This window comes from Dendrobium catenatum, unplaced genomic scaffold, assembly GCF_001605985.2.
Source record: "Dendrobium catenatum unplaced genomic scaffold, ASM160598v2 fragScaff_scaffold_390, whole genome shotgun sequence".
In the NCBI taxonomy this organism is placed as follows: Eukaryota; Viridiplantae; Streptophyta; class Magnoliopsida; order Asparagales; family Orchidaceae; genus Dendrobium; species Dendrobium catenatum.
This window is the reverse complement of record NW_021318852.1, coordinates 3899028-3967203: the sequence shown is the minus strand read 5'-3', so window position 1 is coordinate 3967203 and position 68176 is coordinate 3899028. Positions and strand designations below refer to the sequence as shown.

General features: G+C 38.1%; 2 protein-coding genes across 2 annotated transcripts; both read left to right on the top strand.

Moving 5' to 3' along the window:
• The first annotated feature begins 9201 nt into the window (after positions 1–9201).
• LOC110107766 (leucine carboxyl methyltransferase 1 homolog) lies at positions 9202–48697 on the top strand. The gene is made up of 13 exons (XM_020838139.2): positions 9202–9343; positions 15497–15585; positions 15680–15822; positions 16111–16158; positions 16288–16369; positions 16748–16850; positions 29671–29791; positions 29882–29929; positions 31846–31929; positions 32137–32201; positions 39092–39143; positions 39409–39447; positions 48310–48697. The coding sequence occupies exons 1-13, from the start codon at positions 9264–9266 to the stop codon at positions 48343–48345; spliced, it is 990 nt and encodes a 329-aa protein (XP_020693798.1). The 5' UTR covers positions 9202–9263; the 3' UTR covers positions 48346–48697.
• Positions 48698–58267: 9570 nt separating this feature from the next.
• On the top strand, positions 58268–63601 carry LOC110107777 (nitrate regulatory gene2 protein). Its single transcript, XM_020838154.2, has 4 exons — positions 58268–59562; positions 59677–59861; positions 62395–62618; positions 62703–63601. The coding sequence occupies exons 1-4, from the start codon at positions 58482–58484 to the stop codon at positions 63499–63501; spliced, it is 2289 nt and encodes a 762-aa protein (XP_020693813.1). The 5' UTR covers positions 58268–58481; the 3' UTR covers positions 63502–63601.
• The last annotated feature ends 4575 nt before the right edge of the window (positions 63602–68176 follow it).

The window sequence follows — 68176 nt, the reverse complement described above, 5'->3', positions numbered from 1 at the left end:
CAGTGTATACCGTTTGTCAGACATGTTTGAAGGTGTTATTGATGTCGTGTATTCAACGATCTTGGCACTTTCGCTTGGATTCGGCTTGTCGAAAGCCCGCTTCGATTCCCCCTATAAGTAGGTAAAGTGCTTAAGAACCGTTTGTTTAATCCAAATCTGTGGTTTGAACCTTCCAACCAATGCTTTTTGGGCCCTTGATGTTGTACTCATCTAGGGCGCCAGATTGAATTCAAATTTGGTGTCGTTGGGTTCATATTCCGACGACGTTCAATTTGACTATAAGTTTGCTGAAAGTTCGTGAGTTGGATGTCCCAATTTAATTTTTGGAAGTTTCCAAAAATCAAAAAACAACATTTCCCTAATATACAAAAACAACAAAAAAAATCAAAACCTAATTCTAAGTTGTGTATGAGTTATGAATTTCTAAAGGCTCAACCGTTCAAGTAAAAATTTAGAGACTATCTAAATTTAAGAATTTAGGTAATTAGTCCAATTCTAAGTTGTTAATTAGACAAAGCCGGCAGCTTAATTCACAAGCCCGATTAAAAACTCGCATTTTTTCGGTTTTCAGTTCTCAGTTTGCACAGGTAAGAGTAAAAGTGTAAAACAAGTTCAGCATATACAATCTCCTCACCTAACAATGTTTCAAGCACCGACGACCAGCGACGTAACCGGGTTGGCCAGTTCGCCAACGATCCAAGCAGGGACGAAGGAGCTGCAACGACGAACGGCGAAGGAGGAGCTTCAGCGACCGGCGACCGGCGACCGGCGACGAACGGATGAAGGAGAATCTGCAGCGATCAGACGAAGGAAAAATCGGAGATGGGGGCGGCTTCAGGAGTTACGGCTTACGGGAGTAGAAAGTGAATTTAGGTTTAGGTAAATGTTTTACTGTTTTAACTTTTAAGTTTTAACTTTTAACTTTTAAAGTTTAAACCGTCAGATTCAATCCAACGGTGGCAATCATAGATGGCCGGTTCGCTCCCGGTTCCGGTTCGGCGGGTTCGCGGTCCAACTGCCGGTCGGACCGGTTCAAATCCGGTCCGATGATTTTTCGGTTTCGCCAGACAACCGAACCGGCCGGCCGGCCGGGTGCCGGTTCAACCGGTTGAACCGGCCGGTCCGGTCCGGTTATTAAAACGTTGAGTTTTTTAGTACAAATTTTTTCTAAAAAAATAAAAAGAAGTTGTCAAAAGCTATCTCAAACAAAGCATAAAGCATCTGAATGAGATGGTTGATTCCCAAAGAAGATCAAAAAGACATTCCACAGCATAAATGAAACGTGAACAAGGATAAATTATTAGGTGCAGACATCGGACGGAGAGAACCGACCGATTTTCTCTTTATCTATAGTATAAACGTGGTTAAAGCGCAACTGCTATAGTAACTATGTTTTAACTGTAGACAAAAAAAATCAGATGGTTCTATCCGTCCGGTATCTGCACCTAATAATTTGGCATGAACAAGGCCTTTCTATGCCAACCAAAATCTCCTAAAGCCTTCCTACTGCTTCCACACACCACAAACAATTTCCAACGAATCCAGAAGCTGAAGTTCCAGTTTCCATTCTTACCTAATTTTAAACGCAAAGTCCACTTCCTGACTTCCATTGTCAGTTGTAGCAGTCAACGACCAACCATCCAAATCAAATCGTTTTGAAGTCTCAAGCAACGTATGATCGAAGAAGCAGCACAGATGTCTTTGAGCCACATGAATTTTTTTTTTTTATGTAGAAGTAATCTGAAAGGGAATAAACTGGAAAAAAATTATAAGGAAATGGTCCCTTCAGGAAATCTGACGTTCACCAGGAAGAAGTCTGTACCCAATAATCATATGACAGTGGGACCCAAATGGGCATTGCCACGTGAAAATGAAATCAACATATAGATTTTTTTGTCCCATACAAAACGTTTTGATTAATAATGTGAATTTGATTTGATTTATTTTTATTTAAGTTCATTCAGATTAGGGGTGAAACAAATTTGAACTCTTTTAAAAAATTTATCGCTAAATAAAATTGATAAAACTAAGGAGGAAGTTCTTGAGAGGTCTTTCTTGCAAGAGATACAGAGGGAGAGAGAGGGAAGAGAGCCAAAATAATATGTAAACTTATTTCTCTCTTGGCCTCAAAGCCTAAAACAAACTAAAGCCTATTTATAGGCTCCTACAAGCTATACAAATAGCTACACAAATGACTATACTTGCCATACAAAAAAAAAAAATAATATACAAAAAGAGAACAAAAAAATCTAGAATAATATATAACAATCATCCCCTTAGTCCAGATTTTATAAAACAAAAGATAACCACTGTTCATAAAGAACAGCCAAAGAACAACCTTGTCGATCTCCTCCGCCAAAAGCATCCACCGACAGTTAAAAGTTTCTCAAGAACTGATCAATCAACTTCTTGAGTTTCTAGCTCCACCTCCCGACAGATCGTCACCTGTCGCACTGTGTCCAACGCAGCCAATCCTGATCACCCCTTGTCTGGCTTGTACGCCCTGTGCATCCACCTGCATCCTGCACCTCGTGCCTGCGCCCTGCGCCTCCAGCCAGCGTCATACGTCTCAAGCAGGGCCCGCGCCTTGCACCCATGTGGTCTGTCTCCAACCACATCCTGCACGTATCCACCCGTGCCGTGAGCCATGTGCCTTCACCTGCGCTCCACTCTTTCAACACTGCTCCTCAATAACAGCTGACGCTACCTCATTGTCTCCCTGACTCCACCCGGAGTCCAAAACTCCACCTATTTCTTCAGCAGATCTTCAACAGTAAAAAATAAGAAGCTCAAAGAAAACAGCATGAACCGAAAAATGCCAGAAAACAGGGATAAAATCCCAAATCGAAACTTGATTCAAGATCAAGCAAAAATCTCGACCTCCGGTAACCCCACCGGGCGCAGCTCCGCATTCTTGGATCTTGTCAGAATTGCCTGTGACGTCACTAGCAAGCCATAGTGCCATCTTTTGTTCTTGCCGATCAAGCCATTCTCTGTCGGAAGCACCCAACGTCCAAGCTCGCCTTCTCACTGTTCTGCTTATTCCGACACCCTGATCTTGAATCTGAAGCCTTTGTCCGATTCTTTCTCACGTACAAAGGCGCATGCCTGCCGAAGTCGCCTCCGTCTTCCGCCTCCGGTATTGGAACTCAGCTAGACGTTCGGCCTGTTCGGCCGATCTTCCAGCCGAAGCCCCAGCTGCTTTTGCACGCGATCTGCCTTTTTTTCCTTGATCTAGCACCGTGCTTTGCACAATTCGCTTGAGCAAGCACGTCGGCGGCGCCGACATCCACCACCTCCTCTCTTTTCTTGGACAGAACACCTTCCTCCTTCCTTGATCTTCACCAGGGCTCTGATACCAAATGATAAAACTAAGGAGGAAGATCTTGAGAGATCTTTCTTGCAAGAGATAGAGAGGGAGAGGGAGGGAAGAGAGCCAAAATAATCTGTAAACTTATTTCTCTCTTGGCCTCAAAGCCTAAAACAAACTAAAGCCTATTTATAGGCTCCTACAAACTATACAAATAGCTACACAAATGGTTATACATGACATACAAAAAAAAAACTATACAAAAAGCAAACCTAAAAATCTGGAATAATATCTAAAAAAAATAAATTAGAACAAAATATGTCCAAATTTATTTATTTATGTTAGCAAATTGATTTCTTTATTGTTCAATAAATAATTTATTAAAAAATTTATGTCAAGCTTGATGATAGCTCTTATATTATTTAATTAAAATTGGGTTAAATATAACTTATTTAATTGCTTATTCAATAGTAATATATTATATATTTATTTATTAGTTTACCATATTTTTCTAATTTGCATATTAGAGATCCATACTTTTAAGTTTTATCACCTTCAATCTGTCTAATCTCCCTAATTTGACTTCCTAAATAAATAAGGGCACTCCAAGCGCACAACTCATGTGAGCATGCACCTATTTGTGACAATCACATCTTTTAGTCTCCTCCTCAACTCACTTATTAATGCCTCTTTGAGCAATCCATGGCACATCATCTTAGCCATAATGGGCAAGAGGCTTGAAGGTGGTCAACATCAATAGGGGCTTCAACTCCTACAACTTTCGCTACTTTCACTGTGAGTTTATGTCCCCCGTTGAAATTCATGCCGATTTTATATACGAAATTTTGAACCTTCAAAATAAGCAGTTAATACTCTTTCATTTTGATATGTCATAAAAAATTTTATTGGATGAAGCATGAATCTCAATGTAGCATTAGAATTAATTTTCAGATCATCTAAACTCCAATTTCAAGAAACATATGGCTAACTTGAAATTCTCGAGAGACAAAACCTAAGGACATTAAGAGTAATCAAATATGAGTAAAAATGAGCCCTAATTAAATATTTATAGTATTACTTAAATAACCAAATAATTTTTAAATTGAAGGAGAAGAATCTAGCATGTGACTCAATGACAACAATTCAACAAGCCCGATGTTATTAACTTAAGTATTGAATTAAGTATTTATAATCAAAACAATCAACATTATAATTTGATAAAGTGCGACAAAAATAACCAATTTATCACTAAAAAAACTATCAATAGACCCTTGTACTCATATCACTAAAAAAACTATCAATAGACCCTTGTACTCAATATAAAGGGGGATTTATGCAAAAATTGATTAAACTTGGAGCCAAATTTGGACTTAGAGTTGTAGAGAGCTTTGCACAATGAGCAACATCAGTGTTCGCCATCACCTAACCACCTTATCCAAACACAACTTCCTGCCTCCAATCTCCAAGTCACTGTTACTTGATTTCATGTGCAGTCTATTGAACATTGTGGCTTAACTACAATCTCTACAACACTATTGCTTAACTATAGTCTCCCACTGACGAATGCATACCGCTGAAACCAATGTCAACGATCATCAATTTCATCATTCGTCATCTCCAATTATGTTGACACACTCCGTCACATATAAGGCAGATGCACCCACTCGATACATGCCATCACTTATAAAGTTGTTGTATGAAGTTGACACATGCGATCGCCTATAAAATTGATGCATGTCATTAACATCAAGGTTGAAGTTCTTCTGCTTTGTCACATGTCATCACTCACAATATGATGCGCACCATCACTAATAAAACTGGTATATGCTATCGATATACACTCCGATTACTCACATCAACACAAATATTATAGTAAGTTTCTTGGTCTCCAATCTACTCTCCTTAAATGAGAACCAACGACTATATGATAAATTTAAAATAAACGGGGGAGTATAATCATTTCTACTCAAGAGTAAGCTTAATTTAAATAAATTTTAGTTTAAATTTTCAGTCAAAGTTATCGAGTTAGAATACGATTTTTTTCCCCTAAATTGAGAGCGAAATAGAAAATATAATACACATAGACTGAATTGAATTTGTGAGGGTAAGAAAAAGGAGTAACAAATGACTGCAATAGCACATAAAGGAAAATTAAAAGCAAACCAAGCAACAACTCATCATCCATGAAAACGTAGAGAATGGCAAAGAAATTAAATTATAAACATAGAACAAAACTGTTTACAGAAGGACAACAAAAATCTTAAGACCAAAGTTCTCTTGATGAATCAACCCAGAAATGGAAAAAAAAATCTTCATTAAAAAAAAAAAAAAAAAAAACTCATGAAAAAGCTGCCAAAAACCCTATATAAGCCTGAATAATAGATGGAAATAATAATAAAATATCAAATACCATAGCCCATGAAGCAAATATGAGAATAAGTAAAAACAAAACCTAATCAGGTGATTTAAGCTATTATCAATGTGTCTCATGCTCTTTTATAGGAAGAACTGCAACATCTGGGGCCTGCCTCCACTGCCCCAAGTAAGGGGAAAATAGCAACTGAGGAGTTCTTGGGCAGGGTTTCTGTCCCCTCAATTGATCAATGTTGAGGTCTTCTTATCTGTATTGTATGGGCTACCGCAATCATACGGGAACGCTGTTGTCTGGAGTGGTACTTTATTTACTTTGTTGGTGCCCTCTGCAAGACCATGGGGAACCTCTCATTGTCAATTGAGGGGATTTTTTTTTCTATTTGTTCTTTTCCATTTTAGTTGTTCCTTGTTTGATTTTCTTTTTCAGACTGTTCTTCCCTCCTTTTGTGTTGGAGAGGCATAGTTGATTTTCGTTCAAGTTTGTACTCTATTGTACTATCTTTTTGTTTTAATGAAAAATAAAAAAAAAATTTGCTTAAAAAAACGATGATCTAAAAGCAACTTAAATGATATTTGATTATGTGACTAATTATGATAGATTTAGAAATTTTATTGTCAAAGATGTGATTGTTCCTATATTTCATATGTAATATGTCAAGGTAATAGTAAGCTCAACAATCTTTTGCTAACTCCAAGCCACAATAAGAGCAATATAGTCTGTTTGGAACGGCTGCAATTATTTATAAAAAGTGATTGTAAAGTTGCTATAAAGAAAGTAATTTTTTTTAAAGTTGTTATAGAAAGTAGCTTCTTAGTAGAAAAATGTCCTAAAAGTAATGAAAAAATAGTGGCGAAATAAAAATAATGATTTTGTGAAAAATAAAGCAATAAGAAAGCAATTCCAAATAAAATAACAATAGCATTTGAATGAAAGTGGACCTTAGTAGGAAGAAATTTCAAAAGGACACACTACATCATAAAGTAGTGAAAGAAAGTGCAAGTAAAAAAAAAAAAGATTCAAGCTTTCATTCTCAGCAAAGAGCATTTAGGGTCAGCATTATCTTGATGAGTTACTTCTAAGTCACTTTTTAAAATGGGCCAAATAAGAATATTAAAGTAGAGTGAAATTGGCCTAACAAACATTAAAATAGTGGGGATAAAAGGTTTCTCTCAAATCATGAATGTTGGATTAGGCTTACCATACAGGTGATGGAATAATCACCTCTGTTGATAATAACAGAAAAAATAGTATTGAAAATAACATTATAGGGGAGAATCATAGCTAACCCTTCACGAGTAAAGGTATGGACTAAAGTATTTATTTTTGTGCTTCCCTCAACTGTCCATGCCTTTACTCAAGTGCTTCTGTAATGGTTAGCAGAAGTCCCGTGTACACATATTATTCACCAACAACAACATAAATTAAAAGTAAAAAACAAAGCACAAATAGCAACAACCAAACAAACAACAAGAAAACGTAAGCATGGGGCACCACCAGGGAATTTGTTGCAGAATATAGTCGACTTTAGGTCAAATTATTAGGTCCGGACGCTGGACCTAGAGATACGTCCGGACTCCAATAAAATATTGACATGTTGAATGTGCACGTGTACGCAAAATTTTAAGTCAAGCGTGTCAAAAGTGCAGGTAAAGCGCATCCCACATGTCAAATTTTAATTGGAATATATAGGTCCGGTGTCCGGACCTAATAATTTGCCCGACTTTAGGGGGAGATAAAGTCTGAGTCTGGCATTAATTAGTCATATGGAACTCAAACTCAACTTGTTGATCAAAAAACTCGAACTCGGTCTTGAGTTGTGTATATATATTTTGCTTGAATTTGACTCATTCATAAGACGTAGTCTCGTAGATGGAGCCCATTGAAGAAGGATCGATGAGACCAGTGACTTGAAAAAGAAGAGGAAGTTGTGGGATCTTGTGAAAGCATTGTCAGAACTAGCGACTAAAGATGTAGAGGAAGTTGTTGTGGGTGCTTGTTGGGAAAGGATTGACAGGATGAGTGGCTTGAAAAGGAAAAGGAAATTGCTACGGGAGAGCTCATAAGAGAAGACATTGACAAGACAATTAGTAGGAGAAGAAGAGAAAGTCATTGTTGGAGCTCGTAGGTGAAGCAATCAACCAGACCAATATTCTCTGATGAAGAGGAGTTCATAAGACTTGCAACAGCAGGAAAAGTTGTGATTTATCTAAACTAGTAGGAAACGATATTAAAGTTCAAATATTTACTCTAATCATTCAGCCTCACCTCATCAAACTCGTTTAACACACGAGTAATAATTTGAGCTAGAGCTTAAGCTTATGGCTAGATAAGCTCAACACTTGAGCTTGTTAGCGAGCAAAGTCAAGCCATACAAGAGTTGGCTCAACTTACACCCTAATTGCCTTTTTCTTCAATCAACAAACAAGAAATCAGATGTTGCAGGTTTCTATTCAATTAAATGTAAACTTCTAAGTGTGACGTTGTGGATTTAATTTTGATTTCTTTGGTGTCTAATTTTACTTTTTCAAGCAATTTTGGGCAAAAAATTTAAAATTTGTGTCATGATCAATATGTCAACTTCCTGGGTGAAAATTAAGAAGTAGGGGAAATTATTTTGTTCATAGCTCTAAATGAGGAGTGATCGTTGTATGCTTATAAATGTCTTCTCTTGTGTCTCACATGTGCTTAATGTTTTCCATTTGAAGAACCTAAACCTAATATACCCTAGTAGCGTATACTCGGCTAAAAATGGTTGAGTCTTCAGCTAGAAGCACTTGATAGAAGAAGAATTTCATTCAACTCGACAAAGCAATTCGAGAAGATTATCTCCTAGGGAAATTCCAAAAAAATCATACAGTACCTTTCAGGCGTTGAGAATTCGCCTCCTTTGCTGGAGACTGGAGTCACCCTCCCAGAGCAACTCATCGTCACTTATATTGGCAAGCCACCAATGGTTTTCATCAATTAAATCATAAGGATGATTTGCGTCCATGAAGACACAAATACCCTGGTCACGCTCGGCCAGCGGTGCGCTCATAACTGCCATAGCTAATTAAGGTGGGCTCATCCATGACATCGTAGCAACCCAAAAAATTGAATCTAGAGGTCCCCAATGTGGCCAAAGGACTCATCACCATATACCTTATTTCTTTACTCATCCCGATGATATGTGTTCGTTAGCTCACCCACCAACACTAGGAGGTCACCAATATGGCCAAAGGACTCCTTGTCATATACATTTCCATCTCGATCCATTCTGAGAACTTATCTTCATCGAACCACCCACAAACTTATCGCATATAATAGATAATATTTTGATACAATCAAATAATATTTTAGGAGTTATTATAAGTTCATTATATAAATCATCTTCGCTCTTATATATATTTAATTTGGATAAATGAAATATATTTAATTTACAATAGATTTACAAGAAGAAATAAAAAATTCGCCTAATTTATTTTTAACTAAATATAAACAATTTCTTTGTAATTCTGCACTTTAAACGTAAGCCAAATCGTACGGCAAATTACCCCTTGCGAGTTCCAATTTCGTGCTCAGCCGTTTGCAACCTCACTGATGGCGCGAACGCCGGCTGAGGCTTACAGCTCCACCGTCGCCGTCCAGGCCACAAACGACGATGCGGCCGCCAGCAAATTGTATGCTTACTTTTTCCTCATGGTTCTTTTTTGACCTCTTTCTGTCAAACTACATATCACGAATTTCTTGCATTAGATCAAAATTAAATGAGGAAACCTAGGGTCCAAATGTAGGATTTTTGTGTCCGACCCATTCCTTGGTTCTCGAAATGTTGGTGGTTCAGTTTTCCTTGCGAATTTTGGTAAGTAATGCATTCGGGCTTCAAATAAGGACGTCTCTAGATGAGTTCTCTAGTTTATGGAGGAATTTATGCTTTGTCGTCTTCGCAATTGCTTAAAGACTTCGTTTTTAATTATGGAAGTTGAAAGTGTTTAATGAAATCCATTAGGGTTCTTTAGAAGGTTTTAAGAAAGTGCCTGGTTTAATTTTAGTATTTTATGGGAAAATTTTGTGTGATTTAGCAACTGTATATTCAGTGAAGGAAATTCTATCTGGCTGTGGTCTGTGGAATATGGATGAGGATCTTGTTCTCATGCAAAAATGGGGAAATCATACATAATTCTAACGGCAACAATGGAGAAATCATATATAACTTCTAGGGCTTGGTAAACTGTGATGGCTGAATATTGAGAGTGGAAAGTTAGAACTTTGAAGTGTGTACTTAAGGGAAGTAGCTGAAATGAAAAAAAATTCCTGGCCTGACATTTGTCCATTAAGTTATGAACCAGAGATGTAATGTTATGGTAAAAAAAATGTTTGGCCATTTGTTCAATATTTGATTGCTTAAGGCAAAAATTTATCTTTCTGTTTTAATGCCACGAGCAATAGGTTTTGTGGTGATGAATTTTTTTTTTTCTGTTTTAATATGGTGAGCAACAATGGTGCCCCATTTTTGTGAATGCTTGGAACTTGTTGTCATTTCAACAGGAGATATTAACCCTATAAAGCTATGTGATGAAAAGTATTGATAATGGAAGCAAATTTGTGCATGGTAAAGATCTATGGCATATTTCTTTGCTAATGTAAAGCAAAGATAATTATATGCTTTAGAGTGTGCAGTCTTCATTCATTTTATTCTTCATTGTGGCCTTAATCTGCAACTCAGTTTTATTAGGCACCAGTACTGCTATTTGATGCGGATCACGATACTCTTTTCTTACCCTCTAGTGCATTTTATCTTTTCCTTAGGCTTCACTATCTCATTACCATCTTTATACCAATTCTGGTATGAAGTACTATCTTTACCTTTTTTACATGTTATACCTAATACGGTAGCTATGGCTACCACATATTATAAATATACTTTTATGAACTGGAGGGAGGATATAGAAAATACAACTATAATATTAGACTACTATCTTTTTCCCTCTGTTTTGATTTTTCTCTGCTTGTGTGCTTTGTCAAGTTGGTATCATAAGCTAGTAGAAGAGAAAATGGTGGAAGGGAGCATCCACCCAACTCTTTATAATGATTGGAGTTTAGACGCTCCAAGGGCTGCGCAAATTAGCACCAATCGGTGATTGGATGAGCTTAAGACAGATTTTTCTCGCTTCTCTATTGAGATGAAGATGAAGCTACAACATCGCACAGTGATGGCGCATAAAACCAATGTGTTTTGACCTTACGTGCCGGCAACTGCACTGGCGATGTGTATTCAACCCCATACCGAACGAATGGGACATCATCCACCTGTTGTTCTTCACGAAGTTATTGATTCGGAGGAAGACGTTACATCCCGAGGTCTTAGAGAAGTTTCTGAATTCACAGATGAAGAACCATTCCATTGTTACGAACGCCCTCGAAGAATTGCAGAAATTCCTAGGGGGCCAGGCGAGTTTCATGTTAAAATGGATATTCCATGTTTTGATGGTCCACTCCATATTGAAGACTATTTAAGATTGGGAGAAAGCCATTGAAACTTTTTTTGAAAACATGGAGATAGCTCCCGACAAACAAGTAAAATATTTAGCTTGTCATTTGAAGGCTGAGGCCGGTGCTTGGTGTCTACAATTGTTACCGACCCACAAATGAGAAGGGAAGGGACAAGTCCATAGTTGGTATATGATGAAATACTTACTAAGGGCTCACTTCTTATAAATCGACTTTGAGAAAATGCTTTACATAAAGTATTAGCATAGTTTGCAAGGATCTAAAACCGTAAATGAGTATACGGAGGAGTTTTATCGCCTTAGCTTGGAATAACCTCAATGAATCTGAGAATTAATTAGTGGCACGTTACATTGGAGGATTGAAGGAAGCTATAAAATATAAGCTAGAGCTTAATTTTGTTCGATCGCTTTCCCAGGCTGTGAATGTCGCACCAAAGGATGAATTTCAGCTACAACGTACCTCGTCATTAGCCTTCCTAACGTCATTTCTATGACCATGTGACAGACCCCTTCAAGAACACTCAAACAACCCCAAAACCTCAAGTAGCAACTCAACAATCAAGTGATTCTCCTCCTGAAGTGAGAGTGCAGCCCAAATCAAGGCCGAACACCAAGGAGAATCCATATAGTCGGCCCACTACACTGAAGTGCTTTCGAAGCTTCCAACCCAAGCACAAATCTAATGAATGTCCTAGGAGTCAACAATTACAACTACTTGAGGGAGAATAAGATGAAGATTAGGTGGTCGTGGACATTGAAGCAAAAACTGAATTTGAAGAAGTGCAATTGGATGAGGGTGAACCTATGATTGGTATAGCCGAGAAACTTCTTCTAGCACCACAACTACCTCTCAACTCACAAGGTCATGCTATATTTAGAACCCGGTGCACTATTAATGTAAAGGTCTGTGAGTTTCTAATAAATAGTGGCTGTACCAAGAATATCATATCCTGCTCAACACCATGCTCTGCAACTCAAAGTCACAAAAAATCCACAACCTTATAAGATTAGTGGGGTCAAGAAGGGATTGGACATCTATGTCTCCGAAATGTGTTTCCTTACCTTCTCCATTGGGAAATACTACGTATGTGAAGTCATTTGTGACATTCTTGATATTGATGCGTGTAATCTTATACTTGGGCGACCTTGGCAATATTACAGTGGTGTTATTTATGATTGCTGAGCCAATGTGTATTCCTTTGACTAGAAAGGCAAAAAAGTACATTTTCTACCTAATGCACCAGATTTTGCCCCTAAAAGAAACACAATTAATTTTGTTGCTTGCATCATCTTCGCACAAACAATGCTGCTATTAAAACTACCACCTATATCCATACTTGCTCTAGTATTAATTGACATGTCCACTGGTCTCCCACCACCAACTCCGCCTAAGAAAATTTAGGACTTATTATCTCAGTTTGCTGATGTCGTCCCTCCAGAACTACTGTCGATGTTACCTCTGTCACGGTCCATTCAACATCAAATTGAACTCATTCCGGGTGTAACATTGCCTAATTTGCGTCTCTATAAAATGAGTCAAAAGGAGCACTCTACTTTACAAGCCTCGATGACATGCTAATACAAAATAGTGTTAGTATGTTTGCCATTCATATGCTGATTGCTCCCAAAAATGACGGACAATGGAGGCTTTGTGTTGATAGCCACGTCATTAATAAGATTACAGTAAAATATCGGTTTCCCAATTGAGTGATATGCTGGACTGATTAGCCAATGCAATTATTTTCTTTAAGCTTGATGTAAGGAGTGGGTACCATCTTATTCGTGTACGCCTTGACGATGAATGGAAGACTGCCTTTAAAGATGTTTGAAGGGTTATATGAATGGATGGTTATGCCCTTTGGCCTTTGTAATGCATTTTCCACTTTCATGAGACTCATGAATGACATCCTCAAGCCATTTTTGGGCAAACATTGTCGTATAGTTTGACGACATCCTAATCTTCAACACTTCCGAGAATATGAACATTTGGATTGCCTAACACAAATTCTAGAATGTCTCCATTACAACCAACTATGCCTCAATCTTCCCCAACTTTGAATTCGCCACTTATACAATTCATTTCCTGGGGTTCAATATTTCACAAGAAGGGGTTCACATGGATCAACTCAAGATATCTGCTATTATCGAATGGTCGGTTCCTTGGTCCTTGTTCAATGTTCGAAGCTTTCATAGCTTAGATAAATTATATCGGCGGTTTATTAGAGGCTTTAGTATCTTAATGGCCCCCATAACAGACTGCTTGAAATCACACTCTTTCCTTTGGTCTCCAACTTAACAACGCATTTTCAAAGCCATTAAAGCTACTATCAACTCATCCCCAGTTTTGGCTTTGCCGGATTTTAGCAAGCCTTTTTTGGTTGAAACAGATGCCTCATCCATTGGAATTGATGTTGTTCTCTCACAAGATCAAAGGCCCATTGATTTTTTAGGGGAAAGTTGAGTGAAGCTCACCAAAAGTGGTCCACTTATGAACAAGAACTCTAGATCGTCATTCGATCTTTATAACAGTGGGAGCAATATCTATTGCATTAGGACTTCTTCTTGTGCACTGATAACCAAGTTATCCAATATGTAAACAATAAAAAACACATCAACAAAATGCATGCTCGCTAGGTAATCTTCTTACATAAGTTTACTTTCGTTCTCCAACATAAAGCTAGAAAATCAAATAGAGTTGTCAACGCTCTCAATTGCTAGACAGCCTTGCCAACACCGCTCAAAGCAAAGATTACTAATCTCCATTCACCAAAAGACTTGTATGAGACTGATAGAGACTTTACATAAATTTGAGCTCAATGCAATCAAGGACATCCTGTAGGTGATTTTACATTGCAGCATGGCTTCCTTTTTAAAGGCAATTGCCTTTGTATACCTGAATCATAATGGAGACCTCAACTTATCAAAGAAATCCACTGTGGGGGAATGGCTGCTTATGTAGGTAGGGATTGGACACTAGCACAGCTACATGCTAGATTTTTTTGGCTGCGCCAACGGTGTGATGTGTCTCGTTTTGTGAAACATTATTTTTTTTTTCAAACATATGAAGGAAATCATTAAAATACGAGCCTTTATACACCCTTACCAGTTATGGACTCAATATAGGAGGACTTGAGTCTCGATTTTGTGGTGGGCCTCCCGCAAACTAAGCTTGGGGCTGATTTCATCATGGTTATTGTCGATCGCTTCTCTAAAATGGCTCACTTCATCCCTTGCAAGAATACTTTTGATGCACTAAACATTGCGCGTCTTTTTTTAGAGAAATTATTCGCTTACATGGTTTACCTCGTAATCTCACTTTCGGTTGAGATGTTAAATTTATTAGTCACTTTTGGCTGGAGTTGTGGAAGTGTTTACATACTAAAATCAAACTCAGCCAACCTACTATCCGCAAATCGATGGCCAGATGGAAGTGGTGAATCAGAGACTTAGCAATATGTTATGTTGCTTAGTTCAGTAGCAGCCAAAATAGTGGGAAGATATTTCGACCAAGCAGAGTTCACCTACAATTCAATGCCTAATAGATCTACAGATTTGTGTCCATTTAATATTGTTTGTACTGAAGTACCTAACCACCTCATAGACGTGACCATTCTACCCAAGTGCCGCAGTGCTATAGCAACTAAAACTGCTAAACACTTCACTAATATGCTCAAAGATGTCAAGTTGAAGTTAACAACAACAAACATGAATTACAAACATAACACATACATTCACCGGCGCTGCATAGAATTCTATCTAGGCGAGTTAGTCATGCTGCGACCAAGGAAGGAACGCTTCCCGTCAGGAACGTATTCAAAACTCAGTCCCAAAAAAAGGTCCCTTTTCCTATCCTCTGCAAGATTAATGATAATGTATATATCATTGATCTACCACCCAGCCTACTTACATCCTCTACATTCAATATCAACGACATTTACAAATATCATCCTCCAGACGAAGCTTTCACCGCAACCCACTTGGAGGATTCGAGTTCGACGATTGCAGGGGAGAATTGATGCGGATCATGATACGCTTTTCTTACCCTCTAGTGCATTTTATCTTTTCCTTAGGCTCCACTATCACATTACAGCTTTATACCAATTATGTTATGAAGTACTATCTTTACCTTTTTACATGTTATATAGATACCTCATATTATAAATATGCTTTTATGAACTAGAGGGAGGATATAGAAAATACAACAATAATATTAGACTACTGCATTTTTTTTCTTCGTTTTGATTTTTCTTCGTCACTTTTTCTCCACTATTGAAATGCACCCTTACCCTTATGTTTTGCATCCATGCTATAATTTATGTACAGGTCATGCGTTAAAAAGGGATACATGAAGGATGAGTATGTTCATTTTTTCGTGAGAAGGCCCGTTAGGAGATCACCAATAATAAATCGTGGTATGAAGAATTTCTTTTGTCGCCTAAAACAAAGCATTTCTGCTCCTTGACATCCTGATTCTTACTCCATTTCATACTCAAACGATTTGAAAAGGTTATTTTGCACGTTGGGCTGTTCTTCGGAAACTTCTTCTACAGTTTTTAGAGCCCAAGGATGATTCAAGCGAAAGAAATGTCATGAAGAAACAAATTTTGTCTCTTGGAGCTGGCTTTGATACAACTTATTTCCAATTAGTGGTAAGCAAAAATGCAGTCTTCTGCAATCCATATCTATGTCAGTCCAACATCTTAGTTTTTTGTTTTTTTTTCTGTATTATGCTATTAGTGAAGAAAAAATCAAGAATATTTTCTTTGTTTTGACTTTAATTGATATGTACCTGGGGAATAGTGGATATCTCTTATTCTCCTTCTTTCAATGGAAAGTGTTGCTAAACATTCATGTTTTGATAATCATTTTTATTGACTTGTTATGTTACCAGCAGAATAATTTCTAGATTATTGATTTTGGCTTTGCCTTTTTCATAGGAAGAGGGAATCGCACCGCATCTATATGTGGAGCTGGATTTTAAGGAGGTCTGATATTTGAAATGTTCATATGTTAAGCTCAAATCATTTTCCCAGGAAATCATAATTACTACTAAATTCTTAAATTATTTGCTTCTTGTTGTTATTTGTTAATCAATCATATTTTATTGTTGTTAGGTGACCAGCAAGAAGGCAGCCCTCATAGACCACCATAATCAGTTGAAGGATAAGGTTGGAAGTGAAGCTTATATTTGTAAAGGTAACATAGTTCTACTTTCTCAGATTTTTATATATTGTTGGTTTTCTACCCTCACAGTCTTGTATGCCTAATTTTTCTTATAGCTTAATATAGAAATGTTTCCATATGTTTACATGTTTGGGCATATGCATTTTTGTTATTCATGCTTATGACATGTATTTTTGTCTCTAAGTAGTGCATAAAAATATTGTAAGTTTTGATAATTATATAGAGTTGACTTTGCTTTCCTCGATTTTTGTTTAATAAACTTGCTTTTTCACTCTGAAATATGTGTAATTAAAATATCAATCAAGCTACCATTTATGAGAAGATAAGATTTGCAGTATTTCATTGTCCTTAATATGAATTAACAATGACATATTTTCACCACTTTTCCAGAGAGAGGTGAAGTTTTAAGTGATCATTATAAACTTCTACCTATTGATTTACGTGATATAAACCAATTGGATACTATGATGGAGCTTGCTCAATTGGATTGTAGGTATGTTCTACTAATTTTCTCTATTTTAAGTTAATACTTTATTACTTCAATCTTAGTAAAAACTCTTTCATTTTGTTTTAACATTTCATACTAGTTATCATAATGGCTGTGGTTTTTTCCTTTGTTATATTCATTTATAATCAACTAAGCCTAATTTTTGGGAGATTCAGGCTATTTCTTTTTGTTTCGCATCTGTTTAGTCTTTATTTTAATGATGTGCAAGGCAAGAAATGAAAACTTTGATATGTGTAGCTTGCATTTTGAAAAAGAATGTGATAAATGTTGTAGTTTTAATTACAATTGAATTGATGCATCATATCTCAGTTTGAAGGTTCTTAATGTAACTAAATGTTGTAATGTTTGAAACTACATATATTAGTTTTAGAAATTCGTAGTTCAAAGACCATCAATTAAAATAAGAATTTTTTTAATGTAGACCCAAAAATATGAGAAATCCTTACCAAAAGATAATTTAATGATTCCTCAGATAAAAAAACAATATAGAAAATTTAAACCACCACCAAGAACCACATGTTGTTTAAGGCTCATTTTACAAAAATAAATCTAGTTGTACTGAATTTAACTAAAATCCACATGCTTGCAAAAAATTAATATAAAAGTAGTCGCAATTGCATTGCATTTGAAGGAACGAAGATCCAATTAAGCAACCAAAATTGAACAAAAGAGGAAATTTATCATCCAAACAATTTTATTTCTCACCTGAGAATTTAGAATTCATGAGCATCAAAACCTTAGAATTGGTTTTCTTTTAAATTTCCCCTAAAATAATTTCAATGCTACATTATGTTTTGTAGATAAGCATGAATAGCAAAATACAAAAATATTGAGTGGTTACCACGAAATCAACAACAGACTAACAGAATACAACATTTCATACATACATAATCTTGTTCATTACCAAACCCTACTCTCCATAGTATGGATAAGCATGACAAAGGCATATCTTGTTGGAAAATAGACGGAATTTATATAAAAAAAAGATCCACTCACAAAGAGCACAAAATTTTATACAGGCTCTCTCAATTGATGGCTATATCTTGTTGTCATTGTTGTAGATTTAACTATGATTAGATTCTGAAGAAAATATAACCCCAATTTCTCTTGTACAACATAAGAGGACACCCACATCCCTTCTTTTATAAAATAAAAAAAAACTAGGTCAATAAAAAAATATAACAAAATTCTTGAAATGCTCTTAATGAAATAACCACTGAAATTGGATTCCTGTTAGGGGCCCCTTGCCCCCTAACAGAAATTGGATTCCTGTTAAGTGCTCCTTGCCCCCCTTGCAACCTCTAAAAATAAATAAATAAAATAAAAAAAATTAAAAAAATAAAAATAAAAAAATAAAAAAAAATAAATTAAAAAAAAAAAGAAAAAAAAAACTCTATGTTGACCTTGGCACAATGGTCGACATACATATCAGTTTGCATAGCACATTTTGTTTGTCAATGGTGGAAAGAGAGAACAAGATGTGTAGAATTATTTGGCAAAGTGTTACATGTGAATTCTGATGGACTAGCTGAGCCGATATAGCTAATCATTCTGGCCCAGACAAAGGGGGCCGATCTAGCTGGCGGGCGGAAGAGCCTTGTAGGCCCCACTAGTGTGGGTGGCGGGCAAGGAGAGTGATAGACCGGTCCACTGGACCAGTCCAGCCAGTCTACACGGGACCGGCGTTTCGCAAACAGAGGCGGGATCTTTGCCTCCTACGGAGATTGGGCGGTCCGAACACCTAATCGGAGCCCTTTAGGAAGGATTTTTGAGGGTTTTGAGAGGGAAATTTGAAAGTAGGGACTGTTTAGGCTTTAGGGATTTCCTTTTGATTTGTATGCATTAAATAGTTGATTTTCCTAGGGTTAGGACATCTTGAATTTGGCTGAAATTTGAGATCTCTTAGATTTTAGGTTTCCTTTGGGCTCTAGCTACATCTAGAGATTTGGGAGAGATCGATCCTCCTCTCGAATAGAGGGTCAAGTGGATCTTGCTATTTTTCGTTTCACTTTCATCAAGGCATATAAATTATCTACTATTTTTTTGTTGTGCGGATTTTTGTGAAGAATTTTCACTGTTTTTAGAAGATTGATAGGAAATACTCGTGATCTACATGTACTTCCCATCAAATTAGTATCAGAGCACGTCGATCAAAGGGGAAACAATGGCCTGAAGGAAAGTGGAAGTTTTGGAGGGAGAACTTGGGCAACTCAAAGCAGATTTTGAGGAAAAGATGGCTGATTTTCAAAGTTATATTGCATTCGTAAATGAAAAGATGGAGGAATAGTTCGTCGCGGTGGAAGACATGTTGAAGAAATTGCTTAAAGCCAAAACCAAATCGGTGACATCAAAAACAAATAAAACTACCGGCGGCAATGGAAGAGATGGGAACCCTAACACGTCTAGGAGAAGGGAAAAGTTAGTAATGGAGATCCTGGAGGGAGAAGACGGAATATCTTCTCTAAAACCATTTTCTAGGGAGGAGATGAGCATTGGCTACGTAAGAAGGGGTGCTGAATTTGTAAGGAGAAGGGATGATTTCGATCGCCGGGGTGCTGATTTTGAAAGAAGAAGAAAGGATTTTGATGAATGGTTTGGGCATGATCGCCGGAGGGAAGATCATGCAATTGGGGAGCACCTCCTTTTCGAGGAATGGGAGGTTATGGAGGATTTAGGGAAAATGGGTGTGACCTGAGGCCGAAGAAACTGAAGATGCCAATCTTTGAGGGGGAGGTTGCGCACGGGTGGATCTATAAGGTAGAAAGATATTTCGCCGTCAAGAGGCTAACAGAGGAGAGACTGACGGCGTCGGGCATATGCTTAGAATGGAAGGCTTTGTCTTGGTATCAGTGGAGGGACATGCGACGACCCATACGAAGTTGGAGAGAGTTCAAGGATTGTTTGGTAGAACATTTATTAACTGGCAGGGGAGGAGACTTCTACGAGCAGTTCTTTGCCTTGACACAGGAGGGTTCAGTGACGGAGTACCGGGAGAAATTCGAGTACCTTGCTAGCTATTTGGACCGCCTTTTTGAGGGAGTGCTAGAGGAAAAATTCATGAAGGGATTGCCACCAGAGATCCGTGCAACAATTAGAGTAATGAGGCATCGTGACTTGGGAGAGCTATGGAGCTAGCTCAATTGTTAGAAGATTAGAGGCACTTAGAGGGAGAGATGGGAGGCAGTAACTCAGGAGGCTCGTACAGGATGACAACCACTTTATTGAAATCCAAGGAGCCAACACCTGATACTCTTCGAGGGACTTCGAAGGAAAAGACTACAGGAGGAAGACCCGGGGACAACTTCAAGAAGCTTGCAGAGACAAAATTATAGGAGAAGAGGGCAAATGGGCTTTGTTTCAGATGTGACAAGAGGTACGACGGGGCACAGGTGTAAAGACCTAACTCTTCAGATTCTTATCGTTTGTGATGAAGAAGGAATGGAGGTGTCGTCTTTCCACCTTGCGGACAAGGTGGATCTTTGGGAGGGGAGTAATGTTAGACCAGTCCAGCCGGTTCGCATGGGATCGACATTTTGCAGAGGTGGGATCTCCGCCTCATGCGAAGATCGGGCGATCCGAACGCCCAATCGGAGCCCTTTAGGAAGAATTTTTGATGGTTTTGAGAGTGAAATTTGAATGTAGGGACTGTTTAGGAATTTCCTTTTGATTTGTATGCATTAAATAGTTGATTTTCCTAGGGTTAGGGCATCTTGAATTTGGCTGAAATTTGAGATCTCTTAGATTTTAGGTTTCCTTTAGGCTCTAGTTGCGTCTAGAGATTTGGGAGAGATTGATCCTCCTCTCGAATAGAGGATCAAGTGTATCTTGCTATTTTTCGTTTCGCTTTCATTAAGTCATTCAAATTATCTACTGTTTTTGTGGTTTTGTGCGGATTTTTGTGAAGAATTCTCGATGTTTTTAGAAGATTGATAGGAAATACTCGCGATCTGCAAGTACTTCCTATCAGATCGTATCAGAGAGAAGGGGGCTCAAATGGGATTATTTCTACTTTAATTCCTTACTATAGAAAATCAAAATTGGGAGGAAATTAAGAAGGTTTATTTAGGAAAAGAGAGCTTATATGAATTCAAATTTGGGAGGGAATTAGGAATGTTTTTTATGATTAATTAGATTATTTTATTTTGATTATGTGATTTGGTGTTTTGGAGTAATTTTCTTTAGAGTTCCTAGCAGTGCCTAGGGATTGTGAAGCATTGATCTACCTCTCGAATAGTAGATTAACTTGTATCTTGGTTTGTTCAGCTGATATCAACAAAATTAGTCCATAATTTCATTCTTTATTGCTGATTTATGCTGCATTTTCTCTTCGTTGTTGTTATTTTTTTGGTTGTGGAGATCAGATTCTTATCAAATTGGTATTAGAGTACCTTTTTTGGGACATATGGCGGTTAAGAAGGTTGATACGTTGGAGGAGAAGCTTGACGGGTAAGTTGGAAATTTGAAATCTGAATTCAAATACCGAATTTCAACAATAGAGGGCAGATTTTTGAATCTGGAAGGGATGATGAAAAAGATGTTATAGTTTCAAGCCAAGACTGCATCATTGGAGGTAAGGGCACTATTGATCATATAAGAAAGTAGGGAAATCCCATTATAGAGACAATGGAGGAGGATCGGGAGGTGGAAATTTTGGAGGAAGAAGAGGAGAAGCCACCTTTGGAGTCATTTCCAAGGAGGGGAACGGGAGAAGGGTATGAGTAACAAAGAAATTGGGATGGTGAAGATCATAGAGCTTATTTGGGGGAGTTAAAAATATGGAGAGATAACAACACCCGCCACATTAGAGGAGAAAGAAGAAATTGTCGCGGTGGTGATCTGGTGAGAAAGTTGAATATGTTGATTTTTTAGGGAGAAGATGCTCATAGGTGGATTTATCGGGTGGAGCAATATGGGCGAGCCCCACATGATAACACTGCCTGTTCCCTTAGTTGTGGATTGGGAGGCATTGAGAAGGGAAAGTCAGCAAGATGAAGGATTGGAGAAAATCAAGCTAGATTTATTGGGGAACAAGGATAGCCATCTTGGCTATACCTTAATCTATTAGAGACTGTTATACTAGGGGTGAATGGTGATACCGACATCGCCATATGTACCCCACTTGCTATAAGAGTTTCACGGTAGTGCTATATGAGGGCACTCAGGGGTACAAAAGACCTTTAGTAGGCTGGCAGTAGAATTGTTATTGGTTGGAATGTAGAAAGATGTGGAGGAGATGGTGGTCAACTACGATATCTGTTAGAGGCATAAATATATGGCAATGGCTCCAGAAGGACTTCTGCAATCTCTAGCTTTGCCCAAAAAGGTGTGGGAAGAGATAACCATATATTTCATTAAAGGTCTGCCAAAATCCGAGTGGTTTTTCAATGATTTTGGTAATAATAGATAGGCTGAGCAAGAATGTTCACTTCATTTCTCTGGAACACCCAAACACGGCAGTTTCAGTAGCAGCATCATTTATTCTAGAGGTGGTCCACCTACATGAAATTTTGGAGTCCATAGTGTCAGATAGAGACAAGGAGTTCCTGAGCCACTTCTAGAGAGAGATATTCAGGATGCAAGGGATTATTTTGAAGAGAAGTACAACATACCATCCATAGACTGATGAATAGACCGAGGTGGTGAATAAGAGCGTGGAGACATTTTTGAGATATTTTGCATCAGAAACACCCAAGACCTGGGGTGAAATGGTTACCTTGAGCCGATTACTGGTATAATATATTCTACCACAGTGCAACAGATACTACATCCTTCAAAATCCTTTATGTCAGAGACCCTCCTCACCTGTTATACTACGGGACTAAAAGCACTCCAGTTTCATCAATGGAACAATAATTGGAGGAACGTAATAGGATATTGGAAGAGCTAAAGGGGCACCTACTGAGGGCACAACAAATTATAAAGAAGCAGGCTAACGGGCATAGAAGGGATATGCAGTTCAAGGTGGATGATAAGGTGTATTTGAAGATTCGACTCTACAGCCAAAAGACCTTAGCTCGAAGAAGAAATAAAAGTTAACTTCACAGTATTATGGGCCTTATGAGGTTGTAGAAAAGATTGGTGTCGTGACGTATCTTTTGCAGCTACCCCCTACTGCCACTATAAATCCAGTATTCCATGTGTGCCGGCTGAGGAAAGTTATTGACGACCACAATCTATTAGCGACGCTATCAATCAAGTGGAAGAATATGCCCGACTATGAAGCAACATGGGAATCATACATGATGATTCAACAACAGTTTCATTTGTTCCAACTTGAGGACAATGTGGCTATTTGAGAGAGGAGTATTGATGGACTGGTTGAGCCGGTCCAACCAATAAACCCAACCCCAGTAAAGGTTAGGTATGAGTCCCTATGCTTCCTTCTTTTAGATCTAGATGTAAATCAAATTCTAAAGAACTATCTATTAGGTATAAGTCCCCTGTCTACATCCCTTAGAATTGAGGCTAGGTATAAGTCTTTGTGCTTCCTCTCCTCAAAATCATATAAAAAAAATTCAGTTTGTTAAGGGTAGGTGTGAGTCTCCGTGCTTCCTTTTCTTAGGGTTTCAATCACCGGTATAGGATAAAGCCTTTTAGGCCCCTCTCCTAGTGGTTTTCCCAAAAAAAATCACCATTAACAAATTTCTTCTGTTTCTCTAAAAAAATGACACACACGACAACGCTTAAATCCCCAGCAGAGTCGCCAGAAAAATTATGTGGGAAATTAATATCTTAATATGCCCACATTGAGGTGTTCTTATTTTTGTGATTGAATACAACATTGAGAATAACATACCACTCATATGATAAAAATGATATTCTACAATGGATTCAAATATAAAAATAAGGTTTTAAAAAACTATCACTTTCGTAATTAAATACAAATAGAAGAATAACATGCCGTCTTGAAAGACAGAAATGTCATTCTAAAATAATATTTGAAATACAAAAGTGAGGTTTACAAAATTTCCATTTTTACTATCAAATACAGCAACGATCTTATCATATCATCTTGGAAGATAAAAATTATATTCTACGAAGGTATTTAAATACAAAAATGGGTTTTATAAAAATTATCTACATTCCCAAAAAATTTTCCCCTATCATATGAAAATAAGATAGGATTTATTTTAATCTCGAGTTATAGGTCTCCCATAAAGGCAACCAGTTATAGGTCTCCCATAAAGGCAAGCATTTATGGTTAATTAATTCCCATAAGTGATGACTCTCCTATGAAAATAGAAGTCTTCATCGCTGATTTCTGCTGCGTTTCCTCTCCACTTTTGTTGTTTTTCCACTGTTTAGAGGCCATATTCGCATCGAAGTTGTTGTTTTTTTGGCTATTGGCAAGGGAGGATCCCCATATTGCCCCGGGGGTCAATTGTACCCCTTAAAAAAATTAAAAAATCCTTTATTACATCGATGTTTAGGTAATTTGTCCCCTTCCATTTCTTTTTTACTCTTTATTATAGGAGTCTTTAGGGAATTATCCCCCCAAAAAAATTAAAATTTTATGGTCTTTAGGCGATTGCCCCCTAGTAGAATTAAACACATTGTATAGAGTTGTTATTTATAAGTTTGCCCCCTCTAAGAACTAAGGCTGGTTCCGCCCTGGGCTATTGGAACCTAAATCAGTATACCTATGGCAGGAAGAAAGGTAGAAGTATTGGAAGGAGAAATCAGACAATTGAAATCTAAAATTTTAGATCTCCAAATTCAATATTCATATCTCAATAGTCAAATTTCAGCCATCCACGAGAAGATGGATGAAAATTTTTTTATCCAGGAAGAGATGTTGAAGAAGTTTTTCGAGGGCCAGCCCAAAACGGCGTCGCCATAGGCTAGGGAACCCTCTGACAACCAAATAAGTGGGGAAACCCCTAATTCGATAAGGTGAAGGAATTGGAGGGAGAAGAGAGTGCCTCCCCTAGAGCCTATTACTAGGGAGGATCCGGGTAGAGGGTATGGGGAGAGGCATGAGGAGATCAGATATGAACAAAGGGGTACTGAATTTGAGAGGAGAGGGACAATATTTGAAAGGGAATGACTAATTATGACCGAAGGGGTGTTGACTTTGAAAAGAGAGGGACTGATTCTGATCGAAGGGGTGTTAAATTTGAAAGGCGAGGGGATGAATTTTAAAGGAGAAGGGATGATTATGATCCAAGGGGTGCTCAATTTGAAAGGAGAAGGTGTAAATTTGATGAAATGTTGGGTTAAGAGCTAAAGAAGGAATGGTTGGAATACTTGGAGGGAGCCACTCCCTTGGGGAATAGGAAATTATTGAGGAATTAGGAGAAACAAAGGAGATCCAAGGGTGTGGAGGTTAAAGATGCCTATTTTTGAGGGAGATGATGTCCATGGGTGGATCTACAAGGTCGAAATGTACTTACTGTCAATAGGTTGATGGAGGAGGACAGACTAACGACAACTGGGATGTGCTTGGAGGGAAAAGCGTTGGCATGTTACCAGCGGAGTGATTCAAGACGACCCATACGGACCTGGAGGGAGTTTAAAGACTTCTTGTTGGAGCATTTTCTAACCAACAGGGGAGGAAACCTTTATGAGTAGTTCTTTGACCTGACGCAATAGGGGACAATGGTGGAATACCATGAGCAGTTTGAGCACCTAGCCAGCAGACTGGACCGTCTTTCGGAGGCTGTAGTGGAGTTGAACTTTTTGAAAGGGCTCAAACTAGATATTCGGGTGACAGTTAGAGCGATGAGGTCTCGTGATTTTGGAGTGTCTATGGAGCTAGCTCAGTTAGTGGAAGATCAGAGGCACCTGGAAAGAGGGGTTGGAGGCAACATCTTAGGAGGTTCGTACATGATAATCACCTCCTTTTTAACATCTAAGGTGCCCACACCGTGTACTCTTAGTGAGACCCCGAAGGAGAAGACTGCAGAAGGAAGACCTAGGTAAAATTTCAAGAAGCTTACAGAAATATAGTTATAGGAGAAGAGGGTGAAGGGGATTTGTTTCAAACAGAGGAGAGATATACACCGGATCACCGATGTAAGAACTAATCTCTTCACGTTCTCATCGTTTGTGATGACGAGAAAATTGAAGGAGCTGTCTTTTCACCTTGCAGACAATGTGGATCTTTGGGGAAAGGGGTATTGTTAGACCGGTCTAGTCAATCCTTACATGACTAGCAATTACATCCAACTAGAGGAGCAGGAGCTGCATGGGAGTGGGGTTGATTTGGAGGGGATTAATTAGAAAATATTTCTTAATTGAATAGGGTAGATTTGGGGGCTGATTTGGAGGGGATTAATTATGAAATATTTCATAACTGAAGAGGGCTGATTTGGGGGCTAATTTGGAGAGGATTAATTAGGAAATGCTTCCTAATTGAATAGGGCAGATTTGGGGGATGATTTTGGGGTTGCTTTGGAGGGGATTAATTAGAAAATATTTCCTAATTGAAGAGGGTAGATTTGGGGGCTGATTTGGGAGGGAAATAATTAAGAAAATATGACAGATTTGGGAGGGAATTGGGCAGAGGGCTGTTTGGGTATTTGTTGTTTATTGTTTGCTTTAAATAGGTGATTTTCCTAGGGTTAGGGGTATGGGTCTATTTGTTGAATTTAGATTGTTCTCAGGGATTTTTGAGCTCTAGCCAGCTGCTAGGGATTTGGGAGAGCTGAATTTTCCTCTCCAATAGAAGATCCATTGTATCTTGTTGTTTTCTTTGCTCTTAATTCCTCTTGCAGATTATGTTTAAGATTGTTGTAATTTAATTTCAGCCAAGGAAGATAGGATTTTTACAAGCACTTTCTATCATCATGCTACTCAATGGATATTAGCAAAGCAAAGGGGACCACAAAGTATTCTTCATGCACCTAGACTCAGGGTTTGTCACAGTTTTGTTAGTTTTTTTGGGTGATGTTATCTTAACGGTAAATGATGAAAAAGGAGAAAGTGATTTTAAGGAAATGTCTTTCTAAGGAATTTGGGGTCAAAGAATTTAGTAGATTGAAATATTTCCTAGGAATTGAAGTGACACACTTCAACAGAGGAATCTTTATTTCAAAACAAAAATACATTGCTAATCTTCTTAAAGAAATAGGTAAACTTGTTTGTAAACCGACATCAATATCAGTAGAACCAAATATCAAATTAGGGGAAGCTAAAGAGGATCCAAACATAAATAAGGGAGCTTACTAGAGACTTGTGAGAAAATTGATCTACCTTTTCCACACTAGATCAGATATAGCCTTTCTCGTAAGCTTAGTCCGCCCGTTCATGCATAATCCAAAGCAAACTCACATGCAAACTATGGACAAAATACTGCACTACCTCAAGGGGAATCAAGGAAAGGGGATTCTCTTTAGAAGAGAATGTGGAATAACTCCAGAAGTTTATACTGATGCAGATTACATAGGATTACTAGTAGATATACTATCTACCTCAAGATACTGCACACTCCTTGGAGGTAACCTAGTTACTTGGAGGATCAAGAAACAAAATATGGTGGCAAGGTCTAGTGTCGTGGCAGAGTTTATAGCTATGATCTTAGGTATATTTTAGTTATACTATGGATCAAGATGATTCTAGAAGACCTAAGGATCAAGTGGGAAGGACCCGTGAAGCTACATTGTGATAACAAATCAGCAATCAACATAGTTCATAATCCAGTTTAGTATGGCAGAATTAAGCACATAGAAGTAAACATACATTTTATAAAGGAGAAATTGGACAATGGACTTATTTGTATTTACCTGTCTCATCAAAAGATCAGCTTGCAGACATTCTTACTAAGAGACTTGATAACTCTATCTTTCTTGGACTAATTACCAAGTTGGGAATGAGAGATCTGTATTCCCCATCTTGACGGGGAGTGTTAAATCCCAACTGTCCCTTGGCCCTTGATCCCATGTCCAGCATCGTGATTCGTGGGAGATTCACCTTATTAAATCCCAGCCGTCCCTTGGGCCCTTGATCTCATGGCTAGCATGGGGATTCATGGGAGGCTCACCTGGATCACATTAATCTCCTTCTAGATTTGGGTGGCTGATTTAGGAAGGATTGTATTGGGGCATTGTGTATTATTCCATGATTATTTGTTTCCTTATTAAGATATAGGGGTGTCAATTTCGGGTCACGGATCGGGTTTGGGTTGGACCTGTAATCTACCCGTCACTATTCGGGTTAACCTGAACCTGACCTGCTTCGAGTTCGGGTCAACCCGACTCGACCCGTAAGTCTTAAACCTTATTCAATTTCCCATTTGTGGTTCAGTTAATCCGATTTCTCGCACGCTGTTCGGTCTTCCAGCAGCGGAAGACGACAGTGGCTGTCGGCTGGGCAGCGGCGGCGCCGGTGGCGACGCGACAACGGTGCAGGCAGGCGATGTGACTCGATGCCGTCTCCCAATGCGATGGCGCAATGCGATGTGATGCGGGCAGCCGGGGCAGGTGGGTCACTGGGCTGGCGGGCCAGGCAACACGGGTTGACTCGAGCAGGGGCAGTTAGAGTGGGCAGATTAGTTTTTTCGGGTCATTCCGGGTTAGTCCCGAGTTTCCGGGTCAACCCGAACCCTACTCGGTTTTGCAAACTGGTCGATTTTCCGGAACCGAACCCGATCCGCTTCGGGTTCGGGTCAACCCAAACCCGAAATTTTCGGGTTGGGTTTGGGTCGAGTCCAATATTGACACCTCTATTAAGATATCATGTATAGTCGATAAATAGGGATGACTTTTTCCAATAAAATTAAGTTGTTTCCCTCTCTAATTCTTTGAATTTAACATATTCTAAAGCTTCCAATTGCGTTTCATGCCTATATTTGGGCTCATTCGGCTTGGATCATACCACTCGTGTTAGGTTTTTCTTGTCGAGATGTTCAATTCGGCTATAAGTTTGATGAAATCGGAACTCAAATGGTCCTGAATTTAATTTTGAAAGTCTTTAAATCAAATGCACCTCGAGATTTGTGCCCAATCAAAGTGATTTTTGATGATGTATCATAACTAAAATGGATTTGACTAAAATCAAGCACGCTTGCCAAAGCCAATATCGAATTATGTAGAAGAAAATCGAATAATGTTAAGAGTTAACAAAATATAGAACACGAGTAATTAAGCCAAAACATTTCCTTTACATGCCTCAGAATTTACTATTTATTAAAATCAAAGCCCTAGACTTTATTATCTCTGAAATTTCCGTGGTGCATTTTCATTAGATAAGCGTGAACATAAATCCACATAAATTTGGGTGATTAACACGGAATCAGTGACACATCATGACATTTCATATGGATTGAATCCATTTCTCAGTTGAATCTGGATCTTAGCGGTATCGATAGCACGACAAATACCTATAACACCTGCAGGCTACAGGAACAGAGGCCTTAGTTCACACACATAAAAACTACGAGGACTTAAGTCGCATATCATGCGCACAAATGCTACAGGAATGGAGAAGGGAATCTGCATCAACAATTGCCTCGAATTCATTTCTGAGACAGAATCTTTGTGTTCTGTTATTTTCAGTCATGCCTTCAAGTAGTGGGAAACATTATGGGTCTAATAAACAAGCTGCCAATGTAGGTGAAGAGCATTAGAATGCCACTTTAATGTTGGAAAATCAATAGGGGTTCAATTAGCTTTTATTTATCTACCATTGATCTCTCCAGTGATTTTGAAAGCTTATTTGTTTACTCAGAAGGGGGCTCGGTTCTCTGATGTTTCTATTTCTGAATGTGTCACATGTTCTCTAATAAAGAACCTGCTTTCTTAAATTTAAGAACTGAAATACTTGTATGCGGAAAAGAAACTTGAACTTGTTCTAATGCTATTATCAGCTTGCCAACGTTTATAATTGCAGAGTGCGTTTTGATATACTTGGATCCAGATTCAACTTGTTCCATTGTTAGATGGGCTTCAAAAACATTCTCAACTGCAATATTTTTTGCATATGAGCAAGTAAATTTCTTTTTTAGCATGCTACTTTTTTTTAATTTATTTTAGAAAGGTATTTGCTAACCGTGCTATCAGCGCTCTGTCTTTTCTTAGATCCATCCTGACGATGCATTCGGTGAGCAAATGATGAAAAATCTCGAGGTGTGTTCATAAGTAGAGCATTCATGTATTTTTCATCTTAGTCTGCTGCCATGTTTTTTTCCGGCAAAGTTGATGAATGGGTTTAAAGGTTTTACTGTTAAATGAATGCACTCTTACATTTTAAGCCTTCAGTTCATCTTTGTATCGACAGTTAGGTTAAGCTTAGCATTGACGTCTTGTGTTGTATTTTGCCGGGCTCTGTTGTTGAGTAAAGCAAATGACTATTTGGTAAAGCCATTGTTAAGGTAACTGTCTAAAGTTCCATAAACATTATGGTTATTTAATAACTATGTCACTAACATGAGTTGATTTAATAACAAAATTGGATGTTATTAGGATTTTCATACAATTCTATTTTAACTCCTTTATGTTAATTAGTATATAAATAGATAAAAGAATAACTAATTATGTCAAAAGCTAAAATTCTTAAAAAGTTTTTTTTTTTGTTGCGGTGGGGGGTGAGGCACCTAAGTTAATGTTCTAAGCGGGTATTCATTCATGGTCCTAGACATTTTCTCATAGTTATTTTTCCACATACTCTAAATCTACCTATGTTATTAAGGAAGCTGAAGAATGCAATAGAAGGCTATGCCAAACAAATCCTTTTTTTGGGATTTGATTTATGCTTTTTACAGTTGGAGATGTATGGAAATTCACTTTTTGGTGTTTGATCTCTTTCTAATATTTGACATATTTTTGTGCTTCTTGCTACGATTTGATTTTGGATGATAATCAGCTTTGTTGATATTTGAGTTACTTCATCATCCTAACTTATAGTTTTCTAAAATATATCCGTGTAATTCTGCTTGTAAGTGCCCTTTTGAATGAAAAGAAGCTTGTTATCCTTTTAACTGGAATAATGTGTGTCTTTTCCAACAGTTTTATGGTCTATCCTGTGCATGAGGCTCTTTCAATGCTAGATCTGGGGTGGAATTGACATTAGCATCCTTAATCTATAAACGAGCTTTATCCAAAAAATTGTTGAATGTACTATAACCTCTCTTCACCGTATATTCCTGATGTGGATCTACATTTTACCGTTAAATTTTGTTCTCTTTGTCGTTTGCCCCTTACTTTTCATTTCCACTAGGCTAGTTGTTAACCAATGCAATACATTTTCAGCAGTTCTGTTTGTATGGGAAGTCTTGTCTCTGTAGGACTGCTTCATTTGGTCTTATGTTGTCTACTGCTTGCTTCTTTTGGGAATTCTATCCCTGTCTGTTGTGCAAATTAGTCACCATAATCTCATTCTAATTCTCTTGCGCAAATTAACCACCATAACTTCATTCTCATTCTGATTGACCAAATGTTCGTCTTATCTTTACGTGAATGTCACATTCTTTAGCTGGAAAGAAAATTTTTATGTGAAGCAATTGTCACTCATTTGTTTGACTTCCTAGTTAACTAACTTATTCTTACTTTTACTGCTAATTTTCTAGGGATAATACGCTGGTTATGCATGCTATGTACTTAGCCAGTACTAAGCCACCCGCAGTGGTGGTTTTGTAGGCACACCTGCAAAAGCAGCAATATTTGCAACAACCAATGGAAAGCTTTAATCAGGCTACCTATAATTATAATTATGTAGGAAAATCAGATCAATTAGAACCATTGGGCAAGAAAAAAATAGGGGCCTTCATTCGGAATAATGCATGTGCCTTGAGGGAGAGAATATCTCAGTGATACTTTTGTGATAATTTCAATTGCGAAGGCACTCTTCATACACTTATTTATATAATCAGCGAGAAAGATATTAACTTGCATCTTTAATCTGCTGCAACTTCTGGTTAAAATTTTTTTTGCTGAAGTTGTCTTCTGAAGAACAATTTTATAGACTTTGCTTGAATATAAAGAAAAACTAGGTCTTTTTGGATATTCCACCAAAACTTACATGCACCAGTTGCTTTTGTTTGCAGAGTCGAGGATGCCCTCTATTAGGTATATATGCAACACCAACTTTAATTACCAAGGAGAAACTCTTTCTTGATCAGGGATGGCAGGTAATTTTGTTTAGTTTGACTATTTGCAAGAAAATGAGTTATTTCGTTGAAATACTTCAAAGTGTTTTGTATGATCTGTTCTGTAATAGTCGTAAATGGACCTGAATTTGGAAAGAATAATTTGTTTCCCAGGGCATGATTTCACACATTTTGTATACATCCGGACTTTGGTTTGTCTTTTTTAACATTTGAAACTTAATGTTCCAGAGGGCTGTTGCCTGGGATATGCTGAGGATATATAATGAGTTCATTGAAGCTCAAGAAAAACGCAGGTAACTGTTCTTGGTACAGCTAAGTTTTTAAGAAAAGAATGTTTTCTTAAAATAGAATGCTATATAATTTGCTCACTTCAATAAATTCTCATTTGCCTTTTTGTTTGATGAAATTAATTTAGTATGACTTCATAGAAATATGAAATACCTACCTGTATTCTGATACCAAACTATACATCTCTCATGTGTGCATCTGCTTATCTTTTCATGATATGTTGGCTCTCAATAGGTTCCCTTTTTATCCTACTAACATCTGGTCTTTCCTCCAAATACTTCTCTACTGATGATATTGATGTGTTGTCGTGACCATAATACACCAAATGGGTAGGATCTCTACCATACAAGATTTTGAATGGTGTCGTCTGAGCTCTTGTATGATAAGAAGTATTAAACTAATATTTTGCACACACTAACCATTTCTACCATAATTTTGGGGTGTTATATACAAGACATCGTAGATAAGTTTTAACACTGCGGTTCACCACTTCTGTTTGCCCATCCGTTTGGTGGTTACACGGGCTGCTGCCATGGTTTAAAATTGCGCAATAAGAGGCGCGCCTCAGCGCAATTTCGCCCCTTTAAGCCTCAAAGCCCACCAATGAGTTCAGGATTTGAGGCGTATGCCTCAAGTTTACTGAGGCGCGCCTCAAGTCAAGGTTGAGAGGTGTTCGCCTCTAAAAATTAAAAAAAAAGAGAGTTAATGTACATGCTCAATACCGCTAGGTATCGCTAGCATGCTCGGTACCGAGTAGGTACATGCTCGGTACCGCTAGGTACATGCTCGGTACCACTCGGTACCGCTCGGTATCTTTCCATACAAACAACTTATGAACTTTAAAAACAATCATAACTTCAAAATTACTCTTACGAACAGGTCAAATTCCGCCAGGGGGCAGCGTCCCCTTGGACCCCCGGCAGACTAGTATATTATTGTATTTATGTTGTCTTATTATTGGAATTTTGTTTATTTCACTTCATATCTTATGTATTTTTATGTTTTATATATTATTTACTCATTAGTATATACAAAATTTATCATTTTATGTTTACGCAATTTTTTGATTTTGAGGCTTACGCCTCGCCTCACAAACGAAAGACGCCTCAATACCCGATTACGTAATTTTAAACATTGAGTGTTGCTATTCAATATTTTTCAATACATTTTGAACAATCCTCTTTAGAAGTGGTTCAAAAAGTCCTTGTCTCGATTTGACACTGAAGACTCCGGTATGCCATGCAAACGAACAATTTCCCTTATGAATGTCACTGCGATGGATACTCCCGTATAGGGGTGGCATAGAGGAATAAAATGTGCATACTTGCTCAACCGATTCATTATCACCATAATGACCATGAATCCTAATGATTTGAGCAGCCCCTCGATGAAATCCATAATGACATCCTCCCATACCTTCCCTGGTATAGTAACTTTAACCCAACTAAGGCATATCTAAGATGGCTATCCTTATCCTTCAATAAGTCAAATTTGATCTTGCCCAACCCTTTGTCCTACTCATTGTCCTTCCTTAGGGCTTCCCAGTCCATGACCATCAGAATTGATAGTGCTAAAATCTGTGAAGTCTCCAAGCATCGTAATAAAGGCATTTGTCCTCTTGTTCTTTAACCCAGGTCGATACTGTATCTCAAAGTTATACCCCATTGGCTTGGAGAGCCATCACTGATGCTCCTCTCATCCTCTACTCTAGCAAAAGCTTCAAGTTTCTCAGATCAGTTTTGACTATGAAATATTGTCCCAACAAATATGGACGCCACATCTATATGGCTAGCACAATCGCCATCAGATTCCTCTCATAAACTGATTTCAGACTTGCTCAGGCGGTTAGTACCTGACTAAATATGCCACTAGCCTTGTTTTCTACATGAGTACCACTCCAAGTCCATAGCCCGAGGCATCTGTCTTCACTATGAATGTTTAACTAAAATATGGTAATGCTAGCACCAGAACTGTAGTCATGACTTTTTTCAACTGCTTGAAGGCTCTAGTCGCTGCTTCCCCCACTGAAAGCTATCATTCTTCAATTGTTATGTCAGTGGCCCGACTATCGAGTTATAACCCTTTACAAATTTCTTGTAATACTCTGCAACGCCCAAAAAACCCTTGAGTTCCTTCAACGTCTTGGGTATAGGCCACCTCAGCATGGCCTCAATCTTTGATCAGCTACCACCCTTTCCTGAGACACAACATGTCCCAAGTACTCCACTCTGAATTGTGCGAAGGAGCATTTTTTTAAGTTAGCGTATAGTTCTCTCAAAGTTTCCAAAACTACCTTCAAATGATACAAGTGCTCCTCCTGAGTTCTGTTGTAAATCAGAATATCATAAAAAATACCAATACGAACCTCCAGATGTATGGCTGGAACATCCAGTTTATAAGAGACTAGAAGGTGGCTGGAGCATTGGTGAGGTCAAAAGGCATCATCAGGAACTCGTAGTGTCCCTTATGTGTCCAAAAAGAAGACTTGTGCACATCTTGTGCTCTCATCCTGTTCTGATGATAGTCCGACTTCAAATCAATCTTGGAAAAAATCACCGCTTCATACAACTCGTCCTGTAGCTCATCTATCACATGAATAGGAAACTCATATGGAATATTTTCCTTATTCAGAGCCCGATAGTCTACACAGAATCTCTAGCTCTCATTCTTCTTCTTCACCAATAGTGTTGTGCTTAAGAACGGACTCACACTCGACTGGATGATCCCCGCCCCCAACATCTCCCGAATCAGCTTCTCTATCTCCCCCTTTTGAATCTTGGGGTATGTATAAGGTCTAATATTGATGGGTGTAGCTCTCTCCCTCATGGTAATGACGTGCTTGCTCCCTCGAGGGTGGTAACCCTTGAGGGGCTTGAAATATATCTCCAAACTGGTGTAGTAGTGGTTGGACTAGCAATGACACCTCCTCTACCTCGTCCTCCTAAATCCCTTTCATGCTCTAAAGCTCCACTAAGTAACCCCCTCCCGTGTCTTGTATAGATTTCGCCATGGTCTTGGATAAACTAGAATCCCCCCTAATGAGCATCTTCCTCTCTTCCACGTAGAATTTCATTGTCATGGCCCTCCAATTTATCCGAGTTTCCCCCAAAGTCTGCATCTATTTCATACCCAATATCACATCAGTGCTTCCTAACTCCTATGAAAGAAAATCCTCCTTTACTTGCACCCCCTGTTGTGTTAGGAGTAGCTTTAGCCCCTACTCTTTATCTTTCCTGTCCCCACATCACCCCATAACATCCTATGTCTACTAGCTTTAGCCCCAACTCATCCACCACCTGACTGGAAATGAAATTGTGGGTTGCCCCACTATCTATCAGCACACCACGACCTTTCCCTCTATATTCCCCCTATATTCATGGTGTGGTTTGGAGTTAACCCCACCACTGAGTTCAGTGAAATCTCAACTACGTTCAGGTGTAGATTCTCCTCTTTCTCTACTATATCTTCCCCTTCACCCTCTACTTTAGCTTCCTCATCATCACCGACGGTGAGAACATGAAAGGTTTGGTCCGCACACCTATACCCCAGGGTAAACTTCTCATCACACCTAAAGCATAACCCCTTCTCCTGCTTTTCCTACAACTCAGTCTCCGTCAAACGCTTGAAACTTCCTCCCGATCTTGCTCCCACTCCTCAATCTCTAGGTGGTTCTCTCTGGGACGGTACATGTGGCACTTTTAGTGCCAGAAAAGTGGTCGTCATCTGGTTCATAGCTCTTGGACAACTGCTCTGACTTCCCTTCTCCAGAAACCTCTTATCCTCCAACAGTTTGGCTAGCTGCATGGTCACCCCTAGCTCTCTCGGTCTCTACACCCTTATTACATCCCTGATCTCTGGTCTCAGTCCCTTCATGAAGTTTCCATCTAACACCGTTTCTGATAGTTTCCCCACATGACTGAAAAGGAACTCAAACTTCTCCTGATACTCCATCACAGTCCCTTCCTGCACAAGAGCGAAGAATTTCTCATATAGAAGTTTCCTTCTCGACTGGTTCAAAAATGTTCTAATAAGCAATTTTTGAACTCCCCTCATGATCTGATCAGAGCCCTCATGTCCCTCCATTGATACCACACCGGATCTTTTCCTTCCAAACATAGAGCAGTTGTCGTGAGCCTTTCTTCATCCGTCAGCCCATTCACCGCAAAATATCTCTATATATCCACCCATGTGCATCTTCTCCTTCGAACACCGGCATCTTTAGCTTCCTCACCCTCAGAGCCCCTTCTTCCCAATTCCATCTTCCTCCTTTGGCTCCCCCCATGTAACGATTATGATAATCTCTCCTCTGTCCGCTCTCATGCGTCTCCCTTTCTTCAAGTTCAACTCCCCTGAATTCTTCATCTTCATACCTCCACATGCCATAACCTCCCACCCATTCCCCTCCTAGGTTGTGGTTCAAAAGATTGCCTCCTTTCCTCTTCCCCTAAGATCTCTACATCTTGATCATCCCTCCGGTTGTTGGTATTTGCATTTCTTCCTATCACGCTCTTGCCTTTGATGCCGCCGGTTGGACGTGAAGATCCAACGCCTTCTTCATCATTTCTTATAGGTTGGAAAACTTATCCTCCATTGATGAAATTCTATCCTCAAACGCCGATTTGAGCTAGCCAACTTGTCCTTCAAGACGCCCTTTCAAGACATCAACTTTCTTCACTGCCATAGGTCCCAAATCATGCTCTGATACTAATTTGATAGGACTTGAACTCAAAAAATAGTAGATTTTTAACTAAAACAACACCCAAAGATGGGAAATCACTAATACAACACCCTTAAATCAAATAAAATAGCAAATATAATGCACATGTACAAGAAAACAGCAAGACAACCCTTAAAAACGGAGAGCAATAGCACTACAACACAATTCCAAAAAGAAAGATAACTTTAATATATTCTTTGAGAGGTAGATCAGCTCTCCCACACAAGAAACTCCTTGAAAACTGTTTTGTACAGCAATAGGCTCCCCCCTCCAAATCTGCATGCAACGCCCCCCCCCCCCCCCACTTTGTTTTCCCATGCTGCCCCTTCCTTGCTTGGGCCATTCTTTTGTTGTGTACCCATGCTGCCCCTCTTCTTTTTGCTCTGCCTCTCCAAGTGCCCCGATGGGACCCACTGGCTTAACATGTTCTTTATTTGTTTTTTTTCCTTTATCAACTTCTAGATTGTGTTGCTTATGATCAATCCGGATGAGATTTAGTTTTTGTAAGAATCATGGAATGTTATTTGGTTATAAAATTTATATTTGTACTTGCAAATTGATACAGCTGGCAGCAGCAGTCTAGCTGCCCAGGTGGGGCCCAGGACATCTTTTTTCACCTATAGGAGAAGAGGCTTTGGGAGTAAACTCTTTGGGAAAGGAGGGGACTCTTTGGGAAAAGATGTAAGAGGCATTTATTAAGGGGATTGGAGCTGTTTAAGGGGGGAGATAATGGTGGGTTGGGTTTTTCTATGTTATGTTTGAAATTTCTGCAGCAGTTTTTGTGAGGTTTTTGGTTCCTAGTAGCTGCTAGGATTTGTAGGATAGACGATTCACCTCTCAAACAATGAATCAACTTGTATCTTGTCATGTTTTGCTTGAAAATCAATAAAAACGGCTCTACGTGTGTTATTTCTGGATCTATTTAGACTTTGTTGTTTTTTATATTGTTGTGTGCTGTTTTGATCATCAAGTCCTATCACAAATCTGAATAACAATTTAGACATGTCAGGGTGTAACTATCAGGACATGCTCTGTATTAGCTTGGGTTTAGGACAAGAAAATGGAATTTGGTCCAGTCACTGCCTGGTTCAGCAATACAAGCATGGAATTCTTGGAAGTCCTATATGTTTTTCCTTTCCGAACTTCTCATGGCCCCTTGCCCTCTTATGTAGCATTTTCCTCTCCTGCTAATCTCCTTCAATCTTCATGCTGCATCCATCTTCCTCAATCATACTTCTCCTTTCATCACTTATCCAGTCTACCTCTCCTTACTAGCTTAAAGTATTGCTAAAAGTGAATCTTCCCTTTGTAAACCCTTCCCAGTAAGTTCAAGCTGCTTACTCAAACTTTCTCATACTCTTGTTTTTTTTACCTTATCCTTCTATACGTACTTGTAAATGCTACTTTTTTGTTGTTTCATCCTTTGATAATCTATTATCCCACATCTCTCTTTCTTCCCATGCCCTTGACCACTCGCCTGCTATTTTGTGAGCCAAATCCATTTGGCCCACTGTAAACTTACCATGCTTGTGGATATGGGTTATATGCTGATTTGTGTTTCTGTGGTTGGTTATTTCCAACGGTTAACTAGATTCCATTTAGAGAAGTTTTTTCATTACTTTGCTTTTCAGATCACTACCATATTTCTTTTTTGGCTGCTACTTCTTACTGATTTTTGGAAATTTATGTGATGACAATTGGATTTTTGCATCCCCATCTATTAGAATGTACTGATTGTAAGAAGTTTCTGTTCAATTTTTTCAAAATGAAAAAAAAAATATTATTGTACCTATCAGCTTTCAAAAATTTTGCTTTTATCATGGCAATTCTACAGCTACTTTTATAAACAATTGCAGTCATCCCAAAGGCTGGAGAGCAAAAGCTATGAAAAATTTGCCCCAAATGTGCCTATAAACTCATCTTTTTTTTCTTTATAGTGAAGTTCTTCCACTTAATTTTCTGCTTATCCTTAAACTTCTTCTGTTTCATTGAATTTTCTTGATTCCCTTACTTTTATGGATTCCTGTATAATTTTACATTTTCAACGTGATGTTCTCGCTGTGTTTCTTGAAACTTTAGACAATAGCAAGCACTGTCAGATATCGCAAGGCTCCTTTTAGTTCAACTCCTTAAAATGCTTCCCCCAAAAAACTCCTTAAATGCTGCTTTTTGGTGCAGGATTGAGCGGCTTGAGTTGTTTGATGAGTTTGAAGAATGGTATATGATGCAGGTAAGTCCTGAAACTGAGGGAAAGCCTTTGAATCCACTAATCTACTCACTTGCTACAGATTATGGTGTCTTTTGTAGTCATTCATATTGAAAGGACTTCAGGATTTTTGATGCTGTAGTGTTTTTGGCCTGTCATAATTGCGCCAATTTTAACTACATGCACTGATAGAAAATACCTAGGATGGTATAATTAGCTGGCTAATAATGCTAGCTCTTACATATTAACTAATGTTAGGCTTCTTCTGACTTTTTTTTTCTCTATTCAGGAACACTACTGTGTTGCCTATGCAATCAATGATGCCTATGTAAGTAATCAATCTTTTAGAAATTGTATGTCACCAATTGATAATTATAGATTATGTTGTGTACATGATGTTTTCATTCTTAACTTTCTGTAATATTCTTTCTACCATTGTTCCACCCATTTGTGCTTGCATATTGTGTTCCATGCATTAGGTTGACAGTTCAGATGCCTGTCGGAGGGAGATTTTTTTTGCAATGTTAATTGTTTGCCTCAATTTGCAATTCCATGGCTAACAAACTTTAAAAAAAATAAAACTTCTAATCTTCTCATGTGCACTCTTTTTGAGACCCTAAAAGTTCTTTGGTTTTTCACCATTTAAGAGCTATGGATTAGTAGTACCTCTTATTAAGGGTGAGATTTTCTTCAGAAATTGGAAGTTGGGTATTTAGAAATTATAAATCACATACGTATATATCTATGTCTATCATTGAACCCAATACCTATTGGATAAGCCCAAAACACTCAACCAACTGACCTAGGAGGGCCGTGGCTACTTTAGCTACTTTAATATTTTGATCATTGAAAGTCTTCTGCATATTGCTACTCAGTGGTGATTTCTTTTGTAAAACTAATAGACAATCATGTAGTAGGACAATTTGAGAATGAATACAAATTAAGTACATGCTTTAAGCTTAACGTGGCATGCAAAATGTACTAAATTAATGCTAGAAGATCTGATGAGGACATCCGACAGTGGAGAGTTTACCAGATGAGAGGTCGGAGATCTATGGTCATGATTACACCACTCTATTTTTGAGATATTATTTGTATTTGATTTAGTATTGTATCTTCTCCGTTTGTACCCGCACTTGAGGGGGTAGGTTTATGTGACCCCAGGAACCACTTTTGTCTTTTATTTTACTATTGTATTTAACTATTTATAGCCCCTCCTCTTTGGAGAGGGTAATGATGAATATAATGAAAAGAAATTTCTACATTTATGTTTTGGGAGAGCTTGAGAGTGAAGTCCCTAGGTGATGGCAAAGTACTACCCGTCAGCTGCAGGAAGAGTCTGGGCTCACGGTTCACTCCTCTCTCCCCTTCCAACTGCCGACCACCCTGTCCTTCTCGTCCAAACCGTCGGACACCACCTCCTCTTCACCTAAACTGCCGGCTACCACCTCCTCTCCCCCAAACCAATAGCCCTAAGTCCAGCCCTCCAACCCCCACACCCAACTCACCCCAAGCTACTTCCCTCCCATAGTCATTGGCCTCCCTTGCCCCAAATCCTAGCCGCCACCCACTTCCACCCTTGGCTCCAAAATTTCAAATCTTGTATTCAAAACCCTTCCTAAATTAACTCCTTGTATCTTTGGAAACTATTTAAATTCATATTCAATTGAATTTGAATTTGGATTTATTTCCTAAATGATAAACCCTATTTAGGCAAGTCCCTTAACTCCAATCTATTTGAATTTTAAATGGGATTTGATTTAAAACAATCTTTCCTATTTCAAGATTCTAAATAGAGCAAGCCTTAACTCCTCCACTTAAAGTCCCCCTCTCCCTAAGCAAGATGCCGGCCCCTCCCTCTTTCTCTCTCCTACATTATCTCTCTTTCCCACTTTGGAGCCCTAATCAACCCCTCATCAAAGGGCCTCCCCCCCTACGTCCTTTTTCTTCTTTGGATTGAAAATTCAAATCTCAAGATCCCCAATCCACTTCCCAATTAAATCTGAAATTAAATTTCAATTTTTAATTTATTTTCCCTCCCTAGTCAACCCACAAAATCTAATATCAAATTCAACCCATCTCATAGCCTTGGCCGACCACCCAAGTTTCTCCATCCTTCCCTACGCCTCTTCTCCTAGGCTTGGTACTTCAGCTAAGGAAGATGAAACAAGACCTCTTTCGGCATCATTACTCGTGAATGGCCAATCCTGAACAAGTTCACGGCTTCATATTCGACGATCAAGGGTTCATTAACATCCTCCAGTCACCATTCTTCGACATCGACTTTGAGAATGACCAATCTGTTGAAGACTACGTAGATAGGATCCTCTTCTCCCTCGTCACCGCTAGTGACCAACAATGCCCTCCCGTTTAGTGGCGACTTGTTTCCGAATCCTGACAAATGTGAACTTTCCTCCAAGTCTTTTCTTTTCTAAGTTTTGCCTTCATTGTGGCGTCATAAAGGTTATGTTAACTTTCTCCGTTCTCACCAATTATCAAAGAGTTGAGTGAGAAATTTTCTTTGTGACTAGTCTAAATGTTAGTTTTGGGATTTCCTGTGAAAACTTCCATGTGTTGCAAAGCTTTATTTGAATTGATTATTTTGTGATCCTAACGATTATCGTGTAACTGATTGCCTAGTCTATTCATCTCGTTATTATTTTCAATCTTTCATTTAAAATTATTAGAGGTTAGATAATTGTGATTTCTCTATAATAAGCATGTAATTTCCTACTTAAATCAACAAACACATTTAGTCCTACATCAAGATCTTTTCTATTTTTTCACCTCTATTGGGTGATCACTTTTAATTCTATTTGAAATCATTGTCAATGATATTACCTACATACATGCCTTCTTCAGCTGTCAACATGATGTAGAATAGTTGAATTCTTAATTCTCTTTCCTCTTCTTTGTCCTTTTGTGTAAAAGGATAAAATTCAACTTTTAATTAGTTTGAATCATATGAAGTGAGATCCTTTATCTGCTAATCCTTTGAGCGAAGATGTTGGTGCACTGATATCTGCTTAACATGCATTTTGGTTTTAGAGTTGTCATGTCACCATATGCATTTTAAGTTGCCCCTAAGATGAAAAGAGTGAAGCTGATAAATTAGATAGTCGTGAAATGATGTCAAATCATCACAATCACAGCTAGTGTTAGGTTTTTCATTGTGGCATTTACACCAATGCAGTTCACAGGCATTCTTAAGATTAATAAAAATTCAGTGAAGATATTTTTTGTTATTTATGCTTCTCTATTAATTATCTTAATACAATAATCATATCCATAGTAGATATCCAAATTAGTTCTCTAAAATTGATGTACTTTTTCTAAACCTATCTTTCATTACACATGCTCATAGATTCATTATATAACTCATAAGTTTGATTCCTATATGATTTGCATAATTTAAAAAATTTCTTTTGTTCTTAAATATTGATATCAAAATGCTTCTTCAATCAAGTGGCATTCTCTTAATATTCAAAATTCTATTAACCAAATCACTTGATACCCTATATAACTTTTTAAATTTTAATAGATATCTTGTCCAAATTCTTATTTTTATGCATTTTTTCATGTCCAAGCTCATTTTATTTTATTTTTTTATCAATTTATGATATCCATTATATTTTGCATATTATGTTCCTTAAAAATAATTTTATATTTAAATCTCGCATTTAATAGTTTCTTACAACAAATATTTTGTCTTTCTTTGACGTTCTTATTATTTTCACTTCACTTTTTAGCATTTAACTTGATTAAAATCATTAGATCTCTTATCTCTCATCTTAGATATTATATGTATCTTTCTATTTTTTCTCATTAAGATTAAGACTGTTATATAAATCATCAAAATATATAATTTTTTTGTATTGCTCGCTACTTAGTATAAAACTTCAAACTTTTTTAATCGCAATAAGCTTTAGTATTATTCAATTTTGCCAGTTTTTAAATGTACATTTCTATTTCCTTAAGATCTTTTTTACCTCTTTACTTTAATCTTATGTCTGACATTAAGGGTTACTACCCATTTCTTTTTCTAAAATAATTCAAATGATTGTCTAGAATGTATCTCCGGCTTCTTCTTGCACCTCAGGGCAAAGTAGTTGATCCTCTAAGCCAAGATCCTGTTTATGGAGAGACTCAATGATGTGAAACATATATGAAAATAGGAATTGTTTAGGAATTAATAACAAATTGTGAATCCTTGATAATTGTAAACGCAATGTTTCACCAAGATAAGGATTTAGGAGTTCTTAGTTGCAGTTATGTTGTGGTAGTCTACATAAAATATTGACAAAATAATTTAAAATAAGAACAAAATTCTTAATAGCACTAGATGCAGAATAACAAAATCCACCGTTTATCAAATAGAAAGTTCACATTCGAGTTTACCTCTCTTTCACTTTTGATAATGAGGTTAGCGGAAGAACAACTTCAGCATTCCTAGAGATGCCACCAAAAGAAAGAGGACCCATAAGGTCTTGATCCACGGAAAGTTAACTGGAGGGGAAGACTCGGGTGGATGTTTGATGAGTCGCCAATGTCTGGAAGGTTGGTGTTCTTCAATAGAAGATGTCAGGGTGAAGAGAATGCGGTCGAAGTATTCGTCGACAGTGTCATCAACTTCCAGATTATGGTTAAAGAAAGGAGATTGTAGACTATCCATCGAGCCTTGATGGTCGTAAAAGAATCCGTGGTCACGCTCGGGATCAGCCATTGATGCTTAAGGGAGGTAAGGGAGAGGGGTTTTCTTCTTCTGTAGATGATGGAACAATCACGAGAGGATAATATGAGGGGGGGGTAAACTAATTTCAGATTTAGAGGAATTAGGGGAAGGTTTCCAAAAATAATTTTGTTAATCCGGAAAGGTTTGAAATTCAAATCTATTTGAATTCCAATTAAGAAAATTTTCAAGTTAACAATAGGCTAATTTAGGAAAGTAATTAAGAGGCTATTTTGAATTTGAAATTCAAAATTTGTGGAGGAGAGGCCGACGGCTTGGGGAAGGGCTTGTTAGGCCGTCGGTTAGGGAAGATTGGCTGGGGCTTAGGGGACCGGCGGGGAGGAGGCTGGTGGGGGGGGGAGTTGGGCCTTGGGCTAGGGTGGTCTGGGAAGAGGAGGTGGTGGTTTATAGTGGAGGGGAGAAGAGAGCCGGTGGTATGGGTGGAGATGGAGAGGAGGCCGACGGGTTCGGAAGCATGAAGAAGGTGGAAAGGAGGTTTAACCGGCGGTTTGGGGTTGGGAAAATGTGGAGTAGACCGTGAGCCCAGACTCTCGGACGGATTAAGGGTATTGCTTTTACTCTCACCTAGGATTCTCTCTTCTCTCAAGTGATCACAACTAGAAGAAAACAAGACTAAAATTTCATTCAAATCATCATTAACCCAATGCAATGACTAAGGCCTTAATATATAGCCCTCCAAAATAAAGAAAAATAAAAGACTCAAATGCCCTCGGGGCTACAACATAAAAGCAATCCCTCACAGGGGTACAAAGGTAAAAATTGAAATATAAAATAAAAGAAATGCATAAGTTTTTCATAAATAGAGGCTTTGAATCGTAGCCGTATATCTATAATTCTTCCGATGATAGATTTGTCGAAATCTCCTGCTGATGTCCCCATCACTCAAAGCCCTGAAATGCAATCATGCATATTTTCTAAACTATCACTCAACTATTGAGGATTCAGATCATCATCACACTCCTTTTTTAGTCAATTTTCATTAACTCCAAAAGTTCTTCATCATCTTCCAATATGGCAACAACGTATTCTTCGTTGTTCTCATCGTCGACATGAACGAAATCGTCCAGTTCTATAGGATCAATAGAAATATTTAAACTTTCCATGGCTTGAAGAACATTGGTGCCCAAATTGTCATAGTTATCGCATGCATCAATATATGTTTCTAATGTCATTATCTTCGAAGGCATTTTTTATTGAGCTTGCCCGTACAGAATCCTAAGCAGTTTTCACATAATTTGTTGTATCAAGTGTGCTAGATTTCCGTAACAAACCCCAACAGCTCTTCGGCATAACCACTACCCCTGCTCCTTACGATTTTTCGCCTCCTCAACAAATTGTAAAAAAGCAATGACATCCTTGAGATATAAATACTTGTGTTGTTTCTTTAGAGCTGCGATTATTCCTATATCGCAAGTTTGTTTCCACCTTGTGTAATTTGGGGGGAAAAATACTATGCAGATAGTCCCGTTCGAAAGCTTCGAAATGTCCAAGAGCATTGTCCATCAACAATAGTACGTCTTTTCACTTCTGGAGAAAACACCTCGTTGAACCATTTCCAACAAGTTTCCACATCCATCTATGTTTTTGCTTGATTGAAATTTTTAATTAGCCATTGGTAGTCCTTAATACAAGCTAGCTCTTTCGGCTTTCCAATAAAAGCGCCGGTAATCTTGTGAGTTCCTATGCAAAGCAATACATGATTACCCATACCCACATCAACCCACGTACCCACCAATGGTGACTTTTGGGATGTCGTACCCACCCATACCCATACAATTTTCATGCTTTTTGAATGCAATCTGCCACGGATTGATTAGCAATGTAAATAGTTTTATCCCCCGATGTTGAGTACCTACCCATGAGATCATGGTCATACATACCCATTGGGTATGGGTTGGGTACGTGGGTGGATGTGAGTATGTGTACCATATGCAGGACTCTGCTCAAAAGTAGCTTGGCTGATCCTTGTTATGGATGTTGAGGATACTCTTCTTATTAAAATTGATATTTTAATATTAAGGAGATGAAATAGTATCTTAAAAAAAAAACATTTTTTACTAAAAATTTTGGTTGTCGCCTATCCCAAAAATTGAATCTTACAAACATCTGATGATGTGGAATACTTTATAAACAAAAGTGATGTTCCTACTTCCTAAAGGAAATATGCCATTGAGCTTCTCGAGTGCAAACCTATTGACTCTTCCATGGATACTTTACTGGCATCTAATGATATAGAATGATTTCTCTCCATCATCATATTTATTTGTTTGATAAGCTTATCTGTATTACTGTCATGATGTCATCCATCCTGATATGTCCTTGCTATTGGTATGATAAGTTAGCATATGTTAAATCAAAAAAGAAAAGCTGTAATGTCATCTTATGAATTTTAAGATAATTTTATAAGTTTTTTGATAAAGGTTTAGTTTATTAGATACCCAACTATTTAAAACCTGAAGCTTACTATAATGTTGATTTTATTGGATCTATTGAAATTTGTGTTTTTTGGGAGAAAATCTTATTTATAAAGTAGCAGCATTGATGCTAAGTACAGGGCTATGCTATATTCTACATGTGAAATGATCCGATCATAAATCTTTTTGACAAATTTGTGCTTCTTGTTGCTTAGCTTATAGTTCTAAAATATGATAATCAAGTAACAGTCAACATTGTTAGCAACTTTATTTTTCATAAGAGAACAAAACATATTAAAGTGGTTTGTCACTTATCAGAAGTTCTATAAAAAAGGATCATCGCTTATAATATCTCCTACGAAGAACAATAAACAAATATCTTCAGAAGGGCTCTAGGACCGCTTTATTTCTTCATTCTTTGCTATAAGTTGGATCCTCATGATATATACATAAAGGTTTACAAGATTAGAAGTTATTTAATATTAAATATTTTATTTTTCTTATATAATATATTCTCTAGGTTGAGAATTATTTTCATGCTATTTTCTTTCTTCTCAGTATATTGTATTTGTTTATTTATGGACATCAATATTATAGTGAAAGATAATAAATAGGTTTCAACCTATCACACTCATTCATAGTGCTATTTTATTGATCTTATATTTTTGAAGATCAAAGTACCTAGTATATTAATTGTAGGTACTTGTGCACTGCCACAATCCCTTTGAAAGCATCAACATATTTAACACCTTAACTCTTTGTACCTGTAAAATAGCACCCTAAATTTCTTGAATGCATATTAAGGCTTCATTTGGGATGACTTTCTTACTGCTTTATGAAATAATTTTTTAATACAAAAAAAATTAAAATTTTTATATTAAAAAATTGCTTTAAAAAGCAATAAAAAAGCTATCACAAACGAAACTTAAGTTGTAAACCACAAAGTTTTTCTTTTATTTTTTTGGGCCATAACCGATCTAGCAACAAGATCTAGCAACAAAAGCGTAAGATTTGAGCTATTTAGTTGGATAAGCTATTTTCATGGTCAAGTTGCACCTAAGCTTTTCTTTGTAGAGTGAGACATAAAAAAGGTTAAATCTTTTGATGTAAGAGATAATGAACTACACATCTATAGGATGTTAGCAAGATGAGATTTAAGAATGATTGACAATAATATTTGTGGTTGATTAATGGCTAAGTGGCAATCTCATGAGTCTCACTATTGAGTTTTGTACATAGACTAATTTAAGGAGCTAACATTTAATCCTTACCATTTCCTTATATTTTATTGAAAGTAGTGAAGAGTTATGCTACTAACTCTTCCTGTCAACAGATTTACCCACATTTCATTTTCCAACTTGGATGCCATTCAGCGCATTGCACTTACCATCTGCCTTAATTTGTCCTTGGTAAAGAACGCTTTCCCCCAATGTTAATTGGGAAGTCTATGAAACTTCCTTCAATTGATTGTCTTGTCGCATATAGTTTGGTGTCTTTAATCTTCTGTCAAAATCTTGCCATGAATTCAAACTCCTCCAAAAAATAATTTGAACTAAACTAAAGAACACTTTCCCCTAAACCCTATACATATTGATCATTTTAAACTAAAAATCAAGCTTTTTGTTGGAATATTCACATTATGTAGAATATCTCGACTCTCCATAGTTACATACAAGTCTACAAAACATAGAAAAGCAGGATGTACATGACGGGTATGTGTGGGATTTCCATTAGAGGGAGCTCTTACATGTTCGGCAGTACCACATGTGAATACTCCACGCTGGCATGTAAAGTTCTTAATGTTAGTTGAGTCTCTGATTCCCCAATTGATTGACCCACAAAAATGCCTACGGCTTCTCCCAACTCGACCAGATCACCATGAGCAGGACTTCTTGGATTGAACTTGAAGCATCAATATCTATGTTGCTCCTTCTCTTTATATCAAATGAAAATCTTTTAGTAAATAAAGTAAGGTAGCACTGAGCTATTTCTTCTTGTCAATTAACATCAGTTCCCTTTCATGCAGGGCTTGTTCACCGATTTTGGATTCTCCAAGATTTAGCGTATGATTAAGCCTTCTCAAGAACAATACAAGCGAAGCGAACTTTTGAATTGCCTAAAGTTGCTCATCAAACTCTCAGGCTTCTACTCTTTTGGAATTCTCATGGAACTCAAATTTTGTTCATTAATTTGTGCTGTTTTACTGGTAAAAATATTGCACTTGTTTGCTGCTGTTATATTCAAGAGGCTTTGAGCCGTTGGGGCTACTCAACTTATCATATTAGTATTTTCTCTATCCGAAAAGACAGTTGGTCTCCATTCTGTATTAAATGTTTTTTTCCTATCCAAAAGACCTGTATTGATTGTTGCCATCTGTTGAGTAAACACTATTTCACGCAAGGAGTTTCTTATCAGAGTTCCTATTCGCAATGACCCATCACGTGGCAAATGGACCTTTTCCTCATTTACAGGGATAATTTTCTTTAAGAAAATAGTGATTCGTTGAAATAGCTTTTTTATTATTTACAAACATGTCTATGTAAAGTGAGTGGTATACGTTACGTAATTTTTTTATTTTTTTTTTGTAATTTCATATTTTATAAGTTGAGATATATTTATAGTCACGAGTGGTATACGTTCTGTGGGGAAAATAATTTTTATCATTTAAAAATAGATAGTTGTCTAGTTCTTTCTTTATGTACGTGCGCACATGTGTGTTTTATGCCTAGAAGTAATTTTAGATTATTTTTTAGTATTGATATGTCACCAAAAAAATCGTCTTGATTTTGTTGGAATCTTGAGGTATATTCAAGTTGTCATCTTCTAAAGTTAAATTCGAAACAATTATTACGTCCTCTGACCGGACGTAGAGCTACATTCGGCCGCCAATAACATGTCGCCACGTGCTCTTACTCTAAACCGCGCGGCCCGACGACTTGACCCAGAGCGGAACCCGGAAATGCTATGTTCGCGATTTTCTCGGTATTGCTCGGTATTTGCTAGGTATTGCTTTGCAAAAATGAGAAATACCTCTCTCTGAAGAACAATACCATGCAAATACCGAGTTGTACCGAGTTTTTTACAACTCGGTACAACTCAGTATTTGCTCAGGATTTGCTAGTTATTGATAGGGATTTGCTCGGTATTGCTAGGTATTTGCTCGGTATTGCTAGAAAAAACTCGGTACAACTCGGTATTTGCTCGGTATTGCTAGAAAAAACTCGGTACAACTCGGTATTTGCTCGGTATTGCTAGGTATTTGCTCGGTATTGTTAGAAAAAATTAGGTATAACTTGGTATTTGCTCGGTATTGCTAGGTATTTGAAATATATCCAAAAGGTGATGAGATGTTATTCGGCTCGTCAAGGATTTAAAAAAATGCACGTGCGAGAACCCAAAAAACAGCGGGGCGGGTCGGCGACTTTTCTTCATGCTAAGTGGCGCTAAAATATTGATGGCCGAACGTAGAGGAGTGTACGTTCCTCGGACCGAATAAAAGTTCTTAAACTCGGGGTCTTTTGAGCTCCAATTTTTGCGGTCTTATAGTCAAATTGAACTTCTTAATAAGACAAATCCAACTACTCCAAAATCGGTCTAATCTGAGCCCAAATGGGCTCAAATCAAGGGCTTAAAACATCTTGAGCAGTTTTAGAGTATTAATTGGATGGTCAAATGATATTCAAATAAAGTATTCTTATAGTTGAATTGAGAGGCTCACTGAGATGAATCCAACAAGTTCAAGATGTCATAAGTCCAACATTTATTAAGGTAATTAAATGTTGAATGAATGCTCTATGATCGAGAGAATCAATATAAGTTGTTTGATGAAGCACTCTAAAATTATCGTGAATCTTCTTCATATTTACAGAGCATAATGTTGTCAATATTTGACATGATCCAAAAATCCAACTTGAATTTAACCAAAAAAATTCGGGTTAGGATCAATCCATTTTGTAAATGGGTCGAGTTTGGATTCAGAATTTTGACCCGTTTGAAAAATCGGGTCGGGTTCGGGTCAACTCACTAACTCGAAGTTGACTCTAATCTAAACCGATTCCTTACCTCAATTAATTAGTGTGAGGTAAAGTTTTGAATGAGTTGATAAAAGACTTATTCGCCTCCTTCAATGGCATTCCTTTGGACCTTACTATCGGGTCGGAAGTCAAGACCGGCGACAGCTCAATGGATAGGAATCGGAAGTAACAATCACGATGTTTCTTCCATAGTTTTATTCATGTGTTTCTTGACATTATCACACGGTCTCACCGAAGAGTCAAAGACTTCTTCGACGATGTTCCTTCCTCCGAAGGTAACCTCCTTCGATGACGTTTCTTTCGCGCCTTTGACATTCTTTTGTTATATCAGAAGCAACGAAGAAGATGAGAATCAAGAGGGAGCTTGATCGCTTCCTTGAAATGATTTTCTGGGAAAAACCCAACTGCTCCATTTCATACTTTCGATCGTTAAATTGATGATGTTTCTTCTCCTCCTTCTGGTAACAATTTTCTCTCATTTGCGCTTCTCGCACCGTGGCTTCGTATCATATTGAGTCAACCTGAAAACTCGACTGGTCGGGTACGGCTTGAAATTTCTAACCCATTTGCAAACATGGGTTTGGTTCAAGTCATGTCAAACAGTAGTGGATCAATATCGGTTCAGCATGAACCTGGCCAATAACCCAATTTTAACACCCCTAAGGAAGCATGCCACTCTTAAAAATATATAAATAGAACCCCTATTTCTATATGAGGGGAACCTTTTGAGCTTGGACTTTTAGAGACAAACCCTGGGCTAGATCCTCAAGAAATCTCTGAGGCTTAAAACATCCATGAGCTCCACCCTGGCACCACCACTGAAGAAACCTCGCCATCAGGCCCCATTATTGGACCTTTGACCATCGTTGTCGTATCTCCGTTTGACATCCATCACAGGGCCTTCATTCGAGCATCGTCGCCCACCGACTATGGTACATCTTACCTCCATCACCCGCCAACTACAGTCCCTTCGATCATCGTCGTCCATTGACTTCAGTCACTCCGACCTTAGTCCCCCAATTACAGTCTCTCCGACCTATGTCACCCGACTACAATCATACCAACCACCGAATAAGCCGATATTCTCTTGAGAATAGCTCTGTCGTCATTGTATTCCTTCAACTCCAAACAAGTAATGTGGCACTATGGTCCTTTCGACCTCAATCTAACTATGTAATATGCTCTATATGATATATATTGAGCTAACACATTCCTCCTGAGAAGGATATCATTTGTAATCAACAACAAACACTAGTAGATTCATTTCAATTAGGCCAGACCCTATGATTTTTTCGCATTTTAGAAATTTTTACTTAAAAATTTTGATGTATGTTATAACACTTGCATCTCTCTCTCTTATCTATCTGTGTGTTGGATCTTCGTACAAAACTTCTCTCTACAACCATCGCAACCCACGACAATAAAGAAACGAGATGATCATGGAGGATTCAGATGATGGTGGGCCCAACAACAAGCCCAATGGAAGGTATCAACAAGTGCAACCAACAGTGAGACAAGCTCTAAGGTGAGGAGCCATGTGAGATCTAGCGAGCTTTTAGCAAGATCTTCTAACTCAATTAACCGAGCACTATTATATGACAACTATAGTAAGGGGTGTCAATTTCAGGTCACGAGTCGAATTCGGAATTGACCCGGGTTCAAACAGGTCAACCCTAACCCAACCCGAGTATGTAAACGGGTCAAAAATGCAGATCTGGACCCGACCCGTCGTGTTGTCGGGTTGACCCGACCCGACACGGGACGGCGAAACGCGCAAGCGAGCGCGGGTGAGCGCGAGCGCAAACAGGCAAGCAAGGGAGAGCGCAGGCAGCCTCGGGCGCGAGGCGCCAGCGTTGGCAGGGTGCGTGCGGGCAGTTGATTTTAAACCGGTTCGCGGTTGTTCCGATAACCCATCAGGTCAACCCGAACCTGATTCGTTTTTCAAACAGGTCGATTTCTGAAACCCGAACCCGACCCATTTTGAAATCGAGTCGGGTCAAACCCGAAATTTCTGGGTCGGGGTTCAAGTTGGATTTTCGTGTCGTGTCAAATATTGACACCCCTAACTATAGTGATGTTTAGATATAAACTATGTAAATATTAGTTTTGAAAGATATGTATATAAACCCTCATCTCATTAATTTTTATAGATCAGAAATTTTGAAAATTTACATGCAAATCATACAGTATTTTTATGTATTTATATAATTAAAATCTAAACATTAATAATCTCTAAATTTTTAAATAGCACCAAAAATATCATTAATTTGATATTTTTTTTATGTATTTATGGTCTGATGTGATTGAAAAACTAAAGTATAATGAAAAAAGCTATATATTAAATTTATAAATGCGTAAGAATACGTGGCATGTATGTAAATTTCCCTAGATTTTCCATTACATTTTAGCATAAAGTTGTTGGCTTTCTACTCGAGGCGCGACGCGACGCTCCGCCCGCGATGTGACGCTCCGCCGACTCCGCCCGCGAATCGACGCTCCGCCGCCGACTCCGCCCGCGACGCTCCGCGACGCCCGCGAAATTTTTGAATTTAGGCGCGGGATTTGGCGGAAACAAGTGGTTTCGGGTTGACCCGAACCGGGTCGGGTTCGGGTCCGGAAAATCGACCCGTTTTTGCAAACGGGTCGGGTTAGGGTTGACCCGATTAATGCCGGGTCAGTTCCGGGTTGACCCGAACCTGACCCGTGACCCGAAATTGACAGGTCTACTTTTAAGTCGTTTGCTTACATTCAAATCCCCTTTACTTTCCCATCACTTTGACTCTATCTGCAAAAACTTTCACCAAAAGCGAAATGCCCAAACCAAAATATTCCCTTTTTTAAGTGCTGAGCATTATTATTTTCTTCAAAATATTAAAATTTATAAAATAATTTATATAGCATTAACTTAATTTTAAAATAATAAAAAAATAAAATTCTGCATTCATTTTTTCCTCATTCAAACTGCTCTAAAATATTCCTTTTATACAAAATTCTTTTTACGGGCACCCAAACAGCGCCTTAAAAAGAACAAATTTCAGTCTCAGAATTCGATGAGACTGCGGATTTTGTTTCTGCAAGATTCGAACAACAAAAATCAGAGTGCCTGTTTTAAATATATGTTAAGCGTGTGTTAATCATTTATTAAAGTTGATAAACTGTTGAGAGATAATCAGAACATGCTTTGGAATATATTCGATTAAACTTTAATACAATGCAAGCATCTAAAATTAAAACAATACAAAATTACTTTAAGCAGGAATCAATATTATGGCTTCGTCTAACTAAAGCAGCTTTCAAGTTGGAGGTTGGGACGGGAAGGCGACAGCGGTTGGGTGCACTCAGTGGCACTGGCCAGGCATGCCAGCATGGACGGGATAGCAACAACGACACCGGCCATGCGGCCAGACATGTCAACACGAACAAGAGGGCCGCAGCCGCATCGGCCAGGGGCACTCACGTCAAACGCGGTCACTCAACGAGACAGACGGGACGACACATGTTAGCACGATCATGACTCTCAAGAATCATGATTTTCATGAGTTGAGTTCTAGTTTTCGGATCAACTCGAATCGGACCCGTTTGCGAAACGGGTTGACTCTGACCTGAAATTTTTAAGTAAGGTTTTCAGGATGTGTCAAATATTGAAACCCCTAATTTTAACAAGATTTGAGTAAAATTTTAATATGATATTATTTAAAAAAAAAATTCATGAAATAACTTAATTGAAAATTCAAATAAGGTTCATTTAACATTTGACATAACATAGCAAATTCAAAGCCTAATCACAACAGATAAAACAAGAAATTTAAAAATAGCATGACTCGGATAATAGTCAAATATTATTAAAAAAAACCAAGAATAATCACAACATGCATAACGTGGTGAAAATAATAAGCAACACATCATTACACAACCATTCGTTCAATGATAGTATTTTAAGAATTATAATTAGTCAATACAAGAAAATAGTTATGTAGTGGATTTTTTTTTTCAGGGAACTTAGATTTTCTCAAAAAATAAAATGATAGACATATTTATCCAATTCCAAGCATCAAGAGGCACATAAACTCAACTTAATTTCCGTTTAATTTGTCTTCTTTAGTTGATTTAAATATAATTATTTAGTAAATCATATGTCATTAATGATTTGCCATCAAATTTATTAGAAAATTTATTGATCCCCCAATTTTAAGAAACAAGTTTACTCCTCTTTAGTGAAATCTAACTTCAAGTTTTAGGTTTGTTGCGTCATGGAATATTCATTGCGGTAGAGAGATAAAGAACGTAATGTCTAAACTTTCAATGAATATTCAGCACACATGCACCTAAAAGAGAGAGAGGGGGTACAAGAGTCATAAAAGATACTAAGATTTTTACGTGGAAAATTCTGAAATGTGAATCAATGGGCTTGACCTAGTTAAAATGATTATACTAGTGTTTATTATTGATTACAAATGAGGTACTTCCATGGGTGGAAGGCATTGGCTCAATGTAGAAAATATACATAATATATAGCACATTACATAGTGGGAGTCGGAAAATTCTAGTAATATGAGAGTTGTTCTCAAGAGAGTATTAGTCTGTTCGTTCGGTCGATAGGACCATAGTCGAGCGACGGTGGTCGGAGGGACCGTAGTCAGGGGGTGACGGAGGTCAGAGGGACCGTAGTCGACGGACGATGATGGTCAAATGAATTGTGGTTGGCAGGCGATAATGGTTGAAGGAACCATCTTCGGTGGACGACGATGGTCGAAGGGACCGTATTTGGCGGACGATGGTGGTCGATAGGATCATAGTTGTCAGGCTATGGTGGTCGCATGGACCACCGTAGTTGGCGGGGGACGAAGGTCAGAGGGATCGTGGTCGGCGGTTGATCGTGGTTGAAGGGACCATAAGCAACAATCGATGGTGGTCAAAGAGACCGTAGTTGGCGTGCGATGGTGGTCGAAGGGACTGGAGTTGGTGGGTCATGGTGGTTGGATAGATAGTAGTTGGGGAGTGACAGAGGTCATATGGACTATAGTTAGCGAGCGATAAAGGTTGGAGGGACTGTAGTAGGTAAGTGATGATGGTTGAAGGGGGCTATAGTTGACGGGTGACAGTGGTCGAAGGGATCATAGTTAAAGGGGGAAGGGGGACGGTGGTCAGAGGGACCATGGTGTTTGTCAAGCATCTATGTGCCCAAATAATGTCAGAATTAATCGATCTTAGGTTTGTTGGATTCTTCAGGTCGAGCCGCTCTATTCGACTATAAGCATATCATATCTAGAGATCATTTTGTCATTCAATTAATGCTTTGAACCTTCCAAATGTGTTTCAGTCCTTGATTTGGACTCATTTGAGCTCGGATCAGACCGATCTTGATGTCGTTGGATCGTCTTGTTAAGTCGCTCAATTTGATTATAAATTTACTGAAATTAGAGTTGAGATGTTCCCAAATTTAATTTTGGAAGTTACCAACTAAGATATGCCTCGAGATTCATCCTGGATCAAGATGATTTTTTGTAACGTATCAATGTTCAATTATTAAAATAAAAAAAAATCAATATAATTTTAATTAGAGCTCATCTTTAATATGCATAACCTTAGACCAACTTATAAAGAGATTACTCTACTTGAGACAATTGTAATGATTTATATAAAATATTAATGTACTACTTGTTCATAAAAAATAATTTTAACTGTAAAAAAAATTATTTTTGCTATAAAAAAATTAATTTACATATAATCAAACAACTCCAACTCATATTTTTATGCAAAAAAGATTTTGCACGTCACATAACGTTATCCCCTCAAAAATTACATCAAAGATCGGAGGATTACTCTCATTTTCATTGGTTGAGATGCATTGCTACTTCACCTCTAAGAAAAAGCTCCATTTCAAAGCAAAAACAATCTTGAAAAAGAAAAAAAATGAAGTAGTAGCACATTGAATAAGGTAAATTAATTTAGCTTTGCCAAAACTTGAAAATTTATACAGCCCAACGCTTAGATCTCTCATGCAATATTATGCTTGTTGCGGGCTAGAATATACACGCCGGTAGAAATTAGAAAATTTTTGTCTGAGCATTGTACGAATATCTAGCACACACAAACAGGAGATAAAAGAACACCAGGGTTTTTACGTGGAAAACCCGAAAAAGGGGAAAAGCCACGGGGCCACGCCCAGTTGAAAAGTTCTACTAGCGTAGTTTGAGGTACAAGAGGTTGATTCGTCCCACAAGTTAGGACAATCAGATTACAATGAGTTTCTTCTGAATTGAAATTCAGTTACAAAGTTGTGCAAAGTTCCGGCGTCCCCTGAATATCTGGCAGAATTCTGGTGTTATCCAGGCGGCGGAAGGAACTCCGGCGGTGGTCGAGGAGGAGGAGCTGATTCTCCCTCATCTTCTCTTCTTCTTCTCTTCTCTTTCTCTTCTTCTTCTCTTCTTCTTGTTTGGGTCTCCTCTTATGAAAAATGAGGGCTCTATTTATAGTTTTTCTGGAGTAGCATAGCTCGTAAATAGGCGTGAGATCAGGGGCAAATAGAGAGTGGTTGAATGGATGACTGATATTGAATCCTTCGATCGTGCACTGTTCGTTGGATATTTGAAGGCCTTAGTGATGTCAGAATTCGGCGATCTTGGGCTCGTTGGATTCTTCTCGTCGAGCTGCTCGATTCAACAATAAGATTGTTAAAATCGGAGGCCGTTTGGTAACTCAAATTGTGGTACGAGCTTTCCAACAGCACTTCAGGCACTTGATTTGGGCTTATTTGGGCTCGGATTGAGTTGAATTTGTTGTCGTTGGGTTCGTATTTCCGAGATGCTCAGTTTGACTATAAGCTCGCTGAAATCGGAGTTTGGGTGCTTCCAAATTTAATTTTTGAAGTTTCCAATTTGATTTTTGCGTGAGATTCGTGCCCGATCAAGATAATTTCATGATGATGTATCAATGCTATTATTTTGTTATGATGATTATTTATTAACAATTTTAGAGTATTAACAATTTAAGGTTTTTAAGAACTAAGCAAAAGATCACATCGTATAAGGCTTTGTAGCACACTAACGATTAACTTCACTTAAAATTCTTTATGACACTCAAGTATTAAATGCATTTATAGGATATTTTGTTTATTTTTTTTATTATTATAGAGTAGAAGGAATGAATGAATTTTTTATTTTCCAGGTCACTGATTTGGAATAAAATAAATACAAAATAATTCTTTAGATATTTAATATATCATGTATGATTCATTCTCAACCTACTCCTAATTCGCTCGAACCTAGTGGGAATTTTGTCTATCTAACAACCATTGTAAGACCTTACACCTTCGTTGAGAGCCCTCGAAATCTCGTGTCATATAGTTGATCTCGCAACCTCTTCATTTTATAAAAATATAGTGCCTCCATTTTGACCTCGCCTTTCACGAGAGATTATTTTGCACGGACACTGGACGTTGAAAACCTTCTGGATTTGATTCGCTTTTACTATCATTTTGTTGCGCTTTTGCAAATAATCAGCAAAATGACAGCAAATATACAATTATGAATGCATTTTTACTGAGAATTTGCTGCGCTTTTACAAAAAGGCAGCAAAAACGTAGCGGATATTCAATTAGCAGGATATTTGCTGCCCTTTTATAAAAGTGTAATAAATACTCATCAAAAGTACCTTTATAACTGCATATTTATTGCCATTTTGCTGAGTATTTGCAAAAGCGCGCCAAAAGGGCAGTAAGAAGGCAGCAAATACGAACGATTCTCATCGTCTGATGTCCGCACGAAATAATTTCTCCCTTTCCATAATTATAAACGCAACCCCTAGCCTTGGCTCTGCAAACCCTTCACCTCCACGATACATGAGTTTTTTTTTTATATATATAATTTTGAATTTTATTAAATAGACCTAAATTTTCATTTTATTAGAGTTGGAATACATTAAACTAATATACTATGTTTAACTATAATTAAACTTGCTATTTAAAAAAATTCGATGGGCATGTCTGTAATATTAAACCAAAAATAGAAAAGAATGGTGGGTGAATTATTTGGTGGAATAGAATATCACCGATCTGGCGAGGCTTTGTTCGCTCTCTCGGCATTGCCCTGCTCTCGCTCATCCTCTCACACTCTAACCCACCACTCCATCTACATTCTTGCTCTTCCTTCGGAGTCGCAGTGCAATGGGATGCGCGGCGTCTAGGCTGGACAACGAAGACACTGTCCGGCGCTGCAAGGAGCGTCGCCGCCTCATGAAAGAAGCTGTCTATTCCCGCCACCATCTCGCCTCCGCACACGCCGACTACCTCCGGTCCCTCCTCCTCACCGGGTCTGCTCTCAAGCGGTTCGCTGCTGGTGAACCCCTCTCCGTCTCTGAGCAAACCCCTCCCGTCTTACTCCATAACCACTCCGCCGCTCCCTCCACCGTCTCCTCACTCCCTCCTCCAACCCCTGCATCTTCTATTCCCCCACCCCCGGCTTCCCATTCCCCCTACACTCCCTCAATCACCAACTCCAAGCTCCCCCACATCCTGTCCGACTCCAGCGTCCCTTGCACCCCCTCCGCGGTCCCCACTCCCTCAGCCTCCAAGCGTCACTCCAATCGCTTCACCTCGACCTACGCCTCGACACCTTCTCAAGCCTCCTCCGTCTGGGACTGGGAGAATTTCTATCCTCCCTCCCCTCCCAGCTCCGATTTCTTCAATCAGCTCAAAGAAGAGGAGGAAGAAGAAGAACAGTCATCTGATGATGAGCCGGAAGAAGACAATTATCACGAGGGGCACCATCTCCCGCACGATGATGACGATGGTGACAATAGTTCGGCGGTGCACGATTTCCCCCGTCGGCACTACGGCAGCAGCACAAGCTCATCGACCAAATCTGACTGCGACGAGGAGGAAAGGTACTCGAGATCCGAGGGCACAGCTCCGAGATCGGACTTCGGGGGATCGTCGTCTGTGGACGTCAGCGCCCGTGTCCGGCCAGCGCCATCGGAGAGCGGATCCACCTTCACCGCACCGATGAAATCGCAGCGGCGGGAGAGATCGGAGTTTGAATCTTACTCAGCCCGTTGGAATGGCAGGGACGATTGTTCTTCCTCCGCCGCCGGGGATCTCAGACTGGTGGTGCGCCACCGTGATCTGGCGGAGATCGTCGATTCCCTCGAGGAGTACTTTAAGAAGGCTTCAGCCTCCGGCGAGCCTGTCTCCGACCTACTCGAGATTGGACGCGCGCAGCTTGAGCGCAGCTTCCGGCATCTCAAGAGTAAGCAAGTACTACTGTCATTAGTTAGGTCCAGTGGCTGTCGTCGTTATTAGTGCTACATTTTTGGCCATTTGTACCGGGAATTATTTCTGTTATTATGATTTTTTTTTTCAGAAACTGTTTACCATTCAAATAGCGTGCTAAGCGCTTTGTCTTCGAGCTGGTCGTCGAAGCCGCCATTGGCGATTAGGTATCAGCTCGATACCGGTACGCTCGAGGAGTCGTCCGTGGGGAAGAGCCATGGCTCGACACTGGAGCGGCTTTTTGCTTGGGAGAAAAAGTTATATGAAGAGGTCAAGGTAAAATCTTCATTTGAAAACATGTTTACATCTAATCGGTTCAATTTTTATTTTAAATCATCAAATTGATATGTTGATCTATTAATAATTCGATCATATATTATATTACTTTTTTTATTTAAGTTGATATATGAGTAAATTTGATCAAAATGTTTCAGTATTGTGAGTGTGAAAATGTTTCTTCTTCTCATTGACATTGGATTGCTTCATTATTATTAAAATGGCACTGCTTTGTTGATTGCTTAGTTTTGCAGCACACTGTGGTACCTACCACTTTCCTCTGCTAAGAAGAATTAGGGACCATCTAGGCTCAACGCGGATTGTTTCTCTCTTTTATATGTATAAAGTTAGGCCTCTTAAAATTGTCATGATTAGGTCAAGCATCTAAGCTTAGAATCTTACTTAGAAAGTGATTGCTTAATCATGGATAACGTGAGATTGGTTCAACGCCCCTTTTCTTATAAACTAAAATGTTAGTTTGTCTAATTATCTTATGAAAAGAAAAGTAGGATTCCATGCCTTCTTTTTTTTTTTTTTTTTTTTTTTTTTTTTTTTTTGAAGACCGTAATGTTGCTGAAGGAAAAATTCTAGCTAGAGATTAACTTGTTTTTGATGGAGAAGTATCGAGTGGAGGATCTTAGTTGGTATTTGGTTTTCTCTTTGTGATATTGTCTGTGAAAATTTGCGCATGGCTGAGGACACTTCTTCCCGAAGCTATGGTACCTAATTTGCTATATTTTGATTAGTTAAGTTGTGCAATTACTGGAGAAATTATTATTTGCAATCACCAGATCGTTTGGAGGTCAATGAGGACGCACCATGTAACTCAATACATAGCGGTACATAGTAATGGTATATATTAATTGATGATGTGGCGCATCTTGATTGGCCTATGAATGATATTTGATGATCTCATATAATAATTTCACTGATTACTGTTAGTGATAGGTCATGCCTGGACAAGGGCTTATTATTAGATTTATTCAGTAAAGTACTACATTGGCATACAACTTGTCAATGTTTCTGTGCCCGTACTCAGAAGGCATCAGAACCTCTTTGCTTTTCGCATTTTTCCACCAAGATGTACTTAAGTTTGGAAATTGTTTAAAGCTACAACTTGATTCACTACCTTACATTAAAAAAAATAAAAATGAGATCTTGTGCTTCACTATTATGCCTGTTTAAATCTACGCGATATAAATGTTGAGCTGGTATAAAAGGGTACTGCGTTAGTGAGTATGGTGGCTTTGTTCTGTGGAATCCTGCCCTTTTTTTTTGGTAATTCGTTCACTTTGCTAGTTTTGAGCAGTCGACATTCACCAAACTATTTACGGGAGTAAAATTTTGGGCAATTTTTATGGTTTAAGCTGCTGGGGACTTTTTGTTGTGTTGTACGTTATGTGATAGCATGTGGCTTTTTTTTGGTCGTTTGTGCTTCCATTTGTTTGGAATTCCACATCACGGTGGCTAGCCGATTCCCTGTTTACATTGGGTGGTGGGCCATGGAGGCTATTCATGTGAACTGCTGCCCTTGGCCTGCCATAGTTTTTTTTTTTTTTTCTTTTTGCCCTAATTGATATTTTTCCTACTTCGGTGTGGCGCTACTAATTGGGTTATTGTAATTTGGGTGAGTTGGATTATTAACTCTGCAAATTATATCAAGAACTGTTGTGAAATTGGATTAAATTACACGAGATATGAAGGAAAAGGGGGTGTAGATTCTCTACAATGGAGTGGTTAACTTCATTTTCGGTGGGTGTGATTGATTGTAAGATAACTAAAATAGATTAGTTTCTAAAGTTAATGGAGTTAATCCTAGCCATTGAAAGTGCATCACATGATTGGGATTGAGTAATTGCACAGTACACTTTTTACCCCTCCACTATATTGGATCTACACAAGAAGAAAAGGAATGGTGTGAGCAATCACGCTAAGTCATCGTTGACTACATTAAATGAACCTATCCATTTGCGAATGGAGCAAAAGAAGGGGAAAAAGGGCATCCTGTAGTATCTTACGGGAAACTGTCACTAGATGGTTTAAGGTGCATGCATTGGTTTACCCATTTGTCTGGCATATTATCATATTAGTGGTATTTATATGGCGTCCTTTCTCCATGAAGGGATTGGGGATCTATTGACTGGAAGATGCAATTAGGTAGTCACGTATAAGTGAAAAATCTACATCTCAATTGTTACTATGCAGAAAGTGGTGCTTCTATGTGTGTAGGGGATGGAGACTTGGTCCAGAATCAAATCAAGCATGTTCAATTCAAAGTTAGTTTCAGCTATCTTACAGTTGTGTAATAATTAAAAAGTTAATTGGTGAAAGAAAGTACAATAAAAGCTCTAACTGCTCAAAATTTCTTCATAGTTAATTTGCCAAATGACTGATCCTTGTTGTAGTTTTGTCTATCAAAGATTCAAAATAAGCTGTAAATAAATGTTTCTTGATCCTTAATTGGATCTAACCAGTTGATCTGGGAAGAACATGATATTGTCCGGCTTTTCTTCAAGACTTTATATGAATGCAGGCGAGGGAGGGTGTGAAGATTGAGCATGAGAAGAAGTTATCATCATTGCAGAGCCAGGAATACAGAGGAAAAGATGATGCAAAGTTGGACAAGACTAAGGCTTCCATCAACAAGCTCCAATCACTGATCATCGTTACATCTCAGGCTGTTTCCACCACTTCCTCTGCAATCACACGAGTCCGAGATAATGAGCTTGTCCCTCAACTTGTTGATATGTGCTATGGGTAAACAAACGCTTTCTTCACATCAAAAGTGCCAACTTTTTACATCTCAAATAAACGTTAAACCCTAAACTTTTGCATTTGCAGTTCTTTAAACATGTGGAGATCAATGAATCAGTTCCATGAGATCCAGAACAATATAGTTCAACAAGTCCGAGGTCTTGTTCATCGACCCATCTCCGGTCAGTACACCTCTGATCTGCACCGTGTAGCCACTCGCGACCTTGAGGCTGCGGTTTCCTCCTGGCACTCCAGCTTCAACCGCCTCATCAAATTCCACCGCGAGTACATCCATGCCCTCTACGCCTGGGTTAAGCTCACTCTCCTTCCCGTCAGTAGCGACAGTCCTCAAAAGCAGCATTCTTCCCCTATCGCCATTGAGCTCACAGCTTTCTGCGATGAGTGGAAGCAGGCCCTTGATCACCTCCCAGACACCGTAGCTTCTGAAGCTATCAAGAGCTTTGTGAACGTCGTCCATGTCATCTCCACGAAGCAGGAGGAGGAGTTCAAGGTCAAGAAGAGGGCTGAAATATACTCAAGAGAGCTTGAAAAGAAGTCCACTGCATTAAGAGCCATCGAAAAGAAGTATTACCAAACATATTCAATGGTCGGAGTTGGGATTCCTGGAGGGGGAGATGGTCCCGATGGCCAATTGCTCGATGCGCGCGACCCACTTGCAGAGAAGAAAGCCGAGATTGCAGTGTGTAGGAGGAAGGTAGAAGACGAGATGGTTCGACATGCGAAGGCAGTGGAGGTCACCAAGTCGATGACGCTGAACAATATACAGACAGGCCTGCCTGGAGTTTTTCAGGCGATGACTGGATTCTCAGGATTGTTTGCAGAGGCACTACAAAAAGTCTGCCGAAGAGCTGGCTCAGTGAAGTAATAAAAGAAGCCTGGAACACTTTTTTTTCTCTTATATTGTCATGATTTCGCTTTGAAATTCTTCCTGGAAAGAAGCGTATAGTTATATAGTCATAATTTGGAAAAATTATTATGTCCGGTCGTTGAGATACATTCAGATTTCTCTCTGTCTATAATAAATGTACAGTCAAAGCGTAGCTACTATAGTAAATACGTTTTGATTGTGCTTTACTGTAGACAGAGAGAAATCTGGATGTATTTTTCTGTCAGGTGACCAGACCTAATAATTCGCCCATAATTTGAAGGGGAATTTGCTGTATTCCCCATGTTTTGTTGTGTGAGGAGAATTCAGATTGCTGTAGATAGCAGCTTCATATCATTTTGATATATATATTTTTTGTCCCTACCAAAAGAAGGGGTTGGGAAGGGGATTTGTACAGCTATTAAGAGGTGGAGGGGTTGAAAATGTGGTCGGTAAGCTGGTGAAATAAAAGAGCTACTATTATCTTCTGAGTCTAGTCTCGAGGTTTCCTTGTTAGTTTTAGTTCTTCAACTGCTTTCCTTCTTCACTATGTTAATTATTATTAAAAATAGTCTTACTATAGCCACTTTCTTAAAATTTTATTAAACTAAATTTGTCTAGCAATTAGTTCTTAATTATCGATAATTAGTGATAAACCTAATTCTAAAATTGTCCGGTTTCACTTTACCAATAGGTATGTGGACATTTATTTTTTGATTAAAGCCGGGAAATTGCATTTGTTTTAGAGCTTAACTGTTAACAAGCCTATAATAGTGCTTCTCCTGTTGCAATGTTATTTTATCAAAATCTGATGTCTTTAATTATACTTTTCGGTGCATTAATTTTGTGTAGAATGCGGTATTTTACTTGAACTGCATATGAAGTTTTTTTTTTTTTAATTTTAAATATTTAGCATTTATAATATATTATGTTGCATAAAAAATATAAAAATATGAAAGGGGTTATGACCTTATTACTTTAGCTTGTTTATTTATGTAAACTAAGGGTACATTGGTGCAGCTTTCTGATTGTTTTGTTATTTAGGTTATAATTATAATTTTATTTTGCAATTATTTTCTTGTTGTTTTTTAAAAATTTATGTAATGATAAGCTATTTTTTTTGTTGTGGATCTGCTGAAGTATAAGATGGTGTGGATATTATAATATTTGAAAAATAAATCAAATGGCTGTTTTCTTCCTGATTTCATTTATTAGCAAATCTAATTGTAAAAAGTAATTTCACACCGCGATTTTTTAACCAACGTCAAGGAAATAATAGTCAAATAAAATCATAAATGTAACATGAAAATAAAATAATAAAAAAGCTAATTAGAATAAATATTTATAATACTCATCATAAAAACTAAAAAAAATATTTTCCTAAAAATAATTTCAAGTAGGAAATATTTTTTTCTTCAAACAAATTAAAAAACTTCACAATACAACATTCCCAAAGATGATCAGAGTAAATAAAAAACTACGCAAGTGGATAAAAAAAAAATTAAGAGAAAGAGAGCGTCGATGTTGATGAAGGAAGCTGCGGGCCATGGATGCCCGCAGTTCACTGCTTAAATCGGTTTGAGTTAAATTTTATGTATATTTATTAAGGGCGGTTCGGACCGACAAACGCGAGTTGGCGGCCCGGAGTGGATAGCCAGCTGATGGTGGGTGGGGGGTCGTGCGGCCAGGCGCCAAACTGCCTATTTAATGCTTCCACAATTGAGCTTGGTCAGTGGTCTGTGTTCCGGAACCCACCGCAGTTCCAGTTTGTCCCATTTCTCAGAAATTAAATTTAAAAACTATCATGCGCTGGTAAATTTAGGCTTTATTTAAGAAGGTTAGTGTGGGAGCGTCTTTGGTTGATGGGTGAGTATGAATGGGTACTCCCAACTCATATTTGATTTCTCTCTCGAGCCGCTTGTCTTTTTGAGAGGAGTAGGCAAGCGTGGGCCCGGATATCTGTGGGATGATTGCCGCTAGGTTTCACCGAGAGATTAGTTATGCCTATGAGTGCCAATATTTGACACAACATGAAAATCCGACCCAAAAATTTCGAGTTGGACCCAACCGGTTATAAACGGGTCGGGTTAGAATACCCGGTTTTGACCCGTTTGATAAAAACGAGTTGTGTTTGGCTTGACTCGTCGGGTTTTCGAGTCAACCCGAAAATCCATTTGAAATGAGTTGATCGTGCTGCCTGAACCTACCCAAGCCTACCCGCGCACCAGCCCGAGCCTTTACGTGTCAGCCTGCGCGCCCACCTAAGGTAGGATCTAATTATATTGATAGGATATTTAAGCTTTAGTTGACAAATGAAATTATGATTTAATATCATTTTAAAGCAGTTAAAGGGGCTTGATAAACTTTTGATTTGATGTTATTTTTAACTTGTTTTGGAGGAGTATTATAATCAGTGGCGGAGCCAGAAAATTTATCAAGGGGGGGCCTAAATTAATTTAGTAAAATTTTCCACTCAACTTTTTTCATCCGGGCTTGGGATCGGCATAGGTAGTTTTAAAATTTTTTTATTAATAATTATCCAAAAACATATAATATTAAATACAAGATAGCATTATTATGCGCACTGTTATGACATCCTACATGAAAATCAAATTTGTTTGTTTTCTTCCAATTTAAAAATCCATTTTTATTAAATGCTTCTTCATCTTCATTGCCTCTACCTGGTTTTCTGAACAGATAACAATAAAAACAGTATGATTTGTTTTTGCTTATGCTATAATCTAGCCAATTTGAATACTTGTCAAACCAAATAGGATTAAATCTTTTGTCTTTCATCCCTCGTCAATTTGAATACGCTTTTCTTTATGATCTTCAACCTGATTGCTATTGTCATTTGATGTTTTTGGAACTGATGATCGTTTGATATATCTCTCCATAATATTCCAACTCAAAGATGCATTAAGATTAATCTAAGTATATATCTATTCAAAAAATGGACAAAATATAAAACTTATAAAATAAACCATATAAATGCAAAGAAACAAACAATAAAACTTATAAAATTTAACAAAATAAAATAGATTTGCTCCTTTGCAAATTCCGGCCAAATATCCCCAAAAAATTTCTCAGATTTTCATAATTTACTTCTACCAAAAAAACTAAGGCACAAGATCCATCGTTTCATAAAATAAACTATATTAATTTATATCAATTGCAGGTCATGACCCTTAACTCATTGCTTTACATGTTTTTTCCTACATGTTTTTTCCTTGCTTTTTGTAATCGTTGAATATTGTTCTTAATGGCCGTTCAGCGAAACATTAAGTTGATCTCTGTTAAGAGGTAATAATGGAGTTCTGATAACCACGGGCTTTTACATTGCCTATACTTTTGAATGTGAAAAAATTAAAGGAAAAAAAAAATACCTCACGGCCGAAAGGCTTCCGTCCGAGCAGCTGAGGAAGTCGACCAATCCCGATTTTTTTTTGACTTATTTCCTTAATCAGCCTCCAACCCCGATTTTTTTTTGGGGGTTTTTTTTTTTTTTGTTTTTTTGGGGGGGGGGGGGGGGGCACGTGCCCCCCCCCTCCATCCGCCCTTGTGCTTAATGATCACCTAAATACTCTTTAAATTTTTTTGGGGCAATCAAGCCAACATCTCTATTATCGAGTTAACCAAGTTTTTTTTATAGCAGCTCATCTTGATCTATTAGTTTATCAGTTGTGACTACCAACAAAGAGTTATTAGATTATAGACTTGCGTATGTAATATGTGTATATGATTGTTTTAATTGATCTAAATATTCCAAAGATATTTATATATCGAAAATGATGAACTAAGAGCCCTAGCAAAAGAGAGCTAGTTGAGCATAAAGTCATATGAGTAATAACTCATCATGCTCAGTGATGTCTAAAAGTTGAGATAATCACTTTGGGGTTTACTCAAGCTTACTTATTAACTCATTAAGTCATTTATATAGTCAAATTTGAGTCAACTCATAAGACAACTTGGCATCATTACATCCTTAAAATTATCTCTTTTTCTCCCTCAAATGAGATCTCTTTCACATAAAAATTCTTCACATCATATAAATTTTTTTCTCAAATGAAAAACTCCATCAAGCTTCACTAACTTACGAAGCTATGTGACTTCATAATAAAAATCATCTACTTTAGAACATTAAAAATTACTTTGACCCCACCACCAAACTTAAAAGTCATTCCATGATCATTGTTAGTTTTATGTGGAATCTGATTGTGATGATCAACCGGGTTGTGTTGTTACCTCAGTTATCTCAGATTTTAATTCAATTTGTCATGCTCGTTAGGGGTACACCTAAGCTAGGGTTTTGGTGTACTCGAGCGCTCAGTGTTGTAAATTCTGCTAGGAGAAACGACATAGAGCAGAGCACCACATCGCTCAAGATTCGATGCTGCAGTGCTTTGTAGTGACGCAGCACTACAGGTTTGAGCGTCGCAACATCACCAAAAGGATCAAGATCAGAAGGTTGAGCGCCACAAAGCTACAAACAAGCGCAGCAGCACTTCGAAGCAGACTGAACAGTTTTCTTTATCATTTTTCTCAAGGGTGGCATCCCTTATTATTATTAACTTGACTTTCTCATTTGTTTTGAGTGTTATAATGGTGCAAGAGAGAAGAGAAGTAAGGTGAGAGCAAGAGAGAGAAGATATATCTATACTTATTTCTCCCCATT

Excerpts from the sequence above, each read along its gene's own strand:
- LOC110107777 (XM_020838154.2), top strand. The coding sequence starts at position 58,482 with ATGGGATGCGCGGCGTCTAGGCTGGACAACGAAGACACTGTCCGGCGC. Across the intron at positions 59,563-59,676 it reads CAGCTTCCGGCATCTCAAGA|AAACTGTTTACCATTCAAAT; the intron begins GTAAGCAAGTAC and ends TTTTTTTTTCAG. Across the intron at positions 62,619-62,702 it reads CTTGTTGATATGTGCTATGG|TTCTTTAAACATGTGGAGAT; the intron begins GTAAACAAACGC and ends TTGCATTTGCAG.
- LOC110107766 (XM_020838139.2), top strand. The coding sequence starts at position 9,264 with ATGGCGCGAACGCCGGCTGAGGCTTACAGCTCCACCGTCGCCGTCCAG. Across the intron at positions 15,586-15,679 it reads ATCACCAATAATAAATCGTG|GTTATTTTGCACGTTGGGCT; the intron begins GTATGAAGAATT and ends CGATTTGAAAAG. Across the intron at positions 16,159-16,287 it reads TGGAGCTGGATTTTAAGGAG|GTGACCAGCAAGAAGGCAGC; the intron begins GTCTGATATTTG and ends TATTGTTGTTAG.